This window comes from Arachis hypogaea, chromosome 10 (assembly GCF_003086295.3).
Source record: "Arachis hypogaea cultivar Tifrunner chromosome 10, arahy.Tifrunner.gnm2.J5K5, whole genome shotgun sequence".
Lineage (NCBI taxonomy): Eukaryota > Viridiplantae > Streptophyta > Magnoliopsida > Fabales > Fabaceae > Arachis > Arachis hypogaea.
In genome coordinates this window covers 3,762,521-3,829,014 of record NC_092045.1, presented here as the reverse complement: position 1 = coordinate 3,829,014, position 66,494 = coordinate 3,762,521, and the positions used below count along the sequence as shown (strand labels likewise).

The 66,494-nt window shown below is 35.1% G+C and overlaps 7 protein-coding genes, 2 long non-coding RNA genes and 2 pseudogenes across 11 annotated transcripts; 4 read left to right on the top strand and 7 right to left on the bottom strand.

Annotated features, from left to right (window-relative positions):
- The first annotated feature begins 1,642 nt into the window (after positions 1-1,642).
- On the top strand, positions 1,643-4,099 carry LOC112714724 (uncharacterized). 2 transcript variants are annotated; one of them, XR_003159336.2, is made up of 4 exons: positions 1,643-2,132; positions 3,428-3,454; positions 3,580-3,677; positions 3,771-4,099. It is a non-coding gene; the product is annotated as an uncharacterized lncRNA (long non-coding RNA). The 2 variants fall into 2 exon arrangements; XR_003159337.3 differs by lacking the exon at positions 3,428-3,454 and having other exon boundaries at positions 1,646-2,132.
- An 8,401-nt stretch (positions 4,100-12,500) lies between these two features.
- LOC112714722 (neryl diphosphate diphosphatase, chloroplastic) lies at positions 12,501-15,553 on the top strand. The gene is made up of 7 exons (XM_025766381.3): positions 12,501-12,968; positions 13,041-13,317; positions 13,421-13,799; positions 13,904-14,122; positions 14,222-14,360; positions 14,598-14,846; positions 15,053-15,553. Exons 1-7 carry the CDS (start codon positions 12,966-12,968, stop codon positions 15,347-15,349), a joined length of 1,563 nt encoding a protein of 520 aa, XP_025622166.1. The 5' UTR covers positions 12,501-12,965; the 3' UTR covers positions 15,350-15,553.
- Positions 15,554-15,819: 266 nt separating this feature from the next.
- LOC112717186 (uncharacterized) lies at positions 15,820-17,016 on the bottom strand. The gene has a single exon (XM_025769286.1). The coding sequence runs from the start codon at positions 17,014-17,016 to the stop codon at positions 15,820-15,822; it is 1,197 nt and encodes a 398-aa protein (XP_025625071.1).
- Positions 17,017-17,305: 289 nt separating this feature from the next.
- On the bottom strand, positions 17,306-19,511 carry LOC112714721 (uncharacterized). The gene has a single exon (XM_025766380.3). It carries the CDS (start codon positions 18,662-18,664, stop codon positions 17,504-17,506), a length of 1,161 nt encoding a protein of 386 aa, XP_025622165.1. The 5' UTR covers positions 18,665-19,511; the 3' UTR covers positions 17,306-17,503.
- Positions 19,512-19,900: 389 nt separating this feature from the next.
- Positions 19,901-20,705, bottom strand: LOC112714720 (uncharacterized). Its single transcript, XR_003159335.2, has 2 exons — positions 20,572-20,705; positions 19,901-19,938 (listed from the first exon to the last, which is right to left on the bottom strand). It is a non-coding gene; the product is annotated as an uncharacterized lncRNA (long non-coding RNA).
- Positions 20,706-21,581: 876 nt separating this feature from the next.
- Positions 21,582-26,511, top strand: LOC112717185 (uncharacterized; annotated as a pseudogene).
- Positions 26,129-27,863, bottom strand: LOC112714718 (small ribosomal subunit protein mS78 (rPPR3a)). The gene has a single exon (XM_025766378.3). The coding sequence runs from the start codon at positions 27,435-27,437 to the stop codon at positions 26,637-26,639; it is 801 nt and encodes a 266-aa protein (XP_025622163.1). The 5' UTR covers positions 27,438-27,863; the 3' UTR covers positions 26,129-26,636.
- Positions 27,864-28,967: 1,104 nt separating this feature from the next.
- LOC112714719 (uncharacterized) lies at positions 28,968-30,321 on the bottom strand. The gene is made up of 2 exons (XM_025766379.3): positions 29,493-30,321; positions 28,968-29,373 (listed from the first exon to the last, which is right to left on the bottom strand). Exons 1-2 carry the CDS (start codon positions 29,944-29,946, stop codon positions 29,318-29,320), a joined length of 510 nt encoding a protein of 169 aa, XP_025622164.1. The 5' UTR covers positions 29,947-30,321; the 3' UTR covers positions 28,968-29,317.
- Positions 30,322-31,606: 1,285 nt separating this feature from the next.
- LOC112714715 (uncharacterized) lies at positions 31,607-33,902 on the bottom strand. Of its 2 annotated transcripts, XM_025766377.3 has the most exons (2): positions 32,807-33,425; positions 31,607-32,663 (listed from the first exon to the last, which is right to left on the bottom strand). In XM_025766377.3, exons 1-2 carry the CDS (start codon positions 32,807-32,809, stop codon positions 31,782-31,784), a joined length of 885 nt encoding a protein of 294 aa, XP_025622162.1. In that variant the 5' UTR covers positions 32,810-33,425; the 3' UTR covers positions 31,607-31,781. The 2 variants fall into 2 exon arrangements, with proteins under 2 accessions (XP_025622162.1, XP_025622161.1); XM_025766376.3 differs by having other exon boundaries at positions 31,607-33,902.
- Positions 33,903-34,060: 158 nt separating this feature from the next.
- On the bottom strand, positions 34,061-36,021 carry LOC112714717 (multiple organellar RNA editing factor 9, chloroplastic-like; annotated as a pseudogene).
- A 22,091-nt stretch (positions 36,022-58,112) lies between these two features.
- LOC140175538 (uncharacterized) lies at positions 58,113-58,883 on the top strand. Its single transcript, XM_072204042.1, has one exon. The coding sequence runs from the start codon at positions 58,113-58,115 to the stop codon at positions 58,881-58,883; it is 771 nt and encodes a 256-aa protein (XP_072060143.1).
- Positions 58,884-66,494: the final 7,611 nt, after the last annotated feature.

The window sequence follows — 66,494 nt, the reverse complement described above, 5'->3', positions numbered from 1 at the left end:
TATCATAATTTACATATAATTTAATTAAATTAAATTTAAATAATATAAAATGTTATTATCATTTGATTTTTATTTTTAATATTTAAATTTTGATTTTATTATAATTTTATATATTTATTAAATTATTATCGGATTAAACGGTTTGACCAATAATCTACCAGCTGAACCACACTGACCCAGTAATCCAGTAATTTGACCGGATTGATTGCTGATTCGATTCTGATAACTATAGACTTAGTTCGATTAACCAAAAAAAATAGTGAATTAAGATTTTTCATGTTTATTAAAAAAATTATCTATCTTATAAAAGATTTTTTTAATTATTTATTTTTAAAAATCAAAATGAAAATTTGAAAACAAAAAGAAATAGTAACTCAAAAAACAAAACAAGTTATATTAATTTAAAAAACGTATAATTTTAAAATTATAAACGCACGGAAGTGCCCTTATAAAAAATTGTGTATAAGCGCTCTTTTTCAATACTTTAAATTAAAAATTAAAAATTGAGAAAGTATAAGGAGTCAATGGCCTAAGCATACAATGTGTACAATGGAGGTTTAGGAAGTATTAGAGATATGACTATTAGTGTTATATTGTCCTATCAGGTTATGCTTTTGGGATGAGTGGATTCATGACATGGTATTAGAGTTCTAGATCTGAAAGGTCAAGGATTCGATCTTTGTTGAACTCCAAAATTAGCTTAAGTTTTTGGGATGAGTGATTTTATGACATGAGATGTTTATTATCCCTGGTATCCGGATGGTTATTCTGGATAGTATGGGTGATGTTCATTTTATTCATGGACCAAAGATTTAGCCCATTGTACACATTGTACGCTTAGGCCATTGGCTCCCTAGCACTACCTTATAAAAATTTCATTATCGCTACTAGGGGTGTGCATGGGCCGAGTGAAACCGAATTTGATGTGATCCAGACCCGACCCGAAATATATACCGGGCCTATTTGTTAGACCCGAACCCGACTCTAGACCCGATGAAACCTATACACTTTCGGGCCACGATTATACCGGGTAAAAATCGGGTGAAAACCGGGCCGTTAAGATTATATTACCTTGATACCTTCTTGTAAGTTAGCATGTAAAAATATCCAAATTTCCAAGACTCCAACTATTATTTGACATGGTAAAATTCACTTAGAAAAATATAATAAGAACTAACTTTTCTCTAAAATTAAAGCATAACCATAATCAATACTAATATTGCCTAATAACACCAAATATTTAAATCAATACAAATAACACAAGATTATGCATTAGTATAAAGTCTTATGCATTTTAAATATAAAACATTAACTTATAGTCTTATATATAATGACTAGTAATACAAAATATTAAGGTTTACAATACTTAAATTTCACATAATAATAGCCATCATCCATCACTAATAACACAAAATATTAATTGTGTATGATGACCGGGCCACCGGGCCGATTTCGGGTGACCCGAGATATGGCCCGAACCCGACCCGAAATAATGACCGGGTCTATTTTTAAGACCCATACCCGACCCTAGACCCGATGAAATCACACCAAATTAACTCCAAAAATGTTCGGGACCGGCCCGGGTCTTCGGGCCGGGCCGGGCCATGCACACCCCTAATCGCTACAATAATTTCCTTTTATCATTATAGCCACCATCATTATCTCTCCAAATGACCTTATCTAACCCCATTAACATTGTCTCCTTAACGATTCCTGCGCCGAAAATCAGTCTTCCACACCCACAGTCAGAGACTCAGCGTCCCCTATCGTGCTCCCGCTACTCTGCCATCGGCGCTGCGGACAACACCAACCCTTGCTTGTATCCCGCGACCCTTTCCTCTTCCTCTCCCCTCCTCGTAGCGCCTCTCTTTCTTCGTCATCCTCCCCGACAAGGCTCCACACAGCAACAGGCCAGCAGCACGTTGTCTTCCTCCACAACTCCATGCATGCCTTCTCTGTTCACTACTCCACACTGCGCACCTCCTCCATGTAACCGGAGCCCTTGGTTCTGAGAGTCTCGTGTTCGATTGTCACGGCAGAAGGCCATAGACCGACGTTGCCAACGGCCAAATTCTAAAGTGGGAAGGAGATGAAGTTGGTTGGACTTAGTTTGCTGTCACCTCTTCTAATAGGTACCAAAATATAAACTCGTTTCTAAAATGGTGAACTTATGTGAATTTGAGGGTTGATATGCCTTAGTTTTTGTTGAAAATAGTGAGTATTTAAATCGATCTATATTTTTTTGGAAATTTATTAGTTTTAGAATCAAAAGTTTTGTTTATTGTGTTTTTGAGTTAAGGGTTTGCTAGTGATAGAAGACTTGATATGAGGATATGGACACCGTAATGAATATAACATTCTCTGTTTTGATCAGAACATTGATTTTTTTAGGAATTCTGCTAGTGCTACTAATTGAATTTTGAATCATTGAATGATTAGCTATTTATTGGATTGAATGATTACTGATTAGTTGATTCATTTTAGTCCTACTTTTGTTCTTTGTATTGTTCTGTGTTTTTGCTTTGAATGATTAGCTCTGTTCACTGCTGTTGTACTGTGTTGTGCTGAAAATAATTGTGACTGAAAATGTTCTCAAAGCCTAAAATTTTGATCATCCTTGTTAATTTTTGGAAAAGTTTGTTGCTGCTGCATAATTTTTTATTATGTTATTGTGTTTTAATTGTTCGTGTTGTGGCTTTGTTACTTTCAATTGTTCCTGTTGGTGTTGTTGTTTTATTTTAAATTTTAATTGGTGGTGTTGTTTTGATTCTAAGTCATTCAATTTTTCTATTAGATATTATGCCTCTAGCTTTATTTTATTGTCATTCATCAATGATTAATTGAACTCTAAATCATTTTAATGCCTCTAATTCATTTGTCTTAGCTTAAGGTGGGATATATGAATTTTTAAATATGGTGATATGGTGAAAAAGTTTTTTTTATCTGAATTTTGGAAAAATGCTAGACATTAAAGTTTGAATAATATTTTGATGGTTGTATTTTTTTGGATGTTTATTTATAATTAATTTATTATTTTATTATAAAATAGTTTTTTCGGTTGAATTACGATTGGACTAGTTAGACCAATAAACCAGTAACTAGAACGGTTCGATGATTGGTCCGATTTGCAGAACTTTGCTTGTTGTTTCCAACAGCTTCTGTGTATCCTAGTAAATTTTTGCACGAAAAGTGCAACAAAGAATGGCTTTGTCTACTTGTGAGTAATTCTTTACTTTCTTAGTTCAGTATCTTAGCTCTGTTAAATAAGTTATAACTTAAGATTATCCATTCGTGTAGCTAGGAATTTAGTGGTTATGGAAAGTTTGTGCATAATTTTCAGATTGGCTGTCAATGTTCTGTAAAATAAAAATAAATTACAACAATTAAATGATTCAATTCAAATTGATTTTATTTATTTATTTGGCAGATTCTGTAAATTCTGCGTGTATTGTAGGTATGCTTGACATATTCAATTCCCTTCCTTGTCTTTTATATATATATATATATATATATATATATATATATATATATATATAACTTGATCTTTGCATAAAAATACTTGAGATTTTTGTATTTTAGAGTCTGAGTGGTGAGAGCGTGAAAGGAAAGGAGATCTTGACCAGTATAAATGCTTGGATGGGGATAGAAATATAACCAACAGACATCTTGCAGTTAAGGTGATTGTCATACTACTAATAGTAAACTATATTTTTTTTTCATAAATACTATTATCACTTCTCATTAGTAACACTTATCATGTTTCATGGCAGTATACTAAGACAGCAGAGAAGGAAACAAGATTGATTCTACCAATTCCTATAATGCAGAAGACAATTGATTATCTACTTTTTCTACTAGATCAGCCCTATGTTGAGAGATTTCTTAGTGCATATAAATTCTTGTAGAATAGGATGAGAGCAATTAGAATAGACCTGAGAATGCAACACATTTTCTATTAAGGGGCTATTCTATGTTTGAACAGATGGTACTTTTTTATTTTTAACAAAAGTGTAATAAGACCTGATTTTTCTCTTGTTGAAGTTGATGAGTTTGAAAAACTCCAATTTAAATTGATGATGATCAAATATTATTAAAATAATTAATTACAGAATTATTAATTTGATTTCAATTCATAATATGTTAATTAAAATAATTTTGCTGTGCAGGTTTTTGCTATTGGGCCGAAAAGAAAAGAAAAATTACAAACTCAATGAAATTGCAAATATTCAGCCTTGGTTAAAATGTTTAAGTGACTTGGCTGAAACAACATCTTGTTATTGGGCCAGTAAAACCAATTTAAAAGCCCAACAAAGAGGCTGGTCCGAAATCAAAAGGAGATGGGGCACAATATATTTCTATATCCATTTAACTTGATGAAACCCATTCCTTTAATTATAATGCCGCATGCTCCAACAGTTATCACTTTTATCTTTTGATGGAATTCAAATTTTATTAAGTGGAGTTGATGCAGACCTTGGAAACATGAAAGAGAAAATGTCAAAATGATTTGATGGCATTAAGTGTAGCTTACACGCTACTACACAAGAAGCATGGGGAGTTGATCTTAATTAATTTCTTTTGATAACACTTACTACTCCCATAGCTTTGCCTTTTCTTTCTACTCTCTTCTCTCTCCTAACTCTCGGTCACTTCTCAGGAAAATATGGAAACTATGGCAAGATACCATAGAGAAGAAGAAGTAAGTATCAAGACCATTGCAATGATGGCAAGAAAAAGAAAACAAAAAGTATGTTGTAGCTGAGATCTTCACCAAAATAAGGTAAGATTTGGTGAAGTAAGTTCATGCTCTCCATACCAAAAATGGAAGAAGAAGATCTCGGTCAGAGGAAGAAGATCTTAGAAGCATGGCTCGTCTCTGCTTTTTGTGTTCACTCATCACAGAAGGTAGTTAGGGAGGCTACGTGAAGGAGGAAGCAAAAGTGGAGCATGAGGAGCTGTCATGCATCAAGGACGCATCAAGGACTAGGAATCCTTCTTGGAGTGTAAGTCAAGTTGGATGGCTCGGATTGATGAAGTTTGGTGTAAAAGGAAGACTCAGAGGTAATTGCATGTTGGTTATAGCTTTCGGTTATCTCTCTTCTTTCTCTGGCCGAACTGGTTTTGCATGAAGAAGAAGAAGTTTGGCTTGGTTCAATAGTTTCAACCGTGGAGCCTTCCCCTTCTATAAATAAGGGAGAACAGTCAGGGCTTGAAGCAAGAAAAAAAGTGAAAGTACAGTGTTCACATAGCTACCTAAGCTAACAGAAGTTCTTCTCCTTCAATGTTCTTCATTTTGTATTTTTCTGTTTAATTTTGTCTGTCTTGAGTCTCATGGAAAAAGAAAAACAATGAGGTTTGTAAGAAAAAGCCATAGAGAGGAAAAAGGCAGAGAGTGCAAAATTAAAAGAAAAAGCCATAGATGTCCTTAGAGGTCCTTTGTACATCTGTGTTGTGTTTCATGATTCTGTGGGAATCTCCTTGCAAGTTGGGTTAGCACTTAGAGTTGAAAGCTTGGTAGTGACCAAGTCAAGTTCAGGATTGGGAATTAGATTCTGGACTTGTCCCGGATAGGAAGGGTAGTTCCTAGGGAGAATTGGTGTTTGTAATCAAGGATGATTATAGTGAAATTCCATCATTGTTGTGATGGAGACTGGATGTAGGCTGCATTACACTTTGTAGCTGAACCAGGATATATCTGGGTGTAATTTTCTCTCTCTTTCTTATTTTGCTGCACAGGAGACAAAACTGAAAAATATCTCCTGGCTGGTCACGAGACAAAACAAAAAAGTCTATTGACTAGGCACGAGACAAAAACAAAAATATCTCCTCAAGTGTTCTAAAGTACAAGAGTTACTAAGTGAAAAAGGGGCTAAGATTCAACCCTCCCTTCTCTTAGCCACTGATAAACCATCAGAAGTGGAAATAATATCTATTTTTTTCTGCAAGTTCCTTATATGATATATTGATTAAGGCTCAATACAAATATATATTGTGGATACTTACAGATACAGTAGTTTCATATTAATTTGTTGGTAAAATAATTTTTTAAAGGTTATTTTTGCAGGCTTTGATGCTCACTTCAATATTGAATAGATGAACATAACTTCGGTTGAATTGTTTCAGATATATCACAGAAAGAAAGGAATACTTGTGCCTACCGAAAAAGAATTTCAAGGCTATTATGCTCTCCGTAAATTGGATAAGCATCCTGATTATAAAAGTAAGTTGTTCTTGTTGTGCTCTTATCTTTAATGTTTCATTGACAATAGAAAAACCTAAGAAAATAAGCAAGTTATTCCTTAATCTCGGTAAGATTACTAGAGACAAGGCAGACTCCAGAAGTTCTACTTGCTCGCGATGTAGCAAGATTTGTAATTTCAAATGGAAATTAGCTACTTTTTTTTACCTTACTTAGCTTGATTATATTAGGGGTATAGTAATTTCATTTGATTTTGACTTTAGCTTGATTATTAGGTCTTTATTGATTAATCAATCAATTAATTAATTCAAGACAATTGATTTTATTCTATTCTTGATTTTCTCTGTTCATGCTATAGTTTGTTGTTCTTTACTGCTATTTATTTGTTGTTCTTGACTTCTTGCTATTATTTATTCTTGATTTTCTGTTCTTAATTTGTTGTTCTTTGTTGTTGCTAATTTTTTTTGTTAATTTTTAATTTGCTGTTCTTTACTGTTGGCTACTTTTACTGTTATTATTATTTTTTGAATTTATTAGTTATTGATTTTAATTTATTGGTTTTATTTTTTTTGTTCTTGATTTTAATTTTTTTTATCTTCACTGCTGTTCTGATGGCTACTATTTTTTGCGTTTAATTTATTGTTATTTTATTTTTATTTTGATTAACTGATGTGTTATTATTTATTGATGTTATTTTTTGTGATATTTTGCAATTTGATCACAGTATAAATGACAATATTAGTGAAATTAAACGTGAAATTAGTGGACATATTTTTTGTGCAATTGATATGCCAAGTTTTCGGTGTTGTTTGTATTTTAATTTTTTTTTTTAATTTTCAATGTGCAATGAGGAAGTGAGATATGCACTGTATAATAAATTTTATAGAAGCAGAAACACATTTGTGTAGCTAGATTGAAACATCTCTAAAAAAGTGAGTGAATACTTACTTTTACATTATATTATAAGAGAGCTTTTTTTTTTGGTTAGTTTACTAATTAAGTTATGTTATCGAGAACTATTGAAAAGATAGAGTAGGCAAGCCCAAAGATTTGATTATTATCAGGTTAAGTTTCAATACATAATTTCTTGAAACATGGTTTAAACTTTTTTAAACATGTATAATTTTGATAAACTCATTTATTCTGTATGTGATATCATTTTTAGTTCAATGACTAAAATAAAAAATAATGAGGTTTATTTTAGTATAGGGACATAATCGCAGTTGATTATAGACTTATAGTGACAAATTAAAGGCTCTATTGCGACCGAAATATTTGTGAGATACCTATCGATTTGTTACTAGTTTAAAAGAAATTTGCGATGACATTTGCGATAGTATTACAACTAATTGATTACACATTATTTTCTAGCAAATTAGCGACTACTTAATAACTTTTCTTTCTCATTTAGAATAGCTTTGGTTTAGCGACAAAATTCCTACAAATTTTATTAAGAATTTTCAAAGATTAGCTATAGATTTGCTACAAAATGTAATAGATTTGCGATCATATTAGCGGACAACTTGCGACGAGTTAGATTCGAAAAAATTTCTCGCTAGTTAGCGTCAACTAAACATTCCATTTTGTCTACGAAATTAGCTTGAATTTAGCGATAAATCGGCTGCAATAGAGTTTGTCGCTAATTAGCGGCTATCTTTTAATCTATTTCTTCTATGGAAATAGCTTTTGATCTAGTAATAGATTTGCGACTATCTATTCGGTCGCGAAAAAACTTTCCGATGCATTAGCGACTGTTGTATTTGCCTCACTAATCTGCGACTTGTAATTAGCGAGGAAAGCATTAGTTGCTAGACGGTAGCTAATCTGTTACAAATTATATTTTGCGCCAAATTAACGATAATTTTTTGACTACTTTTGTAGTAGTTAATCGGCCTTATTCTTGTAAGTTGATAACTATTATAATTATAATATTTTAAAAAATATAGTCAAAATTAAAGTAATATTATTTACTATTAAACAATATTTTTTAAAAAATATTATCTAACAAAAAATATTACAAAAATATAAAAAATATTACTTTAATTTTAATAATATTTATAATTATTTTAATTATTATAATATAATCATACTAAAATTCACAATACAATAATATAGATATGGTTATGATTTAGTTAGTTTCTTGAGGGTAGTATCGTCAAATAGATAAGATACCTTTAAAGAAATCGTCGTATTGGTTTGATATTTTTAAAGAAACCCTTACATTATTTGCCTCACGAAACACGTTTTTGTCATCCTGTTTTTGGTCAATAATTTTGTGATTTCACACCTATATATATATATATATATATATATATATATAGATATATATAACGTAGGGTTCAGATTTGCTGAGTAATCACCATCGATTATTATAGCCAGGCATAGAGGTAGGCCCTTTCGTTCTATCTTCTATGTATATATAATAGGAAACATTTCAAGTACTCTGAGGAGCACCGGTGCTCCAACTATTTTAATAAGAGGGCAATATGTTTGCTAATCGTACGGATAAAGTATAAAGGGTACATCCATTTGCATTATAATAATCTAACGACAACTAATTATAAACAGGCTTATGATCAATAATATTTGACTTCTTTTATTTTTTATTTATTTACAAAAGTGTGTAATTAAATTAAATAAAAATATCTATTATCTATTATTTATTTTTAATTTTACAATAAAAATATGTCACATATCACTCTTTTATTATAATTAGAATTAAATTTTTTTTTTCAAAATTAAAGAATTTTCTCCTCTTCCTTACTAATTTTACAACTAAAATATGTCACATGTCACTCTCTCATTACAATTAGAATCAAATCCTTTCCTCTAAAATTAAGGAATTCTCCCCTCTTTCTTACTAATTTTACAACCAAAGTGTATCACATGTCACTCTCTCATTACAATTGGAATCAAATCTTTCCCTCTATAAGGAATTCAACACTCTTCCTTACTAATTTTACAACCAAAATATGCCACATGTCACTCTCTCATTGCAATTGAAATTAAATCTTTCCCTCCAAAATTAAAGAATTCTTTCCTCCCCCTACTAATTTTATAACCAAAATGTGCCACATGTTACTCTCTCATTACAATTAAAATCAAATCTTTTTCTCTAAAATTAAAGAGTTCTCCTCTTCTCCCTCTTCTTTTCTCTATCTCTTTCATTCATTTATTCAACCACTCTATCTTTTTTATGTATCATTATCAATATCAACGACTAATCACTAATTTGACAATCAAAATATGTAACATGACATTTTTTAATTGTATTAAAACTAAAATTGAAATATACATATATTATGTATCATATGTTACTATCTAATTTAATAACTAAATGTGTCACATGACACTCTCTTATTAAAATTGAAAAAAAATATTTTTCTCCAAAATTAATAAATTTTCTTCCTAAATTATCTCATCTACCTTTCTCCATTTTTCTATTTCTCTTTACCATTTTCGGCTAATTTTTTTGGATATGCAAATTTTGTGTGTGTTGTGCATAAGTGTGGAGATGGGTGGTGTTAGACATGAATGTGGGATAATTTTTTTTTAATTATAAAGTGAAGAAATCGGACTATGCGATTTCTTTGTTAAAAAATTTTTGAACACAAATCGGATGGTCCGATTTATGAGGGAGAAAAAATCGGATGGTCCGATTTGTATTTTTAAAATTTTTTTTATTTTGAAAACAAAAATCGGATGGTCCGATTTTAATATTAAATTTTTTTTAATTGTTTAAAATACAAATCGGACGGTCCGATTTGTGTAATGCAATTTTTTTTAATTTTTTAAACACAAATCGGACGGTCCGATTTGCTCTTGACACCACAACTGCGTAAAACACCCATACACTCCATAACTATGTTCTACACCATTCTTTCTTCCATATCTAAATTAAAAAGTGACCATTTTCACTCTATATATATTTCATATTTTATATTAGTAATTGGACAAATTAAAATATGTCATCCGATATTTTTTATTACAATTAAAATAAAATTTTTCTTCTAAAATTAACAAACTCTTACTCTCACTCTCATTCTTCATCTTTATCTTTCTCTCTCTTTTCTCTCATTCTCTATTTTTTCTACCTTTCTGTTTTACAGGAAACATAATTATCAACATAATATAATTCAAATAAAAAATATTATTATTATATACATATTTTTTTAACTTTTTTATTTAGTTTTAAATTTTCACTGCTTATCTTTTTAATTTATATTTTTATTTCTCTTCTTTAAAATATTTATTATATATAATTTGAAGAGAATAATAATATTATAATTAAAAGTTAGAATCAAAATTTAATTGTTTAAAAAAATTAATTTTGAGTTAATTTTATAACTAGCAGTATAATTTTTATGCCAAATTCTAATTATATTTTTATATACATAAAGAGAAAAAAATATTATTTTTAAACAAAAAGTATAAAAATTAATTATTTCTATTTATGCAACAGTCTTAACACCTAATTAAATATAAAAGTATACACGTTAAATTATTTCAAAGTTTAGATAATGAATATTAAAATTAATTATTAATAAAAATTTAATTTTTTTATATAAAAATAATAATTAAAAATCTTATTATTTGATTTTTTATCTATAGAGATATTGGTCTTTTTAGCCGAAAATTTTTGTTCGCCTACAACTTTTTTCGTAATTTTAAAAAATTTATATTTCCGTAATGTTATTACAGATAAAAATACTAATATATAATAAAAAAAGCATAACTCATCAGTACAATATATAATTTAATCAGAAACGATGAGTATATAAAATAAAATAAAAAACCTACAAAAATATTTTGTCTCCTGACAAAATATTTTTATAATAATATTAAAATAGACATTTTAAAAGATAAATATTTACATAAAAACTTCTTTATAAAAAAGTAATATTATAAACGGTTAAATATATATGAATCGATCTAATAATATTATGATATATAACTCTAATATTATATTATGATACTCAAAAACTTAAACTAAATATAGAGGAATATATCTCTACAAAAGTTATTCACAAAGGAAAAGTATATAGAATGAAAAGGTTATCAGCTAAAAACTAAATAAAACTACATTAATTTATATTAATAATTAAATTTAAATTTTTTAAATTCAAAATTTAAAAATTTTAAAATTAATTAAGTAAACCTAATTAAAACCTATAAAAACCTTCCACTTCTCTCTCACATTAACCTACCCACCTTCAACAATCACACACACCTCTCTCTCTCTCTCTCGAATGCTGTTGGAAGCGCCGGCGACTTCCATGCTCTTTGCGACGCCTTCAATAAGCGCATCCAAGACAACTACTTCAACACGAGGGAGAGGTAGATGCCGAGGTCAACGCCATCAAGTTTGGCGGCGGCGGAAAGGTCAGCGAGAACGTCTCCAGTGCCGGCCTTCCAGGGAGAGGAGCGGGCGGAAATCTCTGTGGCTGTGGCAACTGCGAGGGCTGCTGGAGCCACTCCCGAGGTTATTAACCGAATTAGTTTGTTTAAATTATTTGTGGAAGAGGATATCTTAGTGTTATTTTGGCATTATTGGAAAATTAAATTTGTCTATGTGCATCTTGAAGTAGTGATTATGATTGTCGATGAACCCTATTATCTCCAAAAAATTGAATGTGTTTCTTACAGGTTAGGGACAGTATGCGCTTCATTGAAGCAGTTTTGAGGGAATCGGATAAACACATTATTGCACTGGCAGATGCTTATTTCTTTTCACCTAGTGTTTGGGAGGGGCAATATGGGAAGTGACGGAGCCACTGAATAACAACAACAACAATATGGGAGTAATAGTCCATCTTCAAAAAACATTCATTTAATATGAAAAAAAATTCTAATACTTAACAAAAGAAATATTTAATTATATTTTAGCAAAAATAATTAAATATCTATAAAATTTTTAAAAAAAATATGAAATTCTTAAAGAAATAGAGACATTTATATTTACAATACAAAAAAATTCGAAAAATATATAAAAGAACATCTATTTAATATGAAAGGGAAACATTCTGATACTTAGTAGAAGAAACATCCATATATATTAATTCGTAGAAATTTTGAATTCATCTAAAAGTATTTGGTTGGTTTTTATCTAATACCCTTTTAATTTTCTAGCAGTGCTCATTCATAAATTATATATTCATACTATGACATATCCATGATAAAAACATGCATCTTTAAAATACACGCGTTGATCAGTTTCACACACACCCCTCAAGATTGTTGGAAAATTCAGCAGACTTTGCTTCCCATAAATATGGGGACCCTCATATGAATACACATTCCCAAAATCACCCAGCAAATTGCAAGTAGCTCTAACTACCATAATTTGTGCATGGTTTCTAACTTTCTATTTTTGGCGTAGTTGTACTAAACTACTAATATAATAAGGAAGAATACAGCGATGATAGGAGTAGATATTTGAAGTCAAAATATTCAATTGCATTATTAGTTTCTTCTACAAAGCAAACAATTTAATCAACCATTCAAAATATCTTTTTCTATTTAGTTTAGTTGCACGTCCCGCCTTTGCAAAGGTCCCAGCCATATAACCGGGATACAATTCCCATTTTGCCCCGAAGCAACCTTATTAATAGCGTCACATGTGGTTGCTTGCTCCATCATTTGTTATTGAATAATTGCCTTTGCCAACTCTATCGACCATTCATTCAACTTGATACCTTCTAGTTATTAATAAACTTTGTTTTTCCCAAGGTGTGCAGGCGCAGCCATAGGCATAAGCTCCACCTTCATGGTGAGACTTCTCAACAAAGTCCAACGTTCCAACATAAATGTTTCTCCTTAAACTAATTCTTTACATTTTCAGGATATTTTATATTCCAAGCAAGCTGTGTTGCTGAAGGAGGCTAAGCATGTAATGAAGAAACTTATTAGCGAGGATCCAATGGAGAGTTTGTGCATGGTTGACTTAATCCAAAGGCTTGGCATTGAGCACCACTTTCAAGAGCACATTGAAGCTGCACTTGAGAAGCAACATTTCATAGTGATCACAGATCCGATTGATTTTGTCCAAAGCCATCAACTTGACGAAGTTGCACTCTCATTCCGTTTACTCAGACAGGGAGGTTATTCCGTTAATGCAGGTTGTTATAAAATATAAAACACATATTAAAAACAAGTTAAATAACACATATATTTATAAAAAAAATCTTATAATTAATATCAACTACAACAATGGTTGTGCAGATATATTTGAGAGGTTGAAAAAGAACAAAGTGCAGTTGAGAGAAGCATATGGTGAAGATGTGAAGAGTCTCATAGCGGTAAATGAAGCAGCGCAGCTAAGCATTGGAGAAGAAGATACTTCTCTTGAGGATGTGGGGCGCCTCTGCCGCGAGCTTCTTCATTCATGGCTGTCAAGGCATCATCATCATCATGAAGCTCAATATGTTGCAATCTCTCTCCAGCAACCACTTCATCACAACTTGCCTAGATTCGTGGACAAAACCATCTTGCTTAGGAATTTCAATCCCGACAAGGAATCTGTGTGTTTTATGGAACTTGCAGAAATCAATTCCTGCATAGTTAGGCTCATGAACCAGCATGAAGGCCTTCAAGTTTCAAAGTAAGTTCTATGGTAAATAACAATAATAACAATAACCAATAGAATAGTGTGGGACACAAATCATCTATGCAACATGCCACTGATAAGTTATATTCCCTTGATAGATGGTGGAAAGGGGAGGCTATGTCGAAGGAGCCGAAATTTGCAGAGTATGAAGCTCTAAAATGGTACATGTGGTCCATGGCATGCTTTACAGATCCGAGCTTTTCAGACCAAAGACTTGAGCTCACCAAACCTATCTCTCTGGTCTACATCATTGATGACATTTTCGATGTTTATGGCACGTTGGATCAGCTTATTCTATTTACTGATGCGGTTAAGAGGTGCCTATTCTATAAGATTTGTTATATTGACATTTAAATTTTCTTATTATTCCATTCTAATGCTTACAAGTTACAACAAATTTTTACCTCTCAATTCAGATGGGAATTGACCGGAACAGAGCACCTTCCCCAATTCATGAAAAATTGTTTAAGTGCTCTATATGAAATTACAAACGCTTTCGCCGAAAAGATCTACAAAAAGCATGGATTGAATCCTATAAATACCCTTAAAAAATCGGTAAATGGTCCATTTATTTCATTATTTTTTATTTTATTTTTGCACAATGAGGTCATGAGGTTTCCTTAGACCAACTATTCAATTTCTTTTAAATGTATGTATAATTATCAAATAGATATAAAATTATTTAATAGATTAAATTAAAAATGAACTATCCGAAATTGCTTGGAATTGCACCAACTTGTAGCAACAGTAACGCTATGTATTTCTAATGAAGTGTTTGCATGAAATTAACAGTGGGTGCAATTGTTGAATGCCTCCTTGGAAGGGGCACATTGGTCTGATTGTGGTGAATTGCCAAAGTCAGAGGAGTACTTGAAGCATGCAACTGTAAGCACAGGAGTGCACGTGGTGCTTGTCCATTCATTTTTCCTTTTCCATCAAAATATAACAAAGGAAACTCTTGCAATTTTAGACGACTTTCCAGACATTATATATTCCGTCGCAAAAATCCTTCGTCTTTGTGATGACTTAGAAGGACACAAGGTAAAATCCAAGTCTATTCCATTATTCTTTAAGATGCACCACAAGAAAGTTATATTTAATTCCATTATAGTATACCTTATATAGCACTATATTAAACAACGAACTGAACACAGTAGTATAAAAAGGATTATGTACTATGGTATTTTGTTTTTTTTTTGTTTTTTTGTTTTTTTTTTATAACACATATATTTCAATCATGAATGCAGAATAAAAATCAAAGTGGGTTTGATGGGTCATACATTGAGTGCTACATGAGAGAACACCAAGAGACTTCAGCAGAAGATGCAGAAAGGCATGTTGAGGAGCTGATTTCAATGGAATGGAAGCGTCTCAATCGACAAGTGTTGTGCAGAGATCAGCAATTTCCATCGTCATTTACCAAATTCTGCATGAGTGCTGCTAGAATGGTCCCTCTAATGTACCATTACCGCACCAATCCAAGCCTTTCCAACCTACATCAACATGTCAAGTCTATTGCTAATGCTGGTGTTGCAAACATGTGAATTCACTTGTACTAACCTTATGAACATGGTCATGATTTAATTTCTTTTCAAAGAATGATCAGAAGTTGTCGTTTGCATATTAACCTTTCTTCTTTGACAGAAGGCATCGCCATAAAGGATCAGATGATTTTTCATTTTAATATATGCACATGTACCAGAAATCATATGTTAGTTGATCTAATAAGAATAATGAATTTCAAAGAATACAGAAAATCACATGTATCAGTTGACGCATAATGAATTTCAAAGAATGCAGGAAATAGCATATTTAATAGGAACGAGTATAAGTATCAAAATTCGCTTCATAAGCAAAAATCCAACATCGCCTTCATTCCTAACTGATACATGTCCTACATAGCAGTAGGCTACTAGCTCAAAGGACAAGAATTATCTCGCACTAGTAAGTTGTAAAGACTATTAAAACCGCTTTCTTAACCAATGTGGGTTTTTAATCCCTGTTGAAGGCCAAATCAAACTTCCAACTTCTTCTTCCCCGCAAGATTGACAAGCTCAATAGCTTCTTCAATCATCCCATTGGCAACAAACCCCTCAACCACCTGCTTCAATGCCTCTGCATCAATAGCCAATCTACTACCTTTCATAGCCTCTTTGCACAGCTGAAAACCCAAATCAAATTCACCCTTCTCCGTAAAAAATGGCGCAAGAGTCACATAAGTAGACCGAACAGGTTCGCATTCACTCTTCACCAACTCATCATACCAAACCTTAACTTCTTCAACATTGCCATCACCAACAAACCCTTTAATCAACACATTGAAACAATGCACATCAGGGTTAACCCCGCTCAACTTCATCACATGAAACAACTCTACGGCATCCTTTAATCTGCCATCACCAATCATCCCACCCATCCTCAGCCTGTAACTCACAGCATCAGGCTCAACATTCCTCGTCTTCATCATTGTCCAAATCTTCTCACCCTCATCAAGCCCACGCTTCTCATAAAACTGACCAAGCAGAGTATTAAAAGTGATCAAATTAGGCTCCAAGTCCAGCTCACCCATCTCATCAAGAACCCCAACAGCAGAGTCCAAAGAATCCATCTTGCATAATGCGTGAATGAAAACATTAAACGACACCACATCGGGTTGAATCGAATATTTGGCGCTGATTTCACGGAAAAGCCCCATGGCAACGTCGTATTGCCCGGCAGCGACGTAAGCATTGATGAGGGAAGAGAAGGCCAAGTTTTTGCCAGGGCAATTAAGGTTTGGCATTTCCTCGAACAGTTTGCGGGCGTGGTCAGGCATGCCAGCTTTGGCGTAGAGATTGATGAGGCGAACAATGAAGCCCTCGGTGGTAATCTCCTTGTACTGCTTTTGGGCTTCAATGATCTCTTCGATCAAAGGAAAGGCCTTGGCCTTCGCAAGCTTGCGTACAACGTCGGTGTAGATGCCAACACTTCGCCGGAAGTACTTGTTTTTGCAAAGCCTCTTGAACTTGTCTACCACGTTTCGCATTGCTTCCGGCGTTTCGTAGTCGCTGGGGAGCGTGTGGAAAGATGGCGTCACGCGTCCCCGTTTGCGCTTGTACTTGGATTCGGATTCGATACCTGTGGTTGTGGCGGCGGTGATGGAGGAGGGTGCGGCGGTGATGGAGGAGTGTTTTACGGTGAAGAGTCGACGCAGAGTACTGAGGCCAGACATGGTGTCTTCTAGTGTGTACGAATGAAATCTAAGCTAACTGCCTAACTACTTCAACATCAGAGGAGAGCACAAGTTGTTGGAAATGGAATCACACTGTTTCAATGGAATAATGCAGCATCTAATTTTTATCATAAAATAATGCAACATCTCATTCAGGATTGGAAAATTAATTTTGATATTCTGTATATAAATAATTTTTATGTCGAATAAACTACTAATTCTTATCATGAAATATTTAAATGTTTATTATTTTTATATTTTGTATTTAGACAATAAAAAATAAAAAATATTAGAAAATCATAAAAATTTAATATTTTTAATTATTATTTAATACAATTTTTTAGTTTTTTAACTCATATTTTTAAATATTGACGGATTGCTATCAATAAATTGTCGGTATGTTTCGATAAATTTCTCTCAATGAAAGCTACAGAAATAGGCTATGTAGCAACCTTTGCATAACATGACCAAATATAGTAGTGCTAATCTACAAATCCTGTGGTAAATTTAGCTCGTAGCGTGGCTTGGAACTGGTATCAGCAAGTTTGGCAATCTCCTTTGCCTCTAAAATCATGGAATTGTTCAACAGTGTATCCACCACAAGCTGCAACAGCGATCTAGGTGGACCAACAAAGCACCTGCCATTGAAGATCTCCTTGGACACCTCAAAAGCAGCCTTCAAATCACCTTTGTCACACAGGAATGGAAGAAGGATGTTAAAAGTGTGCCTATCAGGGGCAAACTCAGTGGTTGCAATTTCACTGTACCACTTCTTAGCTTCATCCAAATTATTCTCATTGACAAAACCTCTAATCAGAGCATTGATGCTGAACAAATTAGGCTTCACACCCTCTTCACTGCTCATCTTCTGGTACCACATAACAGCATCGCCACTTCTTTTCTCAACACACATTCCCACTAACTTAGCATTGTAGCTCTGAACATCAGGAGCAACATGTTCATCCACCATCCGTTTCCAAATTTTCTCACCATCCTCAAAACGATCATTTGAATACAATCCATCCAGGAGGGTATTGAAGGTTATCACATCAGGCTTCACACCCTTAAGTTCCATGTCATCAAGCATGGAACTTGCAGAATCAAAAGAACCCATTTCGCAAAAAGCCTTGATGACTGTATTGTAAGTCACCAAATTGGGCTCCACGGAAAGCTGTGTAGGCAACTGGTTGAAAAGGGTAGGTACCATGTCAAACACGTTGGAATGCAAATAAGAAGCCAAAAGGGCATTAAGAGAGAGCACGGTACGGGGACAGTTCCTTTGAGGCATTTCATCGAACACTTTGTGCGCGTTCTGAAACATGCCGGATTTGCCGTAGAGTGTGATAAGGCGGGCGGAGAAACCTTCCTTGGAGATGTCTTTGAAGGTCTTCTGGTGTTCGAGGATGTCCTCGATGGATTGGAAGCGCTTAGCGAGAGCGAGGCGGCGAACGGTGCGCTCGTAAATACGGTGTTTGCTTCGGAAACGATCCGATTGGGAAGCTTGCTTGAAGGAATGAACGAGGCGGTCGAGGTCGCGCTCATTGGAGAGATCTCTTAGAAAAGACGTGATGATGGCTGAGGCTGAGGCTGAGGCAGAGGATGTCGTGAACATGCGGCAAAGATTGCCGTGCAACTGCCACGGCGACATGCTGCTAAGGGTAAAGTAAAATTCACTCACAGTGACCGGTGTGTGTTCTGTTCTTTTCTTTTTGTGTTTTTGATTCTGGTAATTTCTTTCTTTTTACATTATGTTTGGTTTGATAGAAAATGAATGAAAAAAAAAATAGTTGGAAAGAAAATAAATAGAAAATAATATTTTTTTGTTTGGTTATCAAAAAAATAGGAAAAAAAAATTTGTATGGATTCCATTAAAAAAAAATTCTCTCTATCACAAACAAGAAAATAAGAAAAAAAATGCTATATTTTTGTATTTTTAATACTATCCTTAGTTATATTATTATTAACAAATATTAATATAAACTAAGTTGGGTTGGTTTAGTGGTAAACTCATTAGTCTGCTTAAACAAGTATCGAGGGTTCGAATCTCGTCTTGTGCATGCAGCAACCCATTGGATATCGCCGGCAAATCAACCATGATGTATTTTATCTCATTCTTAATGTGTATTATATTTTGGTGACTAATTTTAATGAAAACCTAATATAATTTATTATTAATATTGGCACTTATGCCATTCGTACTAAAATATATGTTATCATTCTTCAAAAAAAGATATATGTATATCAGCATATGCGCCTTTATGATTTTATGTAAATTTCAGGGCATGAACGGTGGAAATCTCTAAGAATGTCAAATGAAAAAGTTCTTCAATATATTATCAGTGGCATTTAGAGCAAATTAAAATGGACATTTAGAGTTATTATGGCCTTCAACATTCAGCAGTTTCATTTCCTATATATTGTAAAACAAAAATCATTTCACCTTCTTGTATTCCTCTAAATATGTGAAATAGATAAATCCAAAACTAGATCTTTTCCCTTTAGGTAGTGTTGATGTTAAATTTTAGTTAGTAAATCTTCCTGCAGGCATAGTGTCATATTTTGTATGCAGTCGAAATGGAAATCACTGACATAACCGCATAAGCAATAAAGTTTAAGTTTCGTTTAACCTTGGACCTGTTTGAAAATTAAGCAAAGCTTACAAAAAACGAATTTAGAATTTCTGATTAACATAATTACAACAACATAGATTCTGTTTGTACTGTTACTAGAATACCAATAATAGAATCAATGCTGTCTGTCTGTTTACAGCTCAAGTTCTGAAGGTGCATTGCTTCAATAACACTGAAGCTATGCACCCTGGAATACGGCGCCAGATTCCAGAATATGTGTCCAACATAGTTGTCTTACACCAAAGAAAAAGGTCTTGTCTCTAATCAATGAATTTTATATTGACTATTTGAACTGGACAAACAAGATAGTGAGTTATTTCTTTCATAGTTTAGAAAACAGAACTGAAAATTTGCATCTAAGAAATAAATTGGCAGCTGAATGACATTATTGACCGCATGATATCCAAGTCAAGTTAGTCTAATTAATAATGACCATGTAAACATCCCCATGGACCATAGTCTTCAACTTGAACTCAAAGCAATGGAGCCTTTTCTATTCAAATTTGGGAGTAAAATTTGGTTTCACCAATCAGCCAATAACAGTCATGTTAGCAGATGCAGATCCACAGAATAATTTTTGTATAGGACCACCTACTATCAAATAGCCTTTTCTTTTAATGAATAACTTCCTTCTTAAGAATAAAAAGAAAAGGGAAAGGAAAAGGAAAAGGAAGAAAATGTGATGACATGATATGAAACAGCTTGAACATTAGAATTTAGAAATGGTATCTTCTATGATGCCTAGATTTCACTCAGAGAATTCAAACATAAAAACACTGGGTTCCACCTTACTTTATCTTTACCTTTAGCAAAAATGGAATATTACCAGTTGAATTAACAACACATAACAGTAGCAACTTAGATATAAAATTTGATTATTCAGTTCTGGAATGAGAAATAGTTGAAGTTCCAGAGTTCCTCTTACCAACAGATCGGGATGGCAACGATGTTCACTGCGCTTGAAGCATCAGGGAACGACAACGATGTTCTTCGCGGTTGTGGAGCTAGGCTAGGAGGCTGGTCAATGGCTGATGGTGCCGTCACAGCGATCTGCCGAAGCTGTGGGATGTAAAAATGAATTGGTGGGGGAGCGTTCCGCCTTAGAGGAAAGGATCCGCGCAAGCAATGGTTGACGAAGCGGACGCGAGAGTGTTGGCTTGAGTAACGCAAACGTTGGTGAGAATCCAATGCCTCGAAAACCTAAGGGTTCCTCCGCAAGGTTCGTCCACGGAGGACGAGGTCAGGGCCTAAGATCATGCCAAAAGGCGTAGCCGATGGACAACAGGTGAATATTCCTGTACTACCCCTTGTTGGTCCCGAGGGACGGAGGAGGCTAGGTACTGCGCATGGAAGGTGGCAGCCAACAGCGACGGATGTCAGAAGGTAACGACCATGAGTGGCACGGAAGAAAGAAGAGAGCAGATTTGCATCAAAAACAGGGCAGCAGCAGAGGGACACAGAAATTGTGGAAAAGCTGAACTTAGTATGACATGAAAAATATGAACTCCAAAATTAGTTTAAACTTTTGGAATAAGTAGTTTTATGACATGAGATGTTTATTATCCCTCGTATCTGGATGGTTATTCTGGATAGTATGGGTGATGTTTATTTTATTAAAGTAATGCTGCATGGCTAGCAAATATTGTCATTTTTGACCAGCACTTAAACAGCAATAATTTGCACACATATTTACAGACGTTTTGCATACAAAAAATATATAATTTGCACCTATATTTATTAGAGTTTTGCACACATGAATTAATACATTTTATACCCATAAATCAATACAATTTGCACTAAAATTTTTCAAAACTTACACACATAAATTAATAAAATAATAATTTAGTATTTATACTAATTAAATAATGACAAAAAATATTAAAAATCGCTGTCCCGAGAGTTTTTCTTTTTTATATTACCGATTTTTCTAATCCGCGGGGTTCACAAGCACAATTTCTGTGCCCCTCTGCCGCTGCCCTGTTTTTGCTGCAAATCTGCTCTCTTGTCTCTTCCGTGCCACTCATGGTCGTTACCTCCTGACATCCGTCGCTGCTGGCTGCCACCTTCCATGTGCAGTACCTAGCCTCCTCCGTCCCTCGGGACCAACAAGGGTAGTACAGGAATATTCACCTGTTGTCCATCGACTACGCCTTTTGGCATGATCTTAGGCCCTGACTTCGCCCTCAGTGGACGAACCTTGCGGAGGAACCCTTAGGTTTTCGAGGCATTGGATTCTCACTAACGTTTGCGTTACTCAAGCCAACATTCTCGCTTTCGCTTCGTCAACCATTGCTTGCGCGGATCCTTTCCTCTAAGGCGGAATGCTCCCCCACCGATTCATTTTTACATCCCACAGCTTCGGCAGATCGCTGTGACGGCACCATCGGCCATTGACCAAGCTCCCCGCCGAGCACCACAACCGCGAAGAACATCGTTGTCGTTCCCTGATGCTTCAAGCGCAGTGAACATCGTTGTCATCCCGATCTGTTGGTAAGAGGAACTCTGGAACTTCAACTATTTCTCATTCCATAACTGAATAATCAAATTTTATATCTAAGTTACTACTGTTATGTGTTGTTAATTCAACTGGTAATATGCCATTTTTGCTTCAAATTCGAAACCTTGATTTGCAATTGTTTCATCTGAACCTTGACACTTTTGTATTCTGGTTGACCTGTTCTTGCGAGGTTTAGACTGATTTTTCATCATTATTCTTTGACTGGTTTTCCTATTTTTGTTCCATTCCTTCATAATTATTATCCCAAAATTTTTGGAGCTTTGCTTGTTATGCTGTTTAGGGGCAGGCAAAAAATCCAAAATTTGGATTTTAAACCAAATCCAAATTAAACCATTAAAAAAAAAACAATTTTAAATAAAAAAAATTCAAACCAAACTAAATTTATTTTATAATTTAGTTTTAAATCCAATCCATTTAAATGGTCTTAAATTTCCAGATCCAGATTAAAATCCAAATCTCAAAAACACCCTAATTCTTCATTTCTGATTTGGTGAACCAGTTTTAACTCGCACGAATCCTTTTCTCCTTCGCCCGCAGCCGGCACCGCCGCACCGGAGCAGGCAACTAGCACTGCAGTTTCGTAGCTGCCACCACCACCACAAGCGCGTCGCGCCACTGCTCTGTTCCGCCATCCGCGGTTCCGCCGTCCGCCTTTTCTCGCCGTGACCCAGCTCTGTTCTTCTCCGTTCTCTGGGTACCCTCAAGGTTGGATAGGTTTACCATTAAGTAATTAATTTGGTAGATTGAAATGTTGTGAAGCAACAGAGAAGAACCACAGAGTGAATCTATCATCTGAGAAAAGGAATTGAGTGGTAGATAGGGATTTACTACATTTGTGATTATATAGTTGAAATTGCCAAAGGTGCTTCCATGTTCTTTTCTGTTCTGTTCCATTCCATCAATTTGAAAAACTGAACAAGGTTTGATTGCTTATGCTGTTATGCATATCAAGTGTTTGTGTTAATGCCACTTTTCTATGGTTTTCTTTATTATTTTTTTATTTTCCTATTTTTATAGGATTATGATGATTTATCTTTTTATATTTCTAATAGCCCCATTTTAGTGCTTGGGGAAAACATATGAAGCTTTACTATGAAATAGTAGACATTCGGTTGTATGCATGCTTTCTGTAAAAATTAGCTTTTCTAGTGCACAAATGATTTAGTGATCTGTAACTAATTATTCATATTGCATTTGCAGCTAACATTGTACTAGAGGATCTGGATCACTTATCGGGCGTATTCTATCTTTACCTTCTACTGCTCTAAATGTGCCAAACAATAGGATGCATCCTCTTTCTCTTAGCTCTCTGCAGGTATGTGTAGTGTTATTGTATTTTGAATTATCATGTACTTATCGTTTTGTAAATCAAGTGATCAAGACCTTGATCCTTTGGCAAATAGATTCAAATGCTTTTGCTTTTGAATATTTTCTCTAAACCCCACATATTTTGGAATCCTAGGTGAAAATTCAATTGATAAGCTATGAATTTAACAGACTTTTTTTTATAATGCCTTTTGAATCAATGCCCACCAACCCCAACTTAGCCGACTGTTGTCATTTGAGAACTAAAGGGTGCACATCAATTAGGAGGTTCAGTAAGTGAAGAAGCTTCAGGATAATTAAGATAGCACAATTTTGTCATTGTATATGTAGCCGACTCAATCTAATATGAAAAGATTGTCATTGTATATGCTTGTATGGTCTCATCACTGGAGTTAGTTTGATATTGCGACTCAGTGTCTTGAATGTCTGAGATATTGTTTGTAAAGACGTAGGCAGGCAGTGGATGTTTATTTAGAACTGATTATGTGTATTTTGTTGAAATATTAATGTAAATTTATCACATGATAAAAGCAAGCCTTAATAAATATATTCAAACTTATAATTCATCAGTATTTTGATTCCTTCACTGTCTTATTCTTGGAGTGTGCCTATCTTTTATATTAGTATATGTTGAAGAATGACATCTTATTGCATTTTGTAGAATTTTATCTATTGTTTGTAGTTTATATATTATTTGTTATGTAACCTGTTGCTTATTGTTCTTTGTTATTTATTCCTTTTGTAGGAAGAAAGACTAAGAAATTTGAGGCACCGGCTTGAAGTGCCCTTTGATGGTTCCAAAACAGAGCACCAAGTATGTGGTTAATGCAAGTTTTGTAATTTTCAAATCAATATTCTGAAATTCGCTACTATACCCTGCATTCTATCATATCCAATTTTTTCTCTTGTTCTGATCCAATCTTCACTTTTATGCTACTGCTCAAGTTTGCTTTGCATGGCTTACTTAATAAACAGTCTTAATGTTGTTGATCTGCAATGTGGTGACAATAACTACTTGACGTGCAAATTCATGTTAATAAGGAAATGTTTAGGGAGAAATAGAAATATTTTAAATTGAGTTGCCTTATTGGATTAACCAATAGGTTGCAAAGAAAATTACTATCCGTTTCTTTGTTGCATGTCTATATTAGTACATTGATACCTAGTGCACATTATTTTTAAAAGTGGATTTTTTTTAAAATATCTGGTTTGAAAATTGGATTTTTAAAAACTAGTTTTAAAATTAGATTTTTGTTTAAAGAAACTGATTTTAAAACTGGATTTTCAAAAATTGGTTTTAAAACTGAATTTTTGGTTAAAAAATCTGGTTTTAAAACTGGATTTTATAAAAAAAAACTGGATTTAAAAAAATCGGATTTAAAACCGGTTTTATATGTAAAACTGGATTTAAAATCGGTTTGTAAGTAAAACCGGATTTAAATTCTAAAACCGGTTTAAAATCGGTTTTTATTTTTTTAAACCGGTTTAGAACCGGTTTCTCTCTTCAATCCAGTTCTGGTTTGGTTTTATGAACCATAAAACTGGTTCTGAAATGGATCCAGTTTGGATTTATAAAAATCCAAACCATGCCCACCCTATTGCTGTTATGTATACTGATTACTTTTGTTCATGTATATTTGAATTAATTAATCAGGCGTGTGTCAATTTTTCATGGTTTAAAGTTCCTATAAGAACTATGCTTGATGTTTGCTCTGACGTCTACCATTTTTATCTTTAAAATATTTTACTTATAATTTTTGCTACTGTTCAGCTTCATCTCCAGTAAGGCATGGGGAAGCAAGGAGGAGGAACTAAAAACCCAGCTTGTCAGCCTCACAATCCTGTATCACTCAGGGAAGAAGCCACAGGAAAAATACATAAAAAGCCAAGAGCCACCACCAGGTCATTAGTGGAGGTTGAGCACTTGGAAAAGATTGCAGTTTGGGCCTCTCATGAGGCTCAGATACCGTCTTTAGGAGCCTTCTATGGGCAGCGTTTGGCCACTGTTGCGAGGCCAATGGAATAACGCCTGATTCTTCTTTGATAACTTGCCATAGGTTTTGATTCTATACCTTCCTTTTCCTTTTAAGAAAAGGTTTTGCTTAGGGATTTTGTTTTCCATCTGGGTTATTTGTCATATTGTCAGTGTTTCCATGCCTTTTTTTTAAGATTTTAGAACTTGACCATTTGATTAAATTTCAAGATTTGAGAGCCATCAAGTAAAACACAATAAGCCACGTTGTCACTGTGATGAACCAAGCTTCAAATTAACAATTCACTTTGTGAAACTGCCATTTGTTTGCAATAGTGTGTATTCCTTCTTCCAGTATTGATGTGTGCTATGTTAGTAGTTTTAAGATAAATTAATTTACACGTTGCTCTACTTACTATATATTTATTCACAAAAACTAAATGCTAATATCAGCATCTGTTATCGTATAAATTGAAGCACTTTGTCCTCATTTATCTATTTTGGCAGAATCAGAGACCATGGGGTCTCCAGTACCCCAAAAACTCTTGTTTGTTGTGCTCACAAAATCTGGCAGACATATGCTTTGGGTTATTTATTTGTTTGAACCTTTAATGCATCGATTTCCTAGGTTACCAGTATACAGTTTTCATGTAAAATATCATAACATCAAGTAATTTGACTGCTTTATAGATGTGAAACTGTTCTTCATCCTGGCATCAATTCAACTGTGAGAATTGAGAAGAATAGATCAAAGCACAGGGGCAAGCATAAACACAGTCAAAACAATGTAGTATACAAGTGCCATTTCTGTTTGCATCAGAATGTGAAGAGGGGGACTCCTAAGGGACATATGAAAGGACTATGTCCATCTAAAACCAAAACGTCATCAGTATCAACACCAGCAACAAAACCCATTACACATGAGTCTTCAAAATCGGGGAAAGGCATTATAGGTGAAGACAACACCAAAGAAGCAGATGCATCTGCTTCATCAGTTACAGATAAAGATGTCTCCGTTGTAGATAGTCCAGCCACCCCATCAAGTGTAAGTGCCACAACCTCAAAGAAAAGAAAGTCTAAGAAGACACTTGAAGCTTCAAGTGCGTTTGTTAAATCAGAAGCATCGAAAACTCAGGGCACAGCAAGCAAAAAACGGAAAAGATCATGGACTAGCTTAAAGAAACTTGTGCAGAGCAATGACCACGACAACAGCATCACCACTTCTTTTCTCAACACACATTCCCACTAACTTAGCATTGTAGCTCTGAACATCAGGAGCAACATGTTCATCCTCCATCCGTTTCCAAATTTTCTCACCATCCTCAAAACGATCATTTGAATACAATCCATCCAGGAGGGTATTGAAGGTTATCACATCAGGCTTCACACCCTTAAGTTCCATGTCATCAAGCATGGAACTTGCAGAATCAAAAGAACCCATTTCGCAAAAAGCCTTGATCACAGTATTGTAAGTCACCAAATTGGGCTCCACGGAAAGCTGTGTAGGCAACTGGTTGAAAAGGGTAGGTACCATGTCAAACACGTTGGAATGCAAATAAGAAGCCAAAAGGGCATTAAGAGAGAGCACGGTACGGGGACAGTTCCTTTGAGGCATTTCATCGAACACTTTATGCGCATTCTGCACCATGCCGGATTTGCCATAGAGGGTGATAAGGCGGGCGGAGAAGCCTTCCTTGGAGATGTCTTTGAAGGTCTTCTGGTGTTCGAGGATGTCTTCGATGGATTGGAAGCGCTTAGCGAGAGCGAGGCGGCGAACGGTGCGCTCGTAAATACGGTGTTTGCTTCGGAAACGATCCGATTGGGAAGCTTGCTTGAAGGAATGAACGAGGCGGTCGAGGTCGCGCTCATTGGAGAGATCTCTTAGAAAAGACGTGATGATGGCAGAGGCAGAGGCAGAGGCCGATGATGTCGTGAACATGCGGCGAAGATTGCCATGCAACTGCCACGGCGACATGCTGCTAAGTATAAAGTAAAAGTGTAAAACTCACTCAGAGACCGGTGTTTGTTCTGTTCTTTCTTTTGTGTGTTTTTTATTCTGGTCATTTCTTTCTTTTAAAATTGAGTTTGTTGCCAAGAATTCATTTTTAAACCTATTTTAATTAAAAAATCTTATTTTGCAACTCTATTTTTGTTTATATTATTGTTATTATAAAAATATTATTTACATATCAAAATTAGTTACTAAAATCAATTACGATATATTTATGTACAAATATGTGTTGTTTAACTCATTCTTAATATGTATTTTATATTCTAATGTATGTATATTATATTCTGGTGGCTAATTTTAGTGAACCTCTTAATATGATTTATTATTAATATTGGCACTTATGCCATTCGTACTAAAATATATGTTATCATTCTTCAACAAAAAAATATATGTATATCAGCATATGCGCCTTTATGATTTTATGTCAATTTTCAGGGCATGAACGGTGGAAATGTCTAAGAATGTCAAATGAAAAAGTTCTTCAAGATATTATCAGTGGCATTTAGAGCAAATTAAAATGGACATTTAGAGTTATTATGGCCTTCAACATTCAGCAGTTTCATTTCCTATATATTGTAAAACAAAAATCATTTCACCTTCTTGCATTCCTCTAAATATGTGAAATAGATAAATCCAAAACTAGATCTTTTCCCTTTAGGTAGTGTTGATGTTAAATTTTAGTTAGTAAATCTTCCTGCAGGCATAGTGTCATATTTTGTATGCAGCCGAAATGGAAAGTGTCATATTTTGTATGCAGCCGAAACGGAAATCACTGACATAACCACATAAGCAATAAAGTTTAAGTTTCGTTTAACCTTGGACCTGTCTGAAAATTAAGCAAAGTTTACAAGAAACGAATTTAGAATTTCTGATTAACATAATTGCAACAACATAGATTCTGTTTGTACTGTTACTAGAATACCAATAATAGAATTAATGCTGTCTGTCTGTTTACAGCTCAAGTTCCGAAGGTGCATTGCTTCAATAACACTGAAGCTATGCACCCTGGAATACGGCGCCAGATTCCAGAATATCTGTCCAACATAGTTGTCTTACACCAAAGAAAAAGGTCTTGTCTCTAATCAATGAATTTTATATTGACTATTTGAGCTGGACAAACAAGATAGTGAGTTATTTCTTTCATAGTTTAGAAAACAGAACTGAAAATTTGCATCTAAGAAATAAATTGGCAGACATTATTGACCGCATGATATCCAAGTCAAGTTAGTCTAATTAATAATGACCATGTAAACATCCCCATGGACCATAGTCTTCAACTTGAACTCAAAGCAATGGAGCCTTTTCTATTCAAATTTGGGAGTAAAATTTGGTTTCATCAATCAGCCAATAACATTCATGTTAGCAGATGCAGATCCACGGAATAATTTTTGTATAGGACCACCTACTATCAAATAGCCTTTTCTTTCAATGAATAACTTCCTTCTTAAGAATAAAAAGAAAAGGGAAAGGAAAAGGAAAAGGAAGAAAATGTGATGACATGATATGAAACAGCTTGAACATTAGAATTTAGAAATGGTATCTTCTATGATGCCTAGATTTCACTCAGAGAATTCAAACATAAAACACTGGGTTCCACCTTACTTTATCTTTACCTTTAGCCAAATTAAGCACTACTTCCATAGACACCAAAGAATTCCCCCTTAGAAATAAAGCGGCACACAAAATTGCAGAAAGATTCATTTTTTATAATAGTAAACACCGCCATCAATTTATGAGTATGACATTCATCACAACCCTTGCTGGATCTATGCATATTGCACCATGTAACTCTTTCTAAGGAACAAAATTGAAAATAGAAAAACTTTTCTGAGAAACCAACTCTTTCATCTCTGATCTTGAAATCCAATAATCTTCCTTCCTGCTGTGTATAGTGAAGAACCTGCACCCCACATTGAAATTTGAAATCAACTCAGCACACAGAGAATAACCGAAATGCATCCACCAAATTCAGAAAAGGTGATCAACATTAAGAAAGAGAAAAAGAAAAAGAGAGAGGACCTTGAGATCTACAAACAGGGGGGTCTTCAAAGAGAGAGAGTGAGAGCTGTTTATGAGCAAGACCAATATCAATAAGGATGAGACCAGATGAAGGATCATTGACAATGATATCCTTCACAGGAAGCCATAGAAAAAGCTCTTCTTGAGAGAGACCTTCCAACCCTTTAAGCTGTCCAAAACTGAGGTTAGCACTCACCACAGTCTCAAACAATACCCTGTTCTCATACTTGGCCAGACATGGACGATCTAACTGCACCTCCAAACGACCCTTCTGGTCCAATTTGTATGACTTCACACTCTCAGGGAATAGCCCTGCAGGTAAGCCATTGCTGCGAAGTAGCTCATGAATTGAAGAATATGAAGCTGTCACAACAACATCAGAAGCAGCAACAGCAAGGAGAACAAGAAGAAGAAGATGAAAGTTGGCTTCAGAAGATGTGTGTGAGATAGACATGTTGAAATAGCAGCTATCTTCTGAGTGTGGACATAACACAAACACAAGAAAGGCGTTTTGGTGCTGTGAGGTTTTAAGAGGGTTTTTAAGGTATTTTATTGAAACACTATGATTGGAAGTGGGAGCCAGTTAGGACATTTGACAGAATTTCTAAGTTCTTGGTTGGATTGTATCATGTGAAATCTACAATCTGCCCTTGCGTTACAACCTAGGACATGACTCACAAAATGTGACAAGCAAGGAACCCCTATGTAATGTAGCAAATAGCACAATAAAAAACGTTACCATATAACTAATGAAAATTTAGTAGGTGGTGTGATACTGATGATAGCTTCAAAACTATATGATAAAGAATAAAATAATGATGATTCTGGTTGAAAACAACTTTGCCTTTACGATTTATGATGCTTTTTTTTATTGTTTTTAATTTAGGTAGTGATGTGTCTTTGTACGTAAGTTGTATGAATATCTAGCAATTGTGTCTTTTGGCGCTTTGGCCATGATTTGCGCTTGCATTTGGGGCCATGCATGCCTCTCTTTTCCTAATTATTCATGTGTTTTCTTCCATTTTTTTTATTTTAATATTGAATTAACAATGGTATTTTTTTAAATTGAGATCTACTGTGGTATTTTTCTAAAATGTGGAATGATTTAACGTACGGAATACAAATCGGACCGTCTGATTTGTAAGAAATACAGAAATTGGACCGTCCGATTTTTAGGTACACAAATCGGAGACTCCCATAATTTTAAAAAACACAACAAATTATTATGTTAAGGTATAACACTCATTCTACTTCTATATCCAAATTTTTTAGCCGTTTTCTTCTCCTCTTCATCTTTTCACCATAGTAATTAAGTAATAGTGTCAACTATTATATTAACCAAAGAAAGCCATGCTCCGTGGAATGTTCGAGACAACAATTATTTTGGTCTTTTGTTAATTTCGTTGAGAAAACTTTAAGCAAAGAATACTAATGGTCCATGTTGTTCTTCTTTTACCTATAATTACTAATGGACTATGTTATCCATTATATCACACATTATTATTATTATTGTACATTCCTAAATCATATTCATGCGGCGTGTGGGAAGGAACTGTGACACACAGGCATTGATCAAGATTTATGTTAGGAGGAAAATTCGCTATGGGGGATGTGTAGGTACGATGATTTTGCCCAGACATTATTACTATTAATTGCTTCCTTCAATTCTGATCACATTTAATAGTTGTTTATGATTTTTTATTTTTCCTAAGGTTGATTCATCTCATAAAAAACATATATAGTTGCCAGCTTGAATTGCTGAAAAATCTGTTGGGAAATTATCTGAGACCACCATTATTATTATTATTATTATGATTCATCTCATTCTGGTGAAACAATTTTTTCAAGGCTGTGAAACAAGTATCTTTCTCTCCTTTTACAAGAACATCTTTCATAGAATGAGACCAACTCTGATCTTCCAACGCCATAATGCCACCATGAGATTTTCATAATCTCATAACAATTATCTATGTAGAGTTTAGATCTCGGATTAATCTCATGCAAGACTGCTTCACTTTGACAAACAGAAGAAAAGGGAGATATTTTCAACAGACATCTTAACCGGCATTGGCTTGTACACAAGCACAAAAACACACAGAAACCTGACACTACAATGAAAGCATGAAATTTTCTTTATTTTCAAAATGTTTCACTGCAGATTTTCACAATTATTAAAATTACAGAGAGACAGTACACAATACACAATACAATATTATTTGTTTACACCTTCAACTTATATATATATATATATATATTTAGTTACATATCTCAACAAATTGTTTTGTTGTGTCACCATGATGATCCATCAGTATATTCACTTTGCCTGTAGTGTGCTTGAGTTGGATAATGCCTTTCATATGAATGCACAACTTCTCCTCCTCCTCCTACATGACCATAGCCACTCCCTTCTTCCCCTCTGCCACCATATGGATATGGATTCCCAAAGAGATAATCTGCAGTCCCTTTCCAAATATTCTCCTGGCAATAATAGTTTCCTCTATGAGGAGCTGCTTCACAACGATGTTCTCTCTTTATACGTGACAAACAAGGCCAATACCCAAACAAAGTCTCACAGAGATCCATAGCTTCCAAGCCATATCCACTAGGAGGATACTGTGCTGGCACTTTCTTCTCATACTCATCACCCTTTCCCCCACTGTATCCATTCCCATAACCAGACCCAGAATAGTTATTTCTATCATCTTCATCATCACTTTCACTTTCCTCACTGGTATCATAGTCTTTATCTTCAATTACCTCTTCTTGATCTTTTCTACTATCTTGTGACTGAGGCATTTCTTGAGTCACTTCACGTTCAGCTTCTTTCTGGGGTATGATTGCTTTCTCATCAATTGCCTCATCAACAGTAGGCAATGGTAATGGTACTATTGGCCCAGCAGGAACAGCATCAGCGGGTGGTGTAATTGAACTTGATCCGGTGGAAGGAGGGTAGCAGATTTCATCTGAGGGTGGTAGAGGTTTTCCATAGGTCTCAGCAATATCATAACCACCACCATAAGGTGTTGGATCATATTCATCAAATTCAGGGATATTAGATTCCACGGTATTGTATGAGATCACAAGCTGAGTCATTCCATGATTGGGATCATACTCAAATGATTTTGGGTCAGTAAAATTGGTGGCAGAGTATGATATACTAGTTTGGTAACTCTGATAAGGGTAATTTGCAGAAAGATACAAACTTTGATCATACCCATAATATGGTTTATTATATTCATAGCTATTGTAAGAATTAAAGGTTGGAACTTGAGCATAATTATAATTGGAAGCATAAAAATTGAAATTGTACTCACCATAATCAGAATCAGAATAGGGATAGCTGTAATAGGCCATGCTTTTATCTGAGATTAGAGACTGTAGATGGAATTCAAGCTTTTTATGTTCTTCTTCTTCAAAACCTTGTATTGTGTGGAGATGGAAAAAGCTTTTTCCTTGACACTTAAAGTGCTTCACTTTTTTATTAGTATGAAAAAGGAAAAGTGTGTTTCCGTTGATTCTAAGTTATCTTCAGCAACCGCAGAAATCTTATCTATGCTAAAATGTGCACATGCAAGTGTAAAGTGTCAACACTCTCACCAACCCACCAAAACGGGAAGCTAAGGGGGTGGAATCGTGCCAAAGTTTTATGAGGGATATAAATGAATTTTATGAAGAAGAAACAAATAAAAGAAAAGCATTAAGCATGCAATAGTGCCAAATTATTAATTGTGAATAGTAATACTAGACCATAAGTCATAACGATTTTTTTCAGCATCCCCAATTGAAATAATAACCTATGAAGCAAACATATTTCTAATCATTCACTGCCCGCCATATTTGCAATAAAATATGTTTACAGCATCATAAAAATGTGTTGAGTAGGACTGTATGATGAGTAAAAATGTGACAGATGATGTCAAACCAATTCAATCCATCAAAGAAGTGGCCTTTGGCCCCTCCATTTGTTTCCCTATTGGAAATGAAGACAAAACTCTCAAAGCTGTATGATTTGCGATGTTAATCTTCTTTCAAGATCAAGATAACGAGTGGCGTGGACAACCAATTAGCCCCAGCGGTGTCTGAGTGTGACATGAGAATAATAATATATTTACATACGTATAGACTATAGGATTTGAGCAAGATCCACGTACTGAGTGAATAGTTTCAATTTCAATATAATATTAATTATTTAACTATTAAAAAATACATTTTAATTCATAAAAGTATTATTATTAGTTATACAACACTATATTAACTGTCTACTCTTTCCCAAGGGTGCTGCTTCAGCTTGAGAAAGATTAGCAAGAGCAAAGAGCCATTCAAATCTCAACAAAGCAAGTTTAATGTGCACCATTCTATAGGCTTGAGAGGAATATCAATTTACTTGCAAAGTGTTCTATTTTGGTCGAGCAACTGAGAAATTTAAGAAATCTATATATAAACTGGTGTATCTATGCCATTTGTTTCTGTTAGGAAGATAGAGTTATTAGTTATTACTGCCTTTTGCTTTAGGCATTAACAAAGCTTTGCGCAAGATAAACTGCGGCAAAACTGTGACCAAGGCACCGTAGCAAAATTAAAACATCATTGATCGGCCATTCAATGTCAAGAAGCTAAATATGCACACTAAATAGTACAGTTCCTATTTGTCACTTGACATGAATCTATAAAAGACTTATCATAGCACCAAAAACGGGTCGATATAACGAATACCAGATTACAAACAATTACACAAATATACCCCACGCCCATCTTACATGTCACCTCATAGTCCAAGAACACATATTCCTCGAGATGGGCTGAGTAACCTGGCAAGACCAATTGTATATATCTCATGAAAATCCAACAAAAGCTTAATGCCTTAATCTTCTAGTTGGTTAAATGAAGTGGCATATTATAAGGAGCTGCTTTCGTTTGGCATTACTCGGGAAAAAAACTGAAAAATTACCTGAAATAATAGTAATATAACAACTGATATCAGAGCTTGCAAGGGTATAATGAATAACAATGCCTACAAAAAGGCTCTTGCAGCAGCTGGCCTAAGACAAATAAAATGAAGCTGTAAAATTCTGTGATACATGATTTTTTAGATATAACTTGTACACACCAGATTATGGGAAATGAAAAACATGCAGAGAGTAGAACAGAATACTGAATACATTACCTCATGTAGAGGCTGAATCTGAGGCAGCTGCCTCTTGTCTTGGCCTTCTGCGCTCAGGAGGAGGGCCATCTCTCCTTCTCTCGTACCTTCTGCTCTCATTCTTTGGTCCGCTACTACGTTTTGGTTGATAGGTGGGGTACTTGCAAGGAATGATCTCCCCATTTATGTATTTGTCACCTAAGTTGAAGAACAATAACCATCCAGTTATCAGATTGTCAAGACTCATAAGGTAGAATATAAACCACACAACTAATCAGTGTCTAAATTAAAGAATTTAACCTCCATAGTCTTTGTTTTTAACATCTATATACGAGTCTGGCAGCACCCAAAGAACACCAGGCAACCCTACAAGAGGAACAATCCTAAATTAGACCAAGAAGATCCAAAAGTGTTTTACCAAGTAACGACACAAGGCCACAAAGACAACTGCACGAATTATAAAACATTACCCTTGAATTTCTCAGATGTTGCTTCGTCAACAGTGCACTGGAATCCTGTGTAGGTGGTGGTGCTAAAGGCATACATGTTCTTCTTTGCCTCTTCCATGCTGACAATACACAAAGCAAAATTTGAATCAGAAGCAAAACACCAGAAGAACAAAGTTCCTCCCATATCACACACACACAATACACCACTACCAATGTACCATAATCCACCAATTAGAGCCTCTTATTCATATTATGAGGTGCACAAGCAAAAGCCACACAATTTATAAGTACCCTACCCTAGACTACAAGAAATAAAGCAAGTATTCAGTGAAATGAAGCTGAACTAGTTAAGTTACAGTTTACAAGGTACAACAACGATTTCAGTAACCAGTGTCAGTGAATAACAGAATCAACAGAAACTCTAACTAACTATAGCCAAATCTAATACATCAAAGACCCTAGTTCTATTGAAAATGATAAAATTTGAAACAAAATGGGGAAAAGGAAGAACCTTCCAAGGACGGAGGCGAGGGTATTAAGGTAAGTGTCAATCATCTGCTCGCGGGTGGGAGCAGGATCCTTGGGGAACTCCATGACAATGAGCCAGTGGTTGTAATCGCAACCGGGAAGCATAATGGTCTCTCTCTGTTCGCTGCTGCTACTCCTCTTCGACGAGTATTCTCCATCCAAAGCCCCGAGAATCACGCTCTTCCGCCTCCCAACCACGCTGCCATTACTGGGGACCCTCCTCAAGAACCCAACGTTCTTTACTTGGTTGAAGATTGGAGTTTTAGGGTGGGATGGTAGGATTAGGGTTTTAGCGGATAGGGAGAACGTGACCGTCGCCATTGCAGGGATTGAAGATACTTCTGTAGTTCAATCGGCAATTGCAATGTAAATATGGTTCTTCAAGATAAGGTCCTTCCTAGGGAACAATGATATTTTTCTTGATACGGCGTCGTTTTTACCTTTCTATTTTTGTTTTTTTTTTTTTTGGATCTTGGGCTACCAGAAAATCCTACCCGAACCCACTCCAACCCGACCCACCCAAAGCCCCTTTAGCTCCAAGCACGGTATCACTGGGTTAGAACATGGGTCCTTTTTGGGCTTGGACCTGAATATCGGTCCAAGTTAGAACTCCAGAATGATTTGGGTCGAAAGTATTGGAAAAAAGTGGACCACATATTGGGCTTGCAAATTTTTTCCAGTTTGAGTTTAGCTTTTCCAAAATCTTCAATGTGAAAAGAACATAATCTCATGACCAAAAAAAAAAAAGAAACAGCATAATCATGACTCCGAATATATATTAATAAATTAATTATTATATATTTATATATAAATATATATGTTGTTTTATTGTTTTATTTATTTATAATATTTATTTAATATTTTAATATATATTTTATACTAATAATTAATTTTGGTAGTTAATTTTAGTATACACTTAATATAATTGAAATAATATAATAAGGTTCACATCCTAGACCCAATTGAAGTAGAGTTTACATCAAACACTAAAATAAAATGTAAACAATTTGGACAAACTCAACTTATTTTCATATGAGTTTCTTAGTGGAAATAAGAATAACACGGTTTCTTTTTGTCTCGTCTCATTCATGTTGTCACTTTCAATCTATGAAGGACTTGAATAATATCCGCAAGGCAGGTTTAAGTATCTTACATTCTTATTAGTTTGCGATCCATAAGCATAAGGTTTTTTATATATGTGTAGTTGACCGAACAAGAGGCAAATAAATGAGTCCAAACTTGATGAGACCAAAATAACTTGATTCAACCGGAGATACCCATTCATGACGAGAGTCTTGAGATTAGGTGAAAGTCAAATCAAACTTTAATTATGTTTATAATTAAGCAGTTCAACTGAACTTGGTTATGTAGAGGTTAGAGGCCAATAGCGATTATATATACTTTATAAATAGCAACACAAAACAGTCAACCCTGTAGGTTACGTTTTCTATTAACCCTTTAATAATCAATATATATAGCCTTACGTTTATACATTTTGTAGAGTTTGACTTAACGATGATCAATGAAATTAATTTGAAGGTGTGTGTCTTATGGCACCAGTGAAGCTGGTTCAGCTAATATATATATAACAACAGCAAGCAAACAAAGAAAACACACCAAACTCTCTTTTATTGTCGTAGAAATTAAAATAGTTTATTATTATGATTATAATGCTTTTGTCACAACATATTAATATTATTATGTGTTCGTTGTTTTTGTTTTAAACAATTTAATTATCGTATCATTTTTCATATTTATCCATATGGTTTCTAAATAATAAGCATGACGACGTAAATTCTTTATTTCTTCAGCAATGATGGTAGGCAAGAATTTAAAGAAGTTGATGAATGCGTAAGATCAACACATCGCTCAAATCCATTTCACTACTCTTGCTTTTATTTCAAAGTTCTTTCATCCATTATAGCATAATTGACCCTATTCTAAAAAGTAAAAAGTGAAAAGGTAAAAAATTAAATAGAAAACAAAGTCAAATTTCTCTGATATTGTAATAATCTATAAACTAAAAATTGGGCAAAAGCCATTTAAAAAACATTTGAATTTTAGTTTCTTCACAATTTTCGGTAAAATAATGTTTGTGACTTTGTTCAATGGATTAATTGTGTGGTGGGAATCATAGATTAGAAAAGAATGGCTTGAGATGGTTCAATCCATACATAAGACAATGGTTCAATGTATTAGTTTGAATATTTTGAAAAAAAAAAAGAATAAGGTTTATTGCGGCAGCTAGTTTAGCAATTCATATACTAAAAAACAAAAATTCATTTCATTTCACATTTCTTTAAAACAAAAAGAATAGAGATTATTTTAGATAAGAGGCTGAGACAATTATGAAGTTGGAAGAACTAAACTCTCAGAAATTTATTTAAATGTGGATGTGGGACCAAAATATGTTGAAAAAAAGGAATGTTTAATTTTGAATTGATCAACAAGGGTCAATCATCCATTTCAACCCCACCAAAATGAGATTAGTTTGGTGAGGTTTCGTTTTGTCCACAAATCCAATGATTAACAAAAGGACTTGTCTATTCTTTAGAATTTAATTAATATCGCCGTGTGGAATGTGAACACATGACCGACTTCAATATCAAACAAGTCAATTCTGATAGTGATTGCTATATGTGAGTGGAAAACAAACCCTAAATTTTGTGCATATATTAAAATTTCACTTTTGAAAAACAAGGGAAATAAAAGTCTCTGTGCATAACCGACGGTAATTTGTTAATACTTTGATTTAGATAATTATATGTTTTTTCCCTGGCCCGAAGATTAATACACATTAATATAATAAGTTGACCTAAAAAAATGTATTAACAAGATTAATGCATGATAAGACTTTTAAGCTCTACGCGTTATGTACGGAATGTATCACTTTCACTCTATATTATGTCAAATTAAATTTGAAAACTATACCGTCCGAGATGCAGCCAAGTCTAAATTCATAATGATTTTATTTGTTGTAAACTCAAATCCAATCTTTAAAATCAAATGAATGTTGATAACAACATTATTGGAGCTGTATAACTCAAATATGCAAAGTATAATAGCTAGTACTAAAAAAGTTAGACTACTCTGAAGATCATATCATATATTCAGATAATGATGATGTCCAGGTTAAATTAAATATGTCTCGAATTTATCAAATCCAAACCTGTCCACCTAGGCACCTACCCTCACATTTTTCACGCATATACACGCACAAAAAAAAAAAAAAAAAAATATATATATATATATATATATATATATATATATATATATATATATATATATATAGCTAGTACAAAATGCATTGATCTTGCAAAATTCATGTATATTAAAAACTCCCTTTTATTTGAGCAGTAGTGGCTAGCTACCTAGACAAATTAAATTAAAGTAAGATTATTATTGGATAACTCTCTAGTTTTAGTATTTATTTATTTATTTATTAATTATTATTAATATTAGTGGGCGGCTCTCTTCTAATAATAAGAACATTCGGGGTTGACTCTCTAGCCATACCACCAACCCAATGCGCTCACTTTTATTTTTATTAATTAATATATCAATCAACAAATTAAAGGTGTTAAACACACGTGCTTACGTAAAACCATAGTGTAGAGTTTTAAGAATCTTACTACTGTATTCATTTTGGGAATGCATGTCTTGGCTTTCTCTTTTCTTCTCCATGCCATTGTTGTCACTTTTTAATAATTAGTTTCGGCCTTAGCAGTTGGTTATCATGAATTGGCAGTGGATCTTTCATGATATACACAGTGAATACGTGTCTTTTAATTAGTAACAATCCCATCTTCATAGCACGTTATCTGGAATTTCGATCTTTTAAAATTTGAATTTTATTTTAGAGAGTAAAATGTGATCTCTCATCATTAATTTTATAGATAAGACCAAGAATAAATATGAAAAAAAAACTATTCAATGATAAAAAATCACACTTTACTCTCTAAAATAAAATTCAAATTTGCTTTTGTTTTTACTAATAAACTCTTTTTCGTGTATCTTCTCAACTTCATTTTGTCACATCCATTCCCCCTTACCTCATTATTACCTAAGCATGACATCATCATCGTATATATATAACTCGTTTAATACGAATTGAAGAATAAAAGTATGATGTATGCTATAGTGTCTATATATATTTGTCTAACTTACTAAAATGAGATAAAATTTAATATTTAAATTAAAAAATATAAAAATAAATTATTTTTTAATATTTAAAACTTACCATAAAAAATAATTTCGATAATTTCGACACCAAAATTATAAGTATCAGAGAATTGGCCTAAAAGTATACGTTAACAAATGATGAAGAATATGAAATGTGAATATTTGTACACTCAAATTAATTTTTAATATTGTTTTAAACATGTGAAAATCAATATATTCCAATTTATAAGTAAGTTATAACGGTTAGATCACTATTATTGTTAATAACGAATTTTTAATTAAAGTACAAATTATGTATTAGGTTGAGCAGCTATACAAATTTACACGAGGGATGACATTTGGGCCTAGGGTGTAGAATGAATGTAGATTCTAGAATGCTCGTTTTCGCTTGCCTTATTAGCTTGGGGATGAAAAAGAGGGATGAAGGGAACATTTTGAGAACAAAAGAAGACGAGAAAGAAGCAACAAAAATAGGTTGGACGGTCGTGACTAAAACCAAAGAAAGCGATCGTCGAATAATCCATGTAATCAATTTCTTCATCTTAATTACGGCCTTAGATTGCTTATGTGTATATATCTCTCTCAAGTCTCAAGAGTCAACACGTTTTTCCCAACAAAACTCTGAATGCCACCTCATCATCTCTACATTTTTCTATTTTCTCAAACAACCATATATTCAAAAATTCTTCCCATAAAAAAAATATATTCAAAAATAAAATTTTTTACTGTATAAATTTTTTTCAAAAATAAAATACATTAGGGTATTGTTTCAAGATTTAATTTAAAAAGTAAATAATAATATTTTAAATCAGTCTCTAAATTTTAAATATTGAATTAGTCTCTATTTTTTTTATTTTATTAGATAAATCAATCTTTACGTCAAAGTATTCGACTAAAAAGCTTTTAAGAATTGATTTGAGATATTACTAAAAATTATATTGGAATTATATTAAAAAGTATAATTTTGATTTTGTAAAATATAAATCTTAACACAATTTATCCTTTTAAATAAGTTGGTTATTCTTTTTATCAGAATACATATTTTATAAAGTGAATATCGAAATACTTTTTTTCATAAACTATATAAACCGCAACAGAAATATCGCGATTTATAAATATACGTCATTTGTTACAGAAGTGTCGTAGATTATGTTAAAAAAAACATCACATAATCTGTAATAGGGGTGTCGCGGTTTATGTGTGTTGTAGATTTCATGCGTAAACCACACTAAAACATAAATTTCGATGTACGAAATTCAAAATACACATAAACTATAATATCTTTACTGCAGATTATGTGCTATTTTTTTAACATAATTCGTTATATTTTTGTAATAAATTACATGCATTTGTAAATCGTGATATCTTTGTCATAGTTTATATAATTTATAAAAAAAATATATTTTAATATTTATTTTATAAAATGTGTATTCTAATAATATTGATTACTAATTTATTTAAAAGGTAAATTGTCCTAAATCTTATTTCTTTATTTTCCTTATTAGTCAGTACTGAAAAGCCTGGAAATTTGTGGCTTCTAAATCCCTTATCAAAACCCTAAAACCTTAATGCAAAGAAAAAATATGAGGGTTAAGTGGTAAGATAAAGAGTCAACACGTAAGGGCTTGACTCATGGGAGCTAGCGGATGTAAGAGGCCCCACGTGCCGGTGCACGCGCGCGTGCTTGTGGGTCCCATTTTGACTATTGTCCGTTAACACCCCATAAAGCTCATTAGTCATAAGTCATAAGCATGACGTCAACTTTTCCTCCCCCTGTGAAATATTTGGACTAGTTATACTTGCTTTGCTAACCACATATAATATCATAATAATAATAGCTTTGGAGCCAAATAGAACTGGTCAATCAGGTATTTAATTCCTTAATCAAAACTATACTAATATGAATGAAGAAGAGATTTTTTTTCCATAAATATAAAAAAAAAATTATATACAGCAACGAATTCAAAAAATTTTATTAATAGAGACGATGTATATATAATATGATAATAATTTTTATAATTATATTTTATTATTGTAAAATATAATTAATTTTTAAATTATCTAATGAATAAATTTAAACATTAAAATAGTAAATTAAATAGGTTTTATATTTTTTTTAATTGTTAATACAATTAAATATATATATATATATATTATTAATCAATTATTTAAAAATTCATCTCTCATATAATTATAAAATTGACTCTTTATAATATTTATAGCCAAAGAAACTTTTTCAACTAATGTTGTTATTACTGCCAAACCTAAAACTAATTTAAAAAAAATACCAATAAAAATATAATATTCTTTTAAATTTCAATCAGTTTCTGTAAAAAAAAAATTATTTTAGAAACTAGATCATTTGATTTCAGGCAACACTTTTTTTTGTTTTATTTTCAATCTATTCTTTTTTTGTTTTTTTTTCAACAATTAATTAGATTTTAAAATTTTGCTACAAATTTTGATATGGACAATTTATAAAAAAATTTCTTTGATAATATTTATTTATATAAACATAATAAAAATCTAAAATTATTTTTAAATATTCAAATAATTTAGACATTAATTTTTTATTAATATTAAGCGAACTAAATATATATTTTATGGATAAATTTTTAACCTTTTATAATAAAAAAGGTTTAATGGAGTCAAATTTTAGTTTTTCATTGTATTTATTTAATTTTTTTAATTTGTTAAGCACCGATTTAACAAATAAAAAATATTTTTATTTTAATATTATCTGTAATGTATCTACTATTCACTTTTATTGATAATAAATTTATCTATTAAAATTAAATTTATGTCCTTTATATTAGTGCTTTTATATATTTATTATTGATTAATATTTGTATTTCGAGTTTTTTTTTTTTCATTTCTATGTAAAGCAAAAAAAATTTTAATGGGTCAAACTTATTTATTGAATAGGAATAAATATTTTTTAGAAGAAACTTAATGAAAATTTAATGGAGACACTTTCTCCCAGGGAGTTAAATGTGGATCCGTCTTTGTGCATAAAAAACTAGCCATTTCAGCAATTATATTTGACGGGAACTTCCTTTCTTCAATGATGTATGCAATTTTTTAGTTTACTCCTCAATTTTAATTATGTCAAAATAATGATAATTCAAAATTTAAACTAATATAAGTTATATTCGCAAAATTTAAAAACTAAATAAAAATAATTAAAATTTTAAAAATAAATTAAAATTTACGTATAAATTTAAAGATTAAATTAAATATTATTTCTAAATTACTGTTCAGACTTTTTGTTTAATTTACACCACCCTTTTATAATAGAAAGGAATGTACTATATTGGATACTACTTTAATTTTTGGATGTATATTACATATTTTTCTAATGGAAACTAAATGATATTTAATATGTACAAAGATTCACAAGGATAGTGTCACATATATATCTATTCACACGCGACACGACTCCACATGAATTAATTAAGTTTTGCTTTGCCAGTTTGTTTGAAGCTTCCAGCTGCTCCATGAATCATGATAAACATGTACATATGTAAATATATTAGGGTGTGGGCCATATATTAATACATGGCATAGAGTATATTTTTTGTTTTTAAATTTTAATAAATTTTTTTAAAATTTTTTAATATTTTATTTTATTTTAATTTTATTATAAAAAAATTTTATTTGCAATAACTATATTTCTGGTCACTAATTTTTAAAAAATTTAAAATTAATTTAACAATAATTTCATAAAAATAATTTTTAATACAAACAAATTAAAGTATAATTTTCATACATTTTTTATGAATTGAACTTAATTTTTTAAAAATTTAGCTATTAAAATTATATTTAATACAACAAAACATTTTTTAGCCAAAATCAAAATAAAATAAAATTTAAAAATATTTTTAAAATTTTTATTAAATTTTAAAAACAAAAAATATACTTTATCTTAATATATATATATATATATATTAAGAAGTATTGGGAGCCAATGAAATATTTGTACAATATGTACAATAGAGATTTAGTAAGTATTAAAGATATAACCATTAACGTTACCTAAACCCATCAACATAAACTTTTGGGAAGAGTGATATTATGACATGCTATCAGAATTCTAGATTCAAAAAGTCAAACTTTTGGGATGAGTAATTTTATGACATAAAATTTTTGGTGAATTCTACCCAACTCTCTCTAAAATAATATGTAAATTACCATTCATGATGTGTCACACTTTAATTGGTCATTATCTTAACTATGGTTGGATTATTTTGTAATTTATTATTTTAGATGAGTAATTGTATAATTTTTAAAATATTAAAATTCTACTCCATTAATTGAAGCACGTTCTCACGCAATCTCTTTCTACAGTGCATCATTCCTTAACGGGTCATTGAATTCTCATAGCTCGTAACTTCCCGTTCTTCCCAGTATAGTCAGCGTCGACTTCATTTCTATCACTAATCCTTTTTTTGGCCATGACCCATGAATCACTCCCTACCAACATCAACATCATTAATTATTAGTTCAGTTATTAAATTTTTTTCATTAAAAAATATATATTTATTTAATTACATAATGGAATATATATTCATATAAAATATAATATAATAAAATAAATCTATTCAAAATACTTAAAAGTATATTTAAAATCATGAACATATAAATATAATAATAAAATTTGTACTCTAACCAAGTAAACATATTTTTTACATACATAAATTATTTAAAAAATAAATATATTATTAAAATTAATCATACAAATTTAAAATTATAAAATCCAAATTTTTATTGTATTTTTTATAATATTTTTATTTTTTTAATTTACAATTTATTAGTACTTTATTATTTAATTAATGATTAAATAAATTATGTTTATAAAAAATTATTTTTTGTATTATCTTAGAGAAGATACCAATATAATAGTTTAAAAAATAACATAAAAATAAAATTTTAAATAAAAATATTTAATATTAAAATTTTTAAATACAAAATAATTTGTATAAATATTTAAAAGATAAATATAAATATATGCATAAAATAAATAAAATAGATAAAATGGGAGTACTCATGAGAAATAAATAATTATTTTTGTCTTTTTTATTTATTTTAAACATATATTTCATATTTATATCTTGAATATCTATATAATTTGTTTTTTATTTAAAAATTTTAATATTAACTATTTTTTATTTAAAATATTATTTTTACATTAATTTTTAAACTGTTATATTGGTCTCTTCTTTAAGATTATACAAAAAATAATTTCTCATGAAAATAATTTGTTTAATCATTAATTAAATAATAAATATTAATAAATTAAAAAATAAAAATACTATAAAAAATACTTGTAAGAAAGTTGAATTTTATCATTTTAAATTTGTGTTATTAATTTTAATAATTTATATTTTTTTAAATAATTTATGTATGATAAAATATATATTTACTTGTTTAGAGTACAAATTTTATTATTATATTTATATATTTCTGATTTTAATTATATTTTTAAGTACTCTGAATAGATTTATTTTATTATATTATATTTTACATATGAATATATATTCCATATATTATTTTTACTGAAAAAAATTTAATAACCGAACTAACCACTAATTATGTTGGTAAGGAGTGATCTACGACAAAAAAAAAAGGGGATTGAGTGAGAGGACAGGAGATGAGATTGAGTGAGAGTACAGGAGATAGCAGTGAAGTCGGCGCTGGCTATACTGGGAAGAACGGGAAAGTTACAAGCCATGGGAATTCAACGACTTGTTAAAGAATGATGCACTGTAGAAAGAGATTGCGTGCAACTAAGTCAGCGCTATTTATCGAGTAGAATTTTAATATTTTAAGAAATTATACAATTACCCATCTAAAATAATTTACAAAATAATTTAATTATAGTTAAGATAATAACCGATTAAAATATGACACATTATAAAAAATAACTTACATATTATTTTAGAGAAAATTGGATAAAATTCACCAAAATTTTTATTATTACCAGTACTCCGATAATTATTGTGGACTCATTTGGATGATTAATACGGAAACCAATAAATTGGACACGCGAATTGAATCGCTGAAAAATTGGTAACGTTGAATACTTGCGCTGCGGGGAATCAGGGATTGACCAACCCATCTTAAGCAAATTATAATTTGTTTTCTGTTTTCAAAGTAAACTTTCACCACCGTATTTGAATAATAATCACAATGTTTCTTCACAAGTCAATTCCTTTGCAAATTGCAACTTCACATACAGAAAGTATATATATATATATATATATATATATATATATATATATATATTTATGGATCTGGCCTAACTTCTGATATTGGATCCAAATCAATCCCAACTTTCTTTTATTTATTTATTTATTTTCCTGTCCTTTTCAAAATATATATACTCCTAAATTTATTTAATTAGTACCAAATGCATTGATTGGCTTGTATTAATTAAAAATTGTAATTATCTAATAGTTAATACAACTATATAAATATATATGCTATGGATTGAGTAGTATCCATTAGTAGTTTAAGAGAATAAAGTATATAAGCTTTGTATAAATAAGTCATATTATTGCATGTTATATGTTCATGCATTATATTATATTGTTAATTCTTTAGTTGGACAAAAAAAAATTAGGGCCCATATATCTAATATTCTACCTAATTATCAGCTGATTGAACTATGGAAAACGACCAACAGAATGTTAGGACATAATTATGTCAACTTATTAGAGACCCTCGTCAAAATGATGACATTCATTCATGGATCACTATATTATCTTGGAAAACGTATAACAAAAGCTCAATGCCAAAGATTATTGGGGTTGACCTTGATTGAATTACATATATGGGTTTATTTAATTTGTCTTTATTTTTTCTCCAAAAAATTTCTTCGACATTAAATAAGTATTTGACATTATTAAACACGATTGTATTATATATGCAGCAGTTGTTGAAAATGCTCAACTGTTCTATACTTCTGTTCGGTAGTCCGTTGAACAGGTGGTGGAAAAATTCTTGGAAGTAAGGATCGGAATTTGAGTGCGAGAGTTGAGATGGTGTGGAACCAGCGGTCGTCAGTGGATTGGCAGGTGAGATCACTTGTAAGACACTTCGATACTAAAATAAATATCTGTACAAAGAAGCGACTAATTAGGATAAAAGTGACGTATTTAAAAAAAGCAGTAGATTTCTTTTCTTTATATAATTATATCCCTATTTTATTCGGGTGGACCCTTTTACTTGGGTCTAACTTTTAAAAACTTCCACTAATTGTTCAGATCTTTTCTTGTGAAGATCGAGTTACGTTGAAAATATATCGTCGTACAAACGAGACGCGGATCCGCTTAATGAATCTCTAATTCTTATTGAGTCAAATCAGAACAACTTTTATCATATATACTAATATTAGTAGATTAATATAGACTAATATATGAGATTAATCAATATATTAAGTATTTTTATTTTTTTAATAAATGATTGTAAAAATAAATTAAAAAAAATATATATAAAAAATATATTCACTAAGATTCTTAAAACTCTTATAGTAGATATCATTAATCAATTAATTAGTAACTATATAGCATTGATTGCGTAATGTTATGTTTCTTGGCTATGGAATAAGAAACAATTCCCAGGGAAACATAATAGTCGTTGACATGGGGCTGACATTGGTATTTGAATAATTTGGTCACCGCTACAGTTATGTTAGGTCGAGTGTTAGTTATATACATATTTATTGGTTATGTGTATTAGTTTCACTAACTCACTGCGATTTGGCTACCATGATTTCGGGTTTAAAATTTTGAATAATATGGAGTAAAGATTATCTAACCCTTCGTTAATTTATTAATTTCACTAGGTAAATAACGAAAATTATGAATAACGTGAAAAATGGACTGCACTCCTAATTTGCAAAAGATGAAAAAAAAATAATCCATTCCAAATTATTCTCCCAAAATTTATATTTTCACTTTTTATACTTTAATCATTCACTTTATAATTCTTTTACTATCGCACTCCAACTCTCCAAATCCTGATTGCGCTGTCGTTCTCTCCTTCACCAGTCAATTTCAGCACCGCCATTCCTTTCCTCACCAACCAGCCTTACCGCTGCCGAACTTGCCTACTAGAAGATCCGTGTCGCACCCCTGCTCCAACGCACGTTGCCGCACCCCTGCTCGAAGTTACACTGTTTCCTTCCACCAGTGTCATAGATCGAGTAGCAACACCATCATCAAGAAGACCCTGGTTATAAAAAATAAACATCCACAAAATAAATATTCTATTTACATGAAAAATAAATATTTGTAAATTTTAAAATCAAATAATAATTAATTAAAAATTTAAAATTAAAATTAATTTATCATTTTTGTAATTTATTATTTACGTTGTTTACTATATACGTTGTTTCTTATATTTTTTTAATTTAATTTATATATGTCAAGTTAGTGGTAGTCACACATTATACTGTATGAAAAATTTGGACAATTTAAATGAACTTCAAGTTTATACTCAGCTTTATGAATTACAATGATACAATAAATTGAGGAGTTCAATCGTTGAAGGGTTAATAATTAAATTAGTTTCTAAAAATTTATTTATTTTTTAAATATATTCTTAAAAGATTTTATTGATCAAATTGGTCTTTTAAATATAAATTAATTATTTTTGTCTTTCAATTACTCAGTTAATAATTTTTATAAACGACTGATGATATGGAATGATAACTCACATCATACATGACTCCTAATATATCTAATTAGATATTGAACAAATTTATTTATAAAAATTTATTAATTTAGTATCGTTAAGTTGTATTAGGAATAGAGTTTATATAATTAGAAAAATGGATTAAATTGATATATTTTCATAAACTTATTTATTCAGCGTCCAATTATACATGCTAAGTGTCATGCATGACTTATTTTGAGGGTCATATAGCAGATAAACTAGAGGGAATCGCAGCTATTGCGCAATAATATTTTGAGAATCTGTTTTCTTTAAACAATCCAAGAGACCCTGAAGAGGAGTTACAAGGGATCCCCAAAAAAATTAATGCAGCAATATATAGGAATTTGACTCAACCAATTACAGAAAAAGAGATTAAAACGACTGTCTTTTCAATAAATTCAATCTTAACCCCGGGAGACGATGGTTTCACAGCAAATTTTTTTCAATTTCTTTGGGAGAAAATTAAAGAAGATGTGATACGGGCAGTTAGAAGTTTCTTTCAGGGAGGTAAATTGTTAAAGACTTTTAACCATACACACATATGTCTTATTCCTAAAATTCCTAATGTTAGCTCTACAAAGCAAATTTGGCCTATTAGTCTTAGTAGTGTATTTTATAAAATCATATTTAAGATTTTAGTACACAGAATGCAGTTTGTTATGAACAGACTAATCAGTGACAATCAAAGTGTAAGAACCCGCGTTTTCACGTAAAACCGTTTTAATAAAATAATTTTAGTGTCCGGAATAGATTCAAAAATTAAAAATTTTAATTTGAAAATATAAATGTGAAATTTGATTTCAGTGAATTTTTCTGAGTTGGAAAATGTATTTCTTTCGAAAAGTTTTTGTAAAAATGCGTATTAACACTTAAGCTGGTAGTACCGGCTTTAGTTTGTTCAATACCACGTATTTTGAAAATCATATTTTAAAAATTGATTTATTGTTTTGAAAAAAATAATTTAAAATCGAAAATCAGACACTATTCTCAAAGGTTTTGGCCCAAAGTGAGTCAAACGGACCAAAAGCACATAGCGGGTTGGACCGGGTCCAAGTGGACCCAAGTCCACATATATACCCCTCGTTAAATGAGCATTTCAGCTCATTTGAAGAAAAGAAAGAGAGAGGGACGGTGAGAAGAGTGAAGAGAAGGGAGTTAGGGTTTTACTATTCACCCTCACCTTCATTTGCTTGTAACTTGAGCTACATACCTCCGATTGACGAGCCGTTTACAGCCACACGAAACTCTCGACAAGCTCTTCTTTTCTATCTAAAGAAATCTGATAAGGACTCACACCTCACTCTCCAGTTTCGTATCCTAAGTTTTCACGCATTTTTTGTTAAGAGTTTTGAGTAGATTTTGTGGTTTTGCTTGTGTAGGTGATCTCTAGTAGCGGATAATTGTTAGATTTTACCCCTACTCTCGTTAAATAAGGTAAGGTTTCACTAAATCCTTGTGTTTAGTTATTTTGTGTATCTTGGGTTGTGATTTTGGTGATATATGTGTTGTTAGTTTGAGCCTTGGTGTTTGTTGGTGTTGGTTGAGGCTTTGGAGCAAGCTTGGTGGCTTCGTTTTAATATTGAGAATGTTTTGGGAATCGGCCAAGGTATGGTTTCGGTTTTCTTTATGTAATATGTAATGTTCATGGACACTTAGGCTAGTTGACCCTAAGATAGAATTGAATGATATTGGTGTATGAATAATTATTTGTGAATTGATGTAAATGTTGATTATATTGGAGTAGTGTGGTTGATGGTGATTGTTAGAAATTATATCCATTGATGAGTATTTATGGTGATTAGTTATATTAGGGGATAATGAGGATTATGGGAATTTATGGTATTAAGCTAATGTACAATGTTGTGGTGATTTGGAATAAAGGATCTTGATGATTATGATGTGTGATGATGTATGTTGATGATGATTTTTGGATATTATTTTGTGTGCACGCACATCAAAGAGAAATTGCAACCTATGCGTACGCACAGACTTGTGCGCACGCACACGTTGGGAATGCCAGTCTGTTGGGGGCGCTAGCATACCTTGTGCGAGCGCACAGACCTTATAAATTTTGGTACCTGTGCATACGCACCCCCCTGTGCGTGCGTGCGCACACTTTCAAAATCTTCCTGGGCGTGCGCAAGCACACGCCCTGTTTCATAATTTTAAACTTTGTTTTCAACAATTTCACCTTCCCGACAAGGTTGTAAGCTTCTATAACAACATTTCAAGACTCTTGGGCTTATTTTTAGAGCATTGATATATGGGAAATGTCCTAGGGGTTTAAGTTGGGTTTTTCTTTGAAAAGTTAGCAAACGGAGGTTTAGGTTTCTAGTGTATTGCGGATGAGTTAGTTGAGGGAGAAGGAGAGTGGTGCATATAGTGATTGTTGACAATGAATTGGAAAATTGATGAACTAATGAGCTCGGAATGGAAGTGATGAATTGATGATAGTTATGATGAGTTGAAGACTCAATGAGGAATGATGAACTTTGATATTTGGAAACTGAGTTATGAATGGACAGTGGTTGAGATGAGTCGAGGACTCGGATTGAGATGATGGATCTATGTATACTGAAAGTGTTTTCTAAAACCATTGATATGTTGTTTTTACTGTGACCGACAGGAACGGTGGTTAATCCCGCCTGTCGAGGTAGCGGCGGCGGCATAAGGACGGTGGTTAATCCTGCTTGTGCTTAGATGTGAGGACGGAGGCAAGAGATCCCGCTCGCATCCCTTCGGATCTATAGGGCGTGCAGGCGCCGGTACCTGGACAATGATCCGAGCACTATATCTCGGGGGTTCCATATGAGAAAATCTGAAGGGCGACGTCTCTATGGAGATGTGTCGGGTTGGCAGTTGAACCGACAATGTGATATCACAGCCAGTAGGGCAGGCATTCATCATATGCATTTTCTATCTATTTTTATGCTTTGTTTACTTTTAATGGTTTGCCTAATTGTATAACATGCCTATTTGCTTACTTGAACTACTTGCTTTATATGCTTCTACATGTGTTTTACTTGTTTGCATTAACTGTGATTGACTAGTGCTTAGGAGGTTAGGTAGGTGGTGGCGATGAGATCACACGGAGGTTAGGTTGGCGACGGCTGTGGGATACAGCGGTGTTAGTAGCATTAGTTAGAATTTCCCTAAGTTAGATAACCCGGTTTATGGTTTAAGTTCTTTATTTATTTATATCGTTAAGCTTGGATATCAGTATGTGATGTGAAGTTCTAAGATTGCCTTCGGCGTCCTGGGGCCTTACATCTTACATCATTGGGCACTGTTACCATACTGAGAACCTCTGGTTCTCATTCCATACTTTGTTGTTATTTTTTAGATGCAGGCCGTAATCTACTTCGGTGAGATTGCGGATATGGTGACAGAGCGGAGCATGGTTTGTTCCTTGTTTATTTCTGTTATGCTTTCGTCATAGTATTCTCTCACCTTTTGTATATTTATCTTTATGGCCTTAGATGCTTACTTGAGAGATAGGTTGTATAAACTGTTTTAATTCTAAAACCCTGTATATCCCTATTTGTAACTAGTCGGCTTAAACTCCGCAAGCTGCGGCTAGTTTCCTATGTTTATATTACTATATCTATACATTTGTTCTATTTTCTTGCACTTATATCTTGTATCTTGTGCGTTAGTTTCGTGTGAAAGTTTCACGCTTCTGAAATCCTATTTTTGAGCTCACTCCTTCATCAGGCTTCTAGATTATATTATTTCTTTCTATATATAAATAAGTATAAGCCTTATTGTTGTCGTAACCTCTGATTAACCTTTGCCTTACGGCTAGAGGTAAAGTTTAGGGTAATTGGGGTGTTACACAAAGCGCTTTTGTTAAAGGGAGGTTAATAAGTGACAATGTTCTTATAGCTCATGAGTTCATGCACTCTCTGAAAAATAAGAGGTATGGAGAGTGGGATTTAGCTCTGAAGCTGGATTCAGGAATGTGTTATGACGATTTCTTATTCTGTTACTGTGGATGGTCAACCTCATGGCTATTTTAAGCCATGTAGAGGGCTGCGACAAGGCGACCCTCTCTCTCCCTTTCTATTTCTATTTTGTGCAGAGGGACTCTCCCATCTGCTCTACAGAGGAGAATAGAGATAGGATATTTCTGGATTGAGACTCAATCACATATGCTCCCTTTTTATTTTTTGCAGATGACTCTAACCTATTCAGTCGAGGCTCGGAAGGAGATTGTCAGAACTTACTGAGTATTCTATAAGTATATGAAGAAGTCAGTGGACAGGTAGTTAACTTAGATAAATCTTCAGTCTTTTTTAGCAACAACACTCTGATTCGGACTCGGGACCGGTTAGCAGAGATATTACAAGTTCCTCATGTCGGTAATCAGAACAAATACCTTAGCTTACCTTCGGTTGTTCAGAAATTGAAAAGAACAACATTTAATTACATAAGAGACAAGGTAAATAAAAAACTACAACAATAGAAGAGAGCTCTCTGGTTTCCGAGTGGCAGAGAGGTTTTGATCAAGGCAGTAGCCACAGCGGTTCCATTGTACACTTTGAGTTGTTTTAAGCTACCAGGCACTCTAATGGAAGATATACAACGTTCCATGATCAATTTTTGGCGGGGCCAGAAAAGGGACGAAAGAAGAATACATTGGATTGGCTGAAAAATTACATGCAGACTGTGGGCTCAAGGAGGACTGAATTTCAAAGATTTAAAGGCCTTCAACCTTGCAATGTTAGCAACACAAAGGTGGAGACTTTTAAAGCGGCCAAACTCCCTGATATCAAAGGTGTACAAAAGTAAATACTATAAATACACTGATTTCCTAAAAGCAGAAATAGGGAACAACCCATCATGGGGATGGAAAAGTGTATTAGAAGGAAAAAAAGTTTTAGAAAAAGGCCTACTGTGAAACCATATAGCCTTTCAATTCAATTATCCCCCAATTGATTTTCTACTTGAACAGTGTAAAACCAAGAAGCTATGGTCAGGAATCTGGAATTTAAAAAGTCAACCGAAGATAAAAACTTGTGTGTGGAATGTCCTCCATGAAGGATTACCTGTGAAAGTGAAGCTCCACTCAAGAATCCCTTCAATCAGTCCAATTTGTCTTCGGTGCAACGAGCAACAAGAAACGGTGGTACATTATTTATGGACGTGCTCGGACTCGAAGGAAGCATGGAGACTAGCTAGACTTCTATCACTGACTCACGAAGTAGAAACCTGGAAATGGTGGCTTGAATTTCAGAACTTCATCGCAAGAGGCAGTAACACGGTGGAGAAGCAAGAATTGGCAATTAATCTTACCTAGCAGAACTGGAGAGCTAGGAATCAGTTGATATTCGAGCAGCGAAGGAAGATTCCATGAATATGTCTCAAAGAAGCTCGAAGGACAGCAAGTGAGAGACCAAGAAAATGTTAAATCCCTAAAATTGAGTAACTTATAATAGCACAGGTTTTGTTTTTTGGTGGAACTTTTCCCTTTCTCCCCTTTTGTGTGTAGTCCAATTGGACCTTTCTCTTTCTTAATGAAAATTAACTACCGTTAAGAAAAAAAAGAAGTGTGTTACGGCCTGGCCCAAACCTCATGTGGGCCTACCCGACCCATAGGCTACCCGACCCGAACGGTCGGGTGTGAGGCACTCAACCGCCGACCCAAACACGCGCCCCTACCAGTTCTGCCACAGCTGTATGGGGAAATTTCGGGGAAGGTGGGTCTGCTCTTGTGGGACCCACCTCTGACACAGTATATATGCGGAGGGTCCTACCCCTCCCCGAGGTACGTCACACATCACTTTATTCCCCTTTTTCGCCTACACACTCAGTTGACTTGAGCATCGGAGTGCCTTTGCAGGTGACACCCCCTCTCCACATCAAGTACTCGGGATGTCGGCAGCTCCAGCTCCATCTCCGTATCCCCGAACCTGGCAGGAACCCCACCTTACCACTCGAGGGATCTCCCCGAACGTCTAGTACTCGAGCTACCGAACATTGGCGCCGTCTGTGGGGACTACTTAAATGGACATCATACAGGGTCCAGGGGACCATGGCCGCGGAGCAAGCCTTGAGGGGGCAACCTCCATCGCTTCTCCCCGTGAGCGGCAGAGGTCCCCCCGCGACGTACTGAGCCACACTCAAGGGCCCAAGAAAGACGCCCCTTTGGGGGAACTAGCGGTGATAGCGCTAGGATAATGCAGGAACTGCACCATAGGGTGAAGAACCTGGAGCGCCAGTTGGCAGATCAGGAGCACCATCAACAAACTTCCGACTCCAACTACTCCCCGTCTCCCGAGAGCCGGGGAATAACCTCCCACAGAAGCCGCTCCCAGCGCACTCCCACCTCAAGATCTGAATCAAAAAGTAACCAGGAGGACGAGGAACACCCGAGAAGATGACACGACCCCTTCATCTACGTCCGACCTCGAGGAACTCGCGCTGCAAAGCGAGATCGAGAGGATGGCGGAGAAAGAATGACGAGAGCGCGACGACCTATGATCATGGGGGCAACCCCTTTTCACCATTCCATCCTTGAGGTCCGGCTACCAAAGCACTTTAATAAGCCGACGGATATGAGATATGATGGAACTCAAGATCCACAGGAACATTTGACGGCCTTCGAGGCAATAATGAATTTGGAAGGGGTAGGCGATGAGGTCAGGTGCCGCGGCTTCCCGGTCACCCTGGCGGGACCTGTAATACGGTGGTTTAAAAACCTCCCGCAGGGCTCGGTGGCTAGGTTTTTGGACATTAGCCACGCCTTCCTAGCTCAATTCACTACCCGAATCGCGAAGGTGAAACACCCGATAAACTTACTCGGGGGGACACAAAGGCACGGTGAGCCGACCAGAAAATATTTGGACCGATTTAACGATGAGTGTATGGAAATAGATGGCCTAACTGATTCGGTGGCCAGCCTATGTCTGACGAACGGACTTTTGAATGAGGATTTTCGGAAGCACCTCACCACGAAGCCGGTGTGGACAATGCAGGAGATCCAAAGCATAGCCAGGGAATACATTAACGATGAAGAAGTCAGCCAGGTCGTGGCTACCAAAAAGCGGCAGCCCTCCTACAATCAAACCCGGCAGCACGATAGCAGAGAAAGACAGAAGGAACACACAGAGACGGCGGTTCGAGCAAGACATAAAGGCCGTTTCCTCGAGTCAAGAAATTCACCAATTACACCCCCTCACCATCCCCATCATAGAAGTTTATCAACAGATAGCCAAGAAGGGAATTTTGTCGAAGCCCAGACCTCTGAAGGACCGGACCGGGGGAAACAAGAGCCTCTATTGTGAGTACCACAAAGGTTATGGACACAAGACACAAGATTGCTTTGACTTGAAGGACGCGCCGGAACAAGCGATCCGGGATGGAAAACTGGCCGAGTTCTCCCATCTCATCAGGGAGCCAAGGAGGCGAAATCGCGACCGCGAGGGAGAGGACAGGACCCGCGCGGTGAAACGACGTCACGAGCCAGAAGACAACAAGCACGGCCTTACCATAGTGAACGTAGTAACGGCAAGAGACGCACCCCCAAGGTCAAGGTTGGCACACAAGAAGACGCCAAGGTCCTGGCGGTCTTCTCATCCTCCGTGCAAAGCTCCAAGAGGCTCCCACCCATCTCATTCGGTCCGGAGGACCAATGGTTCGATGAGGCCACGGAAAATCCTCCCATGGTTATCACGGCCAGAGTGGGAACTAGCCTCATCAAGCGGATCCTCGTGGACACCGGGGCTGACTCGAATATCATGTTCCGCAACGTGTTCGATGCCTTGAGTCTACGGATGCCGATTTAAAGACGCACCAACACGGTGTTATGGGTTTGGGCGACCACTTCATCAAGCCAGATGGGATAATTTCCCTACCAATATATGTAGGGTCAAGACAGGGGCAAAGGTCGATAAAGGCCGAGTTCGTGGTTCTACGAGACTCCACAGCCTACAACGTCATCCTAGGGAGGAAGACTATCAACGACCTTGGAGGAGTGATCAGTACGAAGATGCTGGTAATGAAGTTTGTCACTGATGACAGATCCGTAGGATCCATAAAAGGAGATTTGGAAACGGCAGTCGCTTGCGACAACGCCAGTCTCTCCTTAAGAAAAAACTCTAAAGAAGCATCAGGGGTTTTCCTCGCCGATCTGGATGCTAGAGTCGGCGACAAGCCAAGACTCGAACCAGAGGAGGACCTGGAAAAGTTTAGGGTCGGGGACATGGAAGAAAAGTTCACATTCGTAAACAGAAACCTCCCACATGAATTGAAAGAACCTCTAGTGGAAATGATCAGGGCCAACGGCGATTTGTTTGCATGGACGCCTGCCGACATGCCAGGGATAGACCCCCAACTCATGTCACATCACTTGGCCGTCAAGCCGGAGGCCCGACCAGTGGCTCAAAGGAGGAGGAAGATGTCACAAGAGAGAGTAGAGGAGGTGGCCAGGCAGACGGCAGCCTCTTCGAGGCGGGGTTTATCCGAGAGCTAGACTACTCGACCTGGCTGTCGAATGTGGTTCTGGTAAAAAAGCACAATGGGAGATGGAGGATGTGTGTGGATTACTCCAATCTCAACAAAGCATGCCCCAAGGACTCATACTCCCTCCCCAACATTGATGCACTCGTCGACGTGGCGGCAGGGTACCGATATCTGAGCTTTATGGATGCTTATTCCGGCTACAATCAAATACCGATGCACCGGCCTGACGAAGAGAAAACATCGTTCATAACGCCGGGAGGAATCTATTGCTATAAGGTGATGCCATTTGGCCTGAAAAATGCGGGAGCCACATACCAAAGGTTGATGAACAAGATATTCAGTGACCTCATAGGCAAAACAGTGGAAGTCTACGTGGATGATATCCTTGGAAAGACCACCCAGCCTGATGACCTCCTAAGCGACCTGGGAAATGTATTCGCGGTCCTCCGGCAACACGGCATGAGGCTCAACCTGCTCAAGTGAGCCTTTGCCATGGAGGTCGAAAAGTTCCTAAGATTTATGATAACCCAAAGGGGGGTGGAAGCCAACCCTGAAAAATGCCAAGCAATACTCCAAATGAAGAGTCCAGGCTGTGTCAAAGACGTTCAGAGGCTAACAGGAAGACTCACCGTGCTATCCCGCTTCCTCAGAGCGTCGGTAGCGAAGGCCCTGCCCTTCTTCAACCTGTTGAGAAAGGGGATAGCGTTTGAATAGAACCCGGCATGCGAGGAAGCGTTCAATCACTTCAAAGACATCCTTGCAACACCCCCAGTACTCGGGAAGCCCAGGGCAGGAGAACCACTCTACCTGTACCTAGCCATAACAGAGGAAGCGCTTGCAGCGGTTTTAGTGCGGGAAGAAGAGAAGGTTCAACAACCCATTTACTTTGTGAGTAGAGCACTGCAAAGAGCAAAACTGAGATACAGCAAATTGGAAAAACTGGCACTGGCACTCCTAACCTCTTCACGTAGACTGAGGCAATACTTCCAAGGCCACTAGATTGTCATGAGAACAGACCAGGGAATCTGTCAGGCGCTCCAGAAACCCGACTTGGCGGGAAGAATGATGACCTGTGCCATTGAGCTCTCCCACTATGATTTGCGATGTGAGCACCGACATGCGATTAAGGCACAAGCGATGGTAGATTTTCTGGTTGAAGTGACGGGAGACCCAACCGAGGAAACGGGCATACGGTGGAGGCTCCATGTGGATGGGGCCTCCAACATAACGTCCAGAGGTGCCGAGATCATTTTGGAAAACCCTGCTGGAGTCATATATGAACAATCGATCAAGTTCGAGTTCCCCGTATCGAACAACCAGGCAGAGTACGAGGCCTTCCTGGGCGGCTTGACCCTAGCTCGGGAAGTCGGGGCTACGAGGCTGGAAGTATCCAGTAACTCACAGGTCGTCATCTCGCAAGTAAATGGAAGCTACCAAGCTAGAGACTCGCTGCTGCAGAAGTACTTGGAGAAGGTCAAAGAGCTGAGCAAGCAATTCGAGGAGGTCATGGTCCAACACGTTCCGAGGGAAAGGAACACACGGGCATACCTCCTATCCAAACTAGCAAGCACGAAACCGGGAGTCGGCAACCGATCCCTTATTCAAGGCATGGTAAAAGAACCGGCCGTTACCCTCCACCTGACAAGGATAGGCCCTTCCTGGATGGACCCCATTACAAATTTCCTAGAAAACGGCAAGTTCCCTGACGACGAGAAGGAAGCTAAAGCGTTAAGAAGGGAGGCGGCCAAATGTGCGATTATACAGGGCCAAATGTTTAAAAAAGAACTTAGCCAGCCCTTACTGAAGTGCCTACATCCCGACCAAACGGACTACGTGCTCAGAGAAGTCCACGAGGGGTGCTGTGGTCATCACATCGGGGGCAGAGCCCTGGCAAGAAAACTCGTCTGAGTTGGGTATTACTGGCTATCGATGATGACGGACTCCAAGGAATTCGTCAGGAAATGCATTAAGTGCCAAGAGAACGCCCACTTCCACAAAGCGCCAGCAACCGAACTAAGCCTATTAACTTCTTCCCGACCTTTCGCACTGTGGGGAGTCGACCTTTTGGGACCTTTTCTGACCGGCTCGGGACAAGTCAAATACCTCATAGTTGCCATCGACTACTACACCAAATGGATAGAGGCTGTAGCACTGGCCAGTATATCCTCATCTAATTGTTGAAAGTTCATATGGAGGCAGGTGAGAACTCGATCGGCATCCCGGAAGTCGTCGTCTCTGATAACGGGACACAGTTCACTGACAAGAAGTTCACAGAGTTCCTCACTAGTCTAGGCATAAAGAAGAAGTTCTCCTCTGTAGAGCACCCCCAGACGAACGGTCAAGTAGAAGCCGTAAACAAGGTCATCTTACTAGGCCTCAAGAAGCGACTGGCAAAGAAAAAAGGTGCATGGGCCGACAAACTCGCCTCGGTTCTCTGGTCCTACCAAACAACAGAGCAGTTGACCACAGGAGAAACCCCTTTCCGCCTGACGTACGGGGTGGATGTGATGATACCCGTTGAGATCGGCGAACCGAGCCCACGATTACTCTTGAAGGGGGTAGAGGAAGCTGTGGAAAAGGACCTAGTAGATGAGACTAGGGAGAAGGCCCATTTATCAGAAATAGCGCTAAAGCAAAGGATGGCCTTACGCTACAACACCAGAGTGCTCAAGAGAGAATTTGAACAAAATGACCTCGTCCTGTGGCGCAACGATATCGGGCTACCGACTCAAAGGGAAGGTAAACTGGCGTTAAACTGGAAAGGCTCCTACAGAGTTAGAGAGGTGATTGGAAAGGGTGCTTATAAATTGGAGAAGCTCGATGGCAAAGAAGTTACGAGAACTTGGAATGCAGGTAACCTGAGAAGATTTTATTCCTAGCTCAAATACGCCGATTAGGCGATCCGACGAGCTCAAGGGTTTACTTTTGTTAAATACCTATTATGACAATAGACCTGTTTAACTACAGATTAATGTTCACTTGTCAAATTTACTTTTCCATTTACTTTTCCCCATTTACATATCCCACGACAACAAGTTCCCTAGAACACAATTCAAACAGGACTATGATACGACGCCCCAGGACTGATCACCCCGGGAGCCGACTAGACTAACGCCAAAGCAAATGGCTACAGCAAAGCCATGACTTGGCTCCGCCAAATTACCAATGTAACGGTAAATAAACACTAGCGAACAAAATGAAAACGCTACCAGACAAGCGGAGAAAAATAATAATCACAAGCCGACCAAGCGACTGCTAAAGTATATCAAAAGGAAAGTCCCACAAGTTCCATGACAAAATCACAAACTCAATGTAAAAATACAAGGGATCATTTCTTAGGCATATCAACAATCTTGCCATCCTTAATTGTTTTGAAGACCCCGATCGTCGACGTGTCGAAGTCAGGGGCCACGATCTTCACCTGGGTGTTAAGAGCCTCTTCTGTCATCAGGATCGCACTTTTTCCCTGCTTCACGGTCTCTCTATGCTTTTTCTTAAACTCTTCGGCTTCGGCTTGAGCGGCCTTAGCCGATGAGACGGCCGTCTCACGTTCTTTCTCCAAAGCGACCACCCGACCTTGCGCAGCATTGAGCTGGCTTTCCAAAGCCATCTTCCGCTCGGTCAAACGGGATACGGTAGCATCAAAGGTCTTCAATTTTTCCTCAGCAAACACAGCCTTCTCCTCGGCAGTCTTAAGCTTCTCCTTCGCCTCGGACAGCTGCTTTCGAAGCGTTTTAACTTGAGTTTTGAATTGATTATTGGCTGTAATAGCAGATTCAAGCTTCCTACGCAGCGACTGTATACCCGACAACTCAAACTCAGCCTTCCGAGCTATGGCCGCGCCATGAAGGAGGGTACAATACATCCACTGGAACTGCCCCGCAAGGTCGGTGCCATGGTAGTGTTCCTCCGTGTCGGGAAGCAACTGGGAGTCTATGAATGTCCCGGCATCGAAGTTCTTCTCCATCACGGTGAGGGCTCATTCGAGGCTGGAGAATGACCTCTGCCTCTTGGGGGTGGGGATGACCATCAAGTCGTCTTTCTCGGCTTGATGAGCAGAGGACAACTGCCCGGTACCGGCCGCCTCCCCATGAACAGGAGAGACGTGCGCCCCATCAGAGTGCTTGTTCGGCATGTCGACATCACAGGGCGATGGCGCCGCCTGATTCTCCTTGTTCCCGGGAGGGGCCTCCGGCTCCTCATCAGCCTTCTCCTTATCACTCTCCTCAAAAAAAAAAGTTTTGTACAAACTCTCAAGGCCTGTCACCTCGGCAGATATTCCCACTGCAACAAATAAATAAACAAGTTAGTCGTTTAATCGGCGTAACCAACCAAAGCGACGATAATGCAAGAAACACAAGACAAAGCTACTCACAAATATAATTCCGGGCGACCTCCCGGTTACCCATAAGAAGGTGGGGGTTCACATGATTTTTCCTAAAAACGGCCAACAACACGTCGGCAATCTTTTTATTCACGGTGGACATCCCTTTGTAGGTCACCTTAATAAAGGCGTTAGACCCCGCCCCGAAACTTCAATATATCGGGATGAGGCGTTCCCCCTCTAACGACAACCAGAAGGGATGGCGGCCTTTGACTGGACACACCTTAAAGTACTTATCATTAAACCCATGATAAGAGTCCTCAAACAAGCCAAAGATCCTCCGACCTTGGGCAAATCGGAAGGACATGAACCCTTTCCTCGCCTTCCCCTCCTTGGAAGGATTCGTGAGGTTGAAAAAATAAAGGAAAATGTCGACGGACACCGGCAGCTCCAAATATTCACACACCATCTCGAAACAGCGGATGGAAGCCCAATTGTTCGGATGCAGCTGCGACGGCACCACGGAGATCCGATTAAGGAGCGCCATTTGAGAAGCGGAAAAAGGGAATGCGAACCCCCACTTGGGTGAACATGGCCTTGTAAAACCAAACCCAATCGGCAACCCCGGGGGGAGTGGAAATTGAGTTCGTACAGCCGTTCGCTGGGGGCAGGAACAAAGAAGTCGTAGTTGGCCTCCTCGTCAGTACCTCCGCACAGGTACTTGGCTTGACGAAACTCGGTAAGCTCCTCCTCGCCCATCTAGTTTGGGGAGTCCCTCAAGTCGGAAGCCACCCAAGCATATGGGTTGTAACCTACGGCAGATGTGGAAGCTCGTGAGACGACGCGAGGCATACCTACAGTGGGGGTACCACTCGGTTAGTCTATGAGGTCGGGAATCCAAAAAGAGCACAGAAACCATATTTAGCCTATTTAACAAACTATGATCAAGCATGGCTAAAGCAGAATCCAAGTAAAAACCTAAAAAGCTAATGCCCTGGAATGGTGACCCCCTAACGCACCTACCTAACACTAAGGTTATCTAGCATGCAAACCAAACAGGCAACATGCATATCGAAGGACTGGTGATGAAGATAAAATAACCGTAAAGCAGGAAAAGAAGAGAAAAATGTTTACCTGATTGACTGTGATAACTGAAGGTAGGAAGGGATGGAAGCTCAGAAACACAAAGATCACAGTAAGAAATTCAAGAAGGAAGAAGGAGAATGCGAACAAAATGGAATAAGAATGAATGACACAAGGGTAAAACAGTTTTTGCGCCCAGGGTTTTAAAATAATTCATTATGAGCATTTAATGCCCAACGTGAAGAACGAGGTGACGAACGGTTATCCCTATCAACAGAGAGACACGCACGCAAGAGGCACGTCCTCTCCACGAGCGGCTGACCTGGCGATGACACAAGGGAGAATACATAATGCGCCACCAACAACGTTCGCGTTCATTGCTGGCGCGTTGGGGGCACTGTTACGGCCTGGCCCAAACCTCATGTGGGCCTACCCGACCCATAGGTGACCCGACCTGAACGGTCGGGTGCGAGGCATTCAACCGCCGACCTAGACACGCGTCCCTACTAGCTCTGCCACAGCTGTATGGAGAAATTTTGGGGAAGGTGGGTCTGCTCTTGTGGGACCCACCTCTGACACAGTATATAGGGGAGGGTCCTACCCCTCCCCGAGGTACGTCACACATCACTTTATTCCCCTTTTTCGCCTGCACACTCTCTTGACTTGAGCGTCGGAGTGTCTTTGCAAGTGACACTCCCTCTCCGCATCAAGTACTCGAGAAGTAGGCGGCTCCAGCTCCATCTCCGTAACCCCGAACCAGGCAGGAACCCCACCTTACCACCCGAGGGATCTTCCCGAACGTCCGGTACCCGAACTACCGAACAAAGTGACATCACTACAAGAAAATAGAATATTTGTAACAAAAATTTTGTATCAAATTTAAAATTGTTACAAAAAAATATTTTTTGTAATAATAACTGGTAATTTTTACAAAAGAATAATATTTTGTAACAATCTATTTTTTTGTTACAAATTATGTTAGTTTTTGTAACGAGTTGGTGTTTTGTTACAAAATATTATAATATTTTGTAACAAAAAGTAAAGTAATTGCAAAAATTCGAAATATTTTGTAACAAAAAATTAATTTTTACAATATTTAACATTATTTGTAACAAGTTATTTTTTTTGTCACAAAATATAAGTATATTTTATAACAAATTTTTTTTTCAAAAAGTTAAATACTTTAACAGTAAAAAAAATTGTTTATATAATTTTTTTAAAATAATTTTATTTTGTTTCAAAAATAAAAAAATTGTTTATATAATTTTTCTAAAATATATTTTACATATTCATTAATTTTTAAAAATTATAAATATTCTTTTATATTCTTTTAGAAAATTAATATATAATTTTAATTAATAATCAGATTTTTAAAGTTAACAAAAATTAATTTGTGAAACTTAAAATTTTTTTATTAAATTATAAATATAAATAACAATAATTAAATATACAACGAAAAAAAACTAAGATACTAAAAGCAAAAGTGTAAAAAGTAAAAGAGTAAAGCTATAAAAAAACCCTAAGCCCCCACACCTTACTCTGAGCCTCACTCTCAACTCTCATCTATGCGTCGTCTACTCTGCGAAGTAAAATAGAGCTGCTGTGGGAAGAAGAAGCACCGGCGTAGTCCTCGGAAAACGTTTGCCTGGTCGTTGTGTCCTCTACAATCACCATCTCCTCCGCCGTCGTGTGCGTCATCGCCCTGTAATCGTTGTCGCGGGGTTTTTATGGTGGTGGTCGTCGTCGTTGTTCGTGGTCACCGTTAGCTCTTCTTCTCTGCTGAAGTTCGCATCGTGCTCTGTCTCTTATAGCCTGGTTCAGCCGTACTTCGTTCGTCTGCTGTCGGTCTGGTCCGATTATGTCTTTATTGAAGGTAAATGCAGTTTATTTGAGTATTATTAACTATGTCGTTAGTTGATAATCTTAGCTGAAATATTGAACCCTATATTGTTAGTTGATTTTACTGATATTGTGGTTGAAAATATTAGTGTGTAATATAGTTGATAATCTTATTTTAGCTTATTTGAAGAGTTGATATTTGATTCTAATTTTTGTTTCTGTGTTCTATTATTTTGATTATAGTTTTTGCTTTCTTTTTTAGTGATTTTGATTCTATTTTGTTTCTATGTTCTATTATTTTTGTTTCGGTTTCTTTTTATATTTTTTTAAGTAATTTTTATTTTTGATTCTGATTTTTGCTTTCTTTTCTTAGAGAATTATTCTATGTATTTTTACGAGTAATTAACATGTATTTCAGATTGACCAGTAAAGTACAAGAACATATCATCAAGATTCAGAGTTCTAATGAAGGAGCAAGGAATGAGAGGGTTATTCAGGTGTTAGGTCCCAACACTGCATGGATACAGTGCTCAGGGAGCATGCAAGTTTGGATTCTATGAATTCTTTAAGAAATACTACTCAGATCTTGCAAGTCCAAAGAATGCAGCCAAAGTACAAAACCTTCATATTTCTAGCAGGATCAACCTCTACTGAAGTCATTGCTGATATTGCTTTATACCCCATGAAAGCTGTCAAAGTTCGTGTGCAAACCCAACCTGGCTTTGCGAGAGATTTGTCAAATAGATTACCCAAGTTCATTAAGGCTGAGAGTGCTAGAGGGTATACATGATTTTCTTTGCTCTTAGTTGGGATCTATCATTTCATTACTTAGTAACTATCTATTATATTTTAATGGCTTCTTCATAGATATTGTTTGTTGGAATTTGAAGTTTCAAATTTGTTAAAGATTTGGATTTGATGTGCAGGTTGTATAAAGGACTTGTTCTACTCTAGGACCGCCAGATTCCATGTAAGTTTGCACATACTTCATCACATTTTTAGTCGGTCCATCTAACAGAATTGCAGCATGATTAACTTGGTTTCTCATTGAACTCCTTTGTTTGCTCTTTAATCATGATTTGGTAATTAAAATTTATTGTAATTAATAATCTGTCAAAATTAATTGCAAGAGGCAATCCAAGACCATGAGGAGCTAACAAAGGAAATAGATGCACTCCAAGAAAAATTTGAAGAACAACGAAGACAGCAAGAGGAGGAATTAACTCGAGTAAAAGCTCAATTGGAAGCTCAACAAACCGTTGTGAACTCTTTCATAGCGTGATTTGACAATGAAAGAAACTAGAAAATTAAAGGTACTCCTAAAATTGTTTATGGTTTTAATACATATTCCTAGATGATTCATATATTATTAGTATATTTTAATTTGTATATGGATCTATTTATTACATTTTACTTATGTCATGGTTGAGAAATAATAAATGTCCTATTATTTGGTCTGATAAATTTAGTTGTGTATTAGTTGAGAAATAAGCAGTGAATTTGTTGTTTTTGACAAAACCGTAGACGGTAAAAATATTCAAGTTTTAGGAGAAATTCTGCCAAAAATTTTCAAAACATTTTGGATAAAAGTTGATGAAAAAAATTATAATTGGTGTTATATCTTGATTCTAATTTTTTGTGTTGCTTTTTTTTATTTACAGGAGTGCTAAAATGGTGACAACATACTACCTTAAGGGGTCAAGAATATTTTGATTCATAGATGCACTAATCTATGTTAGACTTGTAACTTTTGGTTGAATTCGTGCAAGAAATATAACTTGTAGAACTAATCAATGTACTCACTAATGTTATTTTATTTTAAAACAATTTCAGTTAAATGAAGCATGTATCAGAGAAATTTGTTACAAAATATTACTTTAAATTGTAACAGTTCCATTCTTTGTCACAAAAACTTTTTGTAACGGGACATACTGCATCGGCTTTTTTTTGTTACAAATTCCTTTTGTTTCAAAATTCTTCTTTTTTGTAATAAATTTTTTTGTTACAAATATTGCTTTTTCTTGTAGTGCATGCATGCTATTAGTAAATATTTTATATCATTAATTGTTGACGAAAACTATTAATTAAGTGACAGAAGGACAAAAATAATTAATTTGTGATTTTTAAATGACTAATTTGATTTGATAAAATTTGTTGGAGACGAATTTGAAAAATGATGTATCTTTCGAGAACTAATTTGACCACTAACCTTAAGTTGAGCGAACAAGATGTTAAATAAGGAGGAATGAACAAATAATTGTATGAAAAAAAAT

What these genes read in the sequence shown, in the direction of transcription:
- LOC140175538 (XM_072204042.1), top strand. Translation starts at nt 58,113, where the DNA reads ATGGTAGATTTTCTGGTTGAAGTGACGGGAGACCCAACCGAGGAAACG.
- LOC112714722 (XM_025766381.3), top strand. An exon ending in GAAGGCCTTCAAGTTTCAAA is followed by an intron (nt 13,800 to 13,903) that starts GTAAGTTCTATG and finishes TTCCCTTGATAG; the next exon opens with ATGGTGGAAAGGGGAGGCTA. An exon ending in ATGACTTAGAAGGACACAAG is followed by an intron (nt 14,847 to 15,052) that starts GTAAAATCCAAG and finishes TCATGAATGCAG; the next exon opens with AATAAAAATCAAAGTGGGTT.
- LOC112717186 (XM_025769286.1), bottom strand. Translation starts at nt 17,016, where the DNA reads ATGTCTGGCCTCAGTACTCTGCGTCGACTCTTCACCGTAAAACACTCC.
- LOC112714721 (XM_025766380.3), bottom strand. Translation starts at nt 18,664, where the DNA reads ATGTCGCCGTGGCAGTTGCACGGCAATCTTTGCCGCATGTTCACGACA.
- LOC112714718 (XM_025766378.3), bottom strand. Translation starts at nt 27,437, where the DNA reads ATGTCGCCGTGGCAGTTGCATGGCAATCTTCGCCGCATGTTCACGACA.
- LOC112714719 (XM_025766379.3), bottom strand. Translation starts at nt 29,946, where the DNA reads ATGTCTATCTCACACACATCTTCTGAAGCCAACTTTCATCTTCTTCTT. An exon ending in CCCTGTTTGTAGATCTCAAG is followed by an intron (nt 29,374 to 29,492) that starts GTCCTCTCTCTT and finishes TGTGGGGTGCAG; the next exon opens with GTTCTTCACTATACACAGCA.
- LOC112714715 (XM_025766376.3), bottom strand. Translation starts at nt 32,846, where the DNA reads ATGGCCTATTACAGCTATCCCTATTCTGATTCTGATTATGGTGAGTAC.